Below are 70,955 nucleotides of genomic sequence, written 5' to 3' on the forward strand. Positions count from 1 at the left end.
ATATAGGAACTTAGCGCCATAGATTATTTAGCCTTTTAGGTACGATCAAAGGCAGTCTGAATTTGACAATTAGAACATATATTGATAGGGAATGGCAATCCAAAAATGCCATGCTGAAAGCCATGATGTTTATAGTGTGTATATTAGTCAAATGATGTACTTGGTGGTTTTACTTGTTTGTAGATATAATGATGTATATTGAAGAGATGGAACAAATGTGGCCTTGGACATTTAGTGGGATGTACGTTTCATCTTAGATAGCTTATTCCTGGAAATTAAGCTAAAATAAGTTCCAACAAGTTCTCTTAAGTTCGGATATACTCAAATGAGTCAATTTCAGCTTTTCAGGTGTAAAGTCTACACCCAGACTAGTTTTAACTTGCTGGAACTGTACTTTAAGGGATTGGGGCCTTGGGGGGAATATGCAAGAGTAATAACCAAGTAATATGATAAGCTTGAAGATGCATATGCATATGCAATATGCAATATAGAACTACAAAAGGGAGGAAAGAAAGCATGTGTTTGTGACAGAGAAACTTGAAATGGAATGGAAACAATAGTAAAGATTTAAGTGAGGGGATGGCTACCTCAGTGCATTAAGAGAAAGATGAAGGGGAGTCCCATAACTTGTACAGATTTGACACTTAATGTTCAAATCCATAATAGAGCCTCAGTAACATCGGGTGGGGAAGTACCTAGCAACTGTGTGAATATTTTAGGACAACCTTCACTGACTAATGCAGAGGAGGGCTCAGGCTTGCACACCTCCCCATTGACTTATGCAGTCAAACATTTTTTGGCTTTCCAGATTGCACACAATGCAACCCCCACGAGCCGTGATATAGTTTCACAAGATCTACTAGGTCATCAAGATCAATAATATTAGATATCTTTTCCATGAACTCAGCAATCATCATTTGTCATCGCCCCCTCATAACAAAATAGACAACTCCTTGGTGTACCTTTTGCTCGTTTATAGTCGCTTAAGGTTGTCCCTCAGGGATAATTCTCCTCGATGTACCCTTTTGCTCCTTGGAGTTATGGAAGATGAATTATTAATTGATTTTTGTTTTTTTTTTGTTTTTATAGAAAAATTGATGTTTGATAAAGTTGGTATTACAAAGGCTTGATAATGTTCATCCTCCATAACTCCCAAATTAGAAGATATGGAAGATGAACATTTGTTGTTTTTTAAATAAATGGAAGATAAATGAACATTAAAAGTAAGTGATGTGAATAAATAGTTCATTTATAAATAAGTGATGTGAGATAATTCTCTTTTCTACTCCCTTCCTCTCATAAATACACGTTAGACTTTGAAAGTAAGTGATGTGAATGAAAAACTCACAGGCTCCATCACACCATTATTACATCTAGCACCATTAGCATATTAGGATTACAACAATTAGGAAAACTATAGTAACCATAACTCCTTTTCTTGCTTGGACGACTGAAACATTATGGCGATGAAATGGATGAATCTTTTCTTCTGTCTCCGAACGATACTTGCACATAAATACAGGGCAAGTATGGGCATTGAAAGAGCTTCTTCCCATAGTTGATGGTTTCCACGACAGGCATTCTGATTGTAGTCATTTTCTTCTTTGCCTTTGCTACTCATGATCGCTGGACTCAGGATTAAGAGCCAATGAGAAGGAATCATTGCTTGATCTGCATATAAATACATTATTTATTAATTTGAAAACTGCATAGAAATACATTATGATGATACTCATTTGCTTGTTTAGAGCTTCTCCGCCATTGCTCCCTCGCTTTCAAGGAGGGCATCGCTCCTCTCTTGGTCCTCATTCTCTCATAATAAATTACATTTAGTTTTTGACAACTAATTTATACCGCTATATTTCAAAATTGGAACTCTTGCTATCTTCACTTCCACCTATCTCCCTCAAAGACACTGCTGACATTTTCATCATTCACATGAACCTGTATGTCCTGCAAGCTGCAGCTGGTCCATCCCATGACCAAATATCACAGATTCATAGTACAGTGTAGCTTGCCCAAACAAACATTGCCAAATTGTGGCAGGAAGCAAGAGCATGATGTAACAATATTTTAGTAGACTTCTTTTCCCTTGATATATCGCCATATCACTTGACAATTTGAAAGTATTAAGACGTACCTTAACGGTTCTTGGAATGATCAGAAATTCCCATGAAGCAAAAACATATACAGAAGAAAATAATAAAAAAAAATGTCTACCCAGCAAAGGACCAACTAGTACTTCATAATTCGATAAAGGTAACATTCATAGTTAGAATAATCAACAATTCTACAAACTTATCACAATAATGAGTGCACAATAGACATAGTCCTACGAATGTTAACCAATGTGTAAACCACCATGCGAAATAACTAACCTGATCCAACTAGACATAGTCCTAAAGGCCCTCCACCCTCTCTAATGAACTCCTGCATGGGAAGCTTAAGCAAAACAAATCTAAAACTCTACTGAACCCTAAGCTCATTCTCACTTCCTCTTCTTTGCAGGGGGCTGGTCATCTTCTTCCTCCTCGTCTTCCTCTTCCTCCTCACCATCTTCAGCATCGTCATCATCATCATCCCCGTCGTCATCGTCGTCGTCGTCATCATCGCTTCCTCCTTCCCCGTTAGCATTAGCCCCTGGCTCATCATCCTCAGGGTCACCCTCATCATCATCATCTCCCCCAGCTTCTCCTCCAGAGAAATCCTCATCGTCATCATCATCCTGATCCTCTACAGCATCTTCATCTTCTTCATCGTCATCCTCTGTGTCACTACCATCTTTGTTCTCAGGACCAGGTCGTTCTGTTTTACGGAGCTCCTCTATAGGAAACCTGTACAATCATTGTTGAACAATCAAACACTAAGGATTATAAATACCAATTACAACTTCACATAAACTGAAGCAAGAATATACCTCTCCTCGATAGCAGTCAAACCAGGCAGCTTGCTGACACTCCCTAAGACAGCTCCAGTCTGCAACCATATCAAGTAACATCAATTTACCATAGTATAATCGAATTCTTACATCATCAAAATTGTTGTTCAGCAAACTTTTTAAGGAGTGTGGAAATTAGAGAGAACACAAGTGTCACAGATCATTTATAATGAAACCATTTTACTATTAAGAAAAAAAGTTGCAAGGCTTTTCTCATACACAAACTAACCCCAAAGACCTCCATTACACTCATTTGTCATCATAATCTTGAGTATCTAAGAAAAAGACAGCAAATTTCAGAGATGAGCACTTGATTGTGTAGTTCATACAAGTTTTGATTTAGTATGAAAATCGACTTTACAGTACATCACTTCTCAAGAGAAAACAGTATCCATCCTATTAGCCTCATGATGGCCAACCGAAGAAAGAATGTGTAGCCACTTAACAGATAATCTTACTAAGTTTACCTCCAATCCCCAAACAAGACTTGCTCTAGAACAGTTAATCATCCTCTAGTCAGACCATCCATACTAAACCTACAAAGTGCAGTCACTTATCTGATTCCAAAGTTTAAAAGATTAGCAATCAGTTCCATTAAGAAATAGTGTGTGTCAAAACAGTTCCAGCCCTGGCAGAAGGCAATCCCGAAGGTTTGTCGGAAGTTTTTCACATGCTTAAAGATCAAAGAATAGCAAACAAGAAGCCCTTTTTTTTCTCTAGAAGAAACAACCGGAATAAATATAGAATCTATATCCTATCATCTCAGTACTTCGAAAGCCTAGTTGATCTACTTCTCTGTCCAAAAATCCGAAAACATTAATTTGAAAGCCTAGTTGTATCTACTTCTCTGTCCAAAAAAACCAAAAACATAATTCAAAGCCTAGTTGTAATCTACTTATAAAAGGAAATTCTCAAAAGCAACCAAATCTAATAAAGGAAGCATGTCATTTATACAGACAATTGTCCATTAAATTGCAGAAGTAAAACAATTCATAGTGAGACAAACAATAGAAAGCAAAAAGAACCCCAAAAATTTGCTTATTCGACGAGCAATTTATTCAAATACAGCTAAACAAACCACAATTCACAACTCATGCTTCCATTTCAGACCAGTACATCCCAAAATCTTGCTGAAATGTGACATAATCGAAATCATATTGACCAGAACAAACTGCAATTATTCTTCTTAAAGCAAAAACATGGAATGTACATTTAGTTAAATTACCAAATTAAAAACCCTAACAAAATTAGCTAACTAATATTCAAATAAAAACAACCAATTTCAAACATATAGAGAGATTTAGCAAAAATAAAATGCATAAAATTAGAGAAAAAATTGAGAGAATTAAGAAACAAAAATACCCAAATTTAACAAGAAAAAGGAGCAAAAATTAAGAGAAATTATACCAGAAGAAGAAGACAAGCAAGAGAATTTCCAGCGAGCAAAAGGGTTTCCAAAATCACAAATTCCAAGTTGGAGGAGGCATTAATTTGACCCAATTGAGAGCTGTAAAACCCTAATTCCATGGTTCCCAAAACCCTGCAAATTTGAGAAGAAAATTAAAGGGGATAAATTGAAAATTGGAGATAAAAAGAAAGAAAAGAAAAGGTAAAAAGTTGGAGATACCGAGAGGAGAGAGAAAGTGGACACTGGATGAGCAAAGGAGAGAGAGAGGGTGTATGTGTATTTGGGTGTTGGGGATTGGGGGTTTGGGCAAGGGCAACTATAGTCTAGGGTTCGTTTAGTCATAACCATAATTGGTATTTTATCCGTTCTTTTTTAATTGTAACACGGAGAATGTTGTACTAATTTTTTTTTTAAAAAAAATACGAAGTAACATTACTTCGTTTTTGAAAGAGGATTATGTTTTACGGAAAATTGTTTCCTATATTCTCACATTTACATTTTTCATTGTAAATATCTCCGTTTATCAAAATATTTTGCATATTTTTTTTTTTTGAAAGAAAAAAAAAATGCAAAATATTTTGCATATTACCATTGTAAATAATCCAATTCATAATAATATTTACTTACTTCAAATGAAACTTTTCCTATATTTAAAGTTAATTTAATGCAAATATTCCAATTCATAAAAATGTACTCGTATTTGATATATGTGACACTTAATAATTGATTTTCACTATCTTATTTTTGAAGGATTAGTAATAGATGATGTAATAATATTCTAGAGTTTTTTTTTTTTTTTTTTTTTTTTTCTCTTTTTTGAGGAATTTTCTAGAGTATTATTTATTACCCATAATAAATTATTATATATCCAAAATAGGAGGATTATGTACAGATATCATTCTATTGAACATGTACAAGGTATACTAAGGAATTAAGGATATCATATCTTGAAAATTTTACCCAGGGATACTCTTGATATTGACCATATTTTGCTTTTCTTTTTCTGTTTGAGGACATTGCCAATAGAAGGGAGGATTCGTTCCTGCCATATGATATGGAATACCCTCAACCTTTGCCACTAGGCCAAGATGTGATTGGTTTATAATGTAATACGAGTATATTAGCATATTGAGTTTTACTTTAATGAAATTAATGTATTGAAACAAAGGCAGTAGAGGAGATGAAAAATGAAAACTTCAAGTAGGAACGGAGAACCTACATCTGCGCCTAACCCGCTCCATCGACACCCCCGCGTGCACGTTCATCCAGTCTTTTCAGGGGAGGGATAAATATCATAAAAGCTTATATTTTTGGAGAAAGGGAGCAATCTACAAAATTACAATAATCTACATTTGGCATTATCAGTAATAATTTCATTTCCTTCTCTCAATTTCTCTCCCTACACGTTAATGAACAAAAAATAGATGAATACAATAAAATTATGCAGCAGAATCATCAGCACCAACGCCAAATGGATATTCGACATCCAAAACCAATTTGATTTCATTGTCATGCTTAGTATCTTCTTCTGCTTTCGTATCTTTGGCATCCTTGGAAAGCAAGTTGCAATGGATGACATGCCAAACTGGCCGCTCTTCTTGGAAAAGACTGCAAAGAGGACATTTGGTTATGTAACAAGCAAGATTTCTTTCCAATTCAAATGATATATCACAACGATTCATCCCCTCGTCATTAAGAATATAACATTATTGTACAAAAAAGATCTCTCCATCATATTATTTTAGTGTAGTATATTGGGAAATCTATTAGAAAGGTCAAAAATTTTTACAACTTGAAACAATGTGACATATGATTCCAGACATTAGGGATGAATAATTAGTAATGAAAACAGAACACGAGCAAGAGAGAGACTCACGGGTGTGAACAAAGCATCGGAGACTGAACTGTAAGTGCATATTTACAGGTGGATAACTCTGTAATAGAGGTAATCATAGATTTGCCCTCTGAACACACAAATCGTACCTGAGATGAATACGGGAAGGAATTAATAATGAGCACAGGCAAAGTGTGAGCAGGTCGACAGGTGAAGTGTAAAAGGTTTATACCTCTGTCTCTCGATGCTGATTTGTAAGGTCACATACTGTTCCATTGGTATATTGATGAGCATGATACCTGCATAGCTCGTACCATCAATAGCATCTATGTCAGGCAGTAGTAACCAGATTATATCTACATTAATCTAGTTATAAGATTGAAAGTTATCATACCTCTGAGAAGCATCTTTAGAATGTGGATCTTTCAATATAGATATGTCAGAGAGATTCTGGTTATAAGCAGCTGTAGCTTCAGCATCATATTCTCCCAGCACAAACTCCTGAGCTATCTGTATCATCATAGTTTTATGTTAGTTAGAAACTTAGAACCCATAATTTCATGCAAATTTTGGATGCAACAATGAATAGCTATCCAATGGCTGCTAAAAAATGCTCCAGTTGTCCTATACTCTCATATAAGGTGAGGTAAATTTGAAACAACTAAGGCAAACAGCAGATAGTTGCATTGGAAAGAATTACAAGATAAAACAGGAGTTCAACTTTATTGAAATTTGGCAAAAATCAATAGTTTAATTGTGTCCCCCACCCCCACCCCACAAATCCATTTGCGTCAAGGAATAGAATATCAAAAGCAATAGCTACCAATGATTAAATCAGAAAACAAGCCAAGTCCTGCTTTATCTCTTCAGTTATGAGAGGTCATCTTATAATGGAATTGAACTATGTTTTTTTCATTTTAAGATATGATTCACTATGCACCTAAAAGTAAAGCATTATACTACACAATGATCAAACTATCCCATTGAATAGCACCAGGATGCAATCAGTAACATGGTTAGAATTTTAGCAAAATAAGTATACAGACAGACCAAAAGACTCATGAATCTACCTTATCATCTTCCAAATGGACCTGCCGCAGTTTCTTCTTGAAACAGAATTCATACGTCCACCAACCCTCTTGCTGCAATAAAAGGGAACAGGAACAAGTTACTACCAATTGCACATAATACAGGGGGGGAAAAAATGCAACCTCCTCCTCCCCTCACCCATGAATCTGTTATTCAAGTCATTTTGCAGAAGCAGGAAAATAAGATTTCTTTCTGCAAGAACAAAGGGTTAACCCCCCCCTTCCCTCCTCCCAAATAGAAAAAAATAGGAAGCAAGGGTAGGGAGATTATAGTGAAACCACTTTTCTTTCAGCAGTTGAATAGATGCCAAACAATAGATGCCAGTACAGGCATTGTAAAGTGTAGACATTTGGGTCTATAACATGCCATGGCTCATTCAGGATACAGGAACAGATTTTGAAAATAAAGTGACATTTGTAGGGATATGGCAAACATGATATATTATCTTAATCCTTAACATCTTTTGCAAGCCTTGCACGGACTGCACACAAGTATAAGCACAAAATTTCAGCCGGGTTGATAAGTTATACAGATATTGTTAAAATCCATCTATATCTAACTTCTAATATTAATCTCTACCAATTAATGATTCAAACCTATATAGGGGTAAAGGTCAATTATCAAGCAATCAAGGATTTCATATTTAAGACAAAGCCTCAATGTACATAAAACAGAAGAGTCAATGTAACAAAAACTTCATATAAAGGAGAATTCATACTGACCCTGAGAAGACACTGCTCCTCCAGTACTTCAAGTAGTTCATCTGGTGTCTTGACTTTCATTCGTTTTTCGCTTTCCATAATCATGCCACTGGTGTTATATTGGCTGACTGGCTTTCCACTCTTAGGTTTCTCAATCTTGGGTAGGAAGCACAAATAATTCTTCCCATCTTCATTTGGCATGAAGACAGACTCCTGGTCATCACCCTGTATATCAATGTCAAGCAATGATATCATTAATATGTGGATTAAAAGTAAGAAAACCACAGAATATGATAGATAATCCAAACAGAAGAACTATGCCAAATTGTTTGGCCAACATATAAGGGGATGCTGCCATTAACATGATTCCATTTCCCTACCTCAGACAATGTGAGTAGATGGAAAACTAGGTTGGCCTCTTATTGTAATTATACTTCTTCTGTGTGGACTCACTTCAAGCCGTCAAGGAAAGCTTTTGAGAACTAACAAATTAAGGAATCTACCCAATATAGCTGAACTATATCTAGCACTCATCTAACAGTAAGACTGGAGTTATTTGACCTTTTCCCTTCCAATCCTTCTATTTTTAAGTATAGAATGGTTAGCTACTTAAATGATTTTGAGAGGCTTAGAAGTGTGAATAAACTATGTCTGAGAGTCTGAGATCAAGACATAGCTGAGTCGGATTCAGTAAGTTCATTTAAGAGCACTAGATTGCTCTAGAGAACAAGATAGCTTAGCTTTAGTATTGGAAACTTTTAAAACTTAATTAAGAGACAAAAGGAAACAAACTTTCTATGAATAAGAAGAAAAATTTACAGGTCCAACAACTGAGTAGTGGAAAATAACAGGTTAAGTCTAAACAGCTTCATAACTAGAGCTCTCATACCACCAACCACCTCATAGCTTCTCACAAGTAGAGAACAAAGCAAGGCGAAATTATGTCCTCAACACTGATATTGGAACACATGCTAGGTGGGACAAAATCAGTTACTAGCTTTAATATCAAAGTAAAAGTTCTTGCGAACAATCTCAACGTAGAATATGTTTGAAACTTAATTGATCCATTAGTCAAGAAAGATAAAGAGTGAACCAAACCGAAAAGGTATCTCAAAGTTCAGCAGTATCATAAGCAATCCGAAGATGAATAAAAAGTTCATGATAGATTAAGAAAAAATCTACACTTTTATCAGCTAGCTTACAGGAATATATGGCGCATCTTCGGAGTGGAATTCAATCTTGTATTTTGGTTCACGTGACCTATCAGAATTTGTGCCACCTGCGTTTTGAGCAATAAACAGAAGTAAGTTTCCATTTCCAAACAAATGGTCAGGAATATCGCTGTAGTAAGACTAATACAGAATTTGGTTCTCTTGGTTTCTCTTCTTCTTAATAAATTGACCTAGAATATCTATCAATCACTATAGTAAAAATGATAAATAGAGGGGTTTGTAAAAGAATTTTATTAAACAAACTGAATTATACTATATTCACATTGTCAATCAATATACACATTTAACAAATTGATGATCAAAGTTAGTCAAAATAATGTAAAAGAGGTGGTAATATGAACAAGAATCATAGTAGAAGCCCATCCTATCATTCAAATAAACAAGAAATATCAAAAAGTTTAAATTTGCAGCTAATAACATTAGATTACAGATGAAGCAGGTCATAGGTCTTTAAAGTTTGCAGATCATCAAGTAAACAAACCAGCAGTCCCTTAAAAATTCCAAGACAATATGGTAAGTTGGTATTTTGGTACGGATGTGAATCTGTACCCGCTTAGTCTTAGGTGTCTACATTAACATCAACATCACATGATTCATACCTTTTGTCCTAAAGCAGCGTCCACTAATTCGCTAACGTCCACATAGACCAAAATTCATAATTACAGAATAAGTAGTGGTATATGGTACATGGTGCAATGAATTTTTGGGCTAGAACGACAGTGGGAAGCATATTACTTATCCATTCCGCATAACAAAACATACTGCATTCGTGGTAGCACAGGTCTAATAGGAAGCTCTTAAGTCAAGGAAAGGACTAGATGTGAAAAATGTCATACATGTAACCTTAGCCTATTGATAACATGGAGACTGTTTCTTCTAATTCTTGATCCACCTATTCGATTAGCTTTGGCATCCAACAATTCCCATTCTCTAGATACCATCTTTAATCAGATTATGTTCGACACTACCGCGAATCATTTAAATTCTTCACAATCATTCAACCAGGAAATTAACAACTTAAAACCACTAAACAAATCACCATTACATAGAAATAACTTGCTCAAGCGAATCGATTTTTCCAAAACAATTTCAACCAACAAAAAGAAAACCACTCTTTGATTAGCATCAAGGTTATCAACCCATTAACTCAAAACCAAAATATAGTCCAGATATCCACTAATGGAAATTCATACTTAGCTCAAAATTCAAAGGCTTATAAACTAAAACCTAATAAAACCCAGAACCTCCAGCTACAGAACAAACAAATCTTTGTTTTCATCAACTAAATAACAACAGAAATTAAACCCAGAAAACACTCATAATTAGGGTTCTAAATTACTTAACTGTTAAGAAGAAAAATCGAATCATAATCAACTTTATATTCGTACTAAAAATGAGCATTATAATTTGAGCAAGAACAATGTAAACTAAGCAATTCGATTAAAAAAAAAAAAATGAAACTTTAGAAAGGAAAGAGTATGATATGATTTACCTAATCGAGTTGTGATTACTGGATCAGCTAAAATTTTCTGGGATAAGAAGAAAAGAAAAATCTGGGCAATAATTAACCAAGAAAATCTCATCTTTGATAAAAACAAATACTTGTATTAATCAAAAACCCAGGATTAATTCTTGAAATTGTTCCTTGTAGGAGAGAGAAAATGGAAGAATGAATGATGAAGAAGAAGGAAGAAGTTGGTTGGGTCGTTAATTGTTGCAAACGGGTACGGGTGTGAGATCCGTGATAGTTAAGGATATTGGAATTTGAAATTGCCACGTTATTTGGACCAATCAAAATACTCCTAAATCGTTTAATAAAGAAAGAAATAAAAAGAAGAAGGAAAATTAAAGGGTTAGTTTAGAATGGATCAAAGTGTGATGGATTCGGATCTGGGCTTGGATTTGGATATAGATTACCAAGAGGAGGATTTGGGAGGAAGATAGTGCATGGGCTTTAAAAGATACATTTTTTTTAATTTAAGATATGTGGAGGAGATTTTAGGTACGTCTTTTTACAAAATCTTGAGTCCGTGATATAAACTATCAAGGAGTAAAAATAAGCTAATTTAAGATATATCTAAAAACAGATACGTAGTATATACTTTGTTGAGTTGGAGTATAATAGCCAAGAGAGGCAACATAGTCTGCTGCCCGATTTTCTTCCCAATAGATATGTCTTGCCTAAAAGCTCGAAAAAGAATCCAAAATAGCCTTGAAATCCACCATAAGAAGTTTAGGTATCCATAAACAGTTGAAATGACCCTACAAAATATTAATAATAGTAAGATTATCGTCTTTAATAAAAATATCAGAATTATTGAAATCCCTAACAAGAAGGAGGCCATTGCGAAGGCTAATAGCTTTTGTGAGGAAGGCCGGACAAGAGCTTAAATTATAATGAAGTACATCTGGCCTCATGATTACCCAGGTCACCAGGTGGTTCCGATGGACCACACCTGCAGTAGCAGAATTCTAATTGATTGGCAAAACCATCAAAACTAAGTTTTACAAAAACCGTATGGGGGTGGAGGCCACGATACAGTAGGTGGGTGATAGGGTGAGGGGGGGGGGGGAGGTGACGGCAGTGGTGGTTGTCGTAATAGGAAAATGGATGGCATCAAGAAGCGACTGTGATTCCCATTCCTTAAACATAGAGAAAGCTTGAATAAAAATACAATGAATATTAGCAAAATAGTTCTTAAAAATAAATACTCCAAAATAAGATAGCTATTTTAGGAAGGAGTGTATGTAGGTGAAGTGAGTTTTAAAAAGCGAAATAAATCATGGGTTTTGATTAATTAATCTGAGGGATGTGACCGAGCCACTTAAAGACTGACGAAAAAAACCAAAGTCCCATAGAAAATGGGCAAGAAAGGAAAAGATATCCTAAGATTCAGAATGTTTAAAAGATACAATTAGATTTGGGCCAAATTTTTTTAATTTTTTTTTTCTATTTTTTAAAAAAGTAGTAATTCTATGAAGTAATTTTTTTTATTATTATTATTTCAAAAAAAAAAAACTAATTTTTTTATAAACAAAAGAAAACTAAAAATTGGTTGAGGATATATATTGATGATGATACCAATAAAGTTGTAGTTATTATTTTAAAAATTTAGGTCAATGTAAATAAAAGAGCATACTTAGATATTTAATGTAAAACTGATTTTAAAATATGTTATCGTCTTTTTGGAGTAGAAATTTTCTTATTTTCACACCCTCCCAAGAGTGTAACTTGCAATTTTGAAAGGTTGGTCTAAATTGGTTTGTGAGGATTTCACAAAAAAAAAAAAAAAAAAAGGAGGAAAGATTCCTTATCAATTAAAAACAACCAAGAGTAATTATATTGTTTATTCGATACAATAATCAATAAATTTTAGAGTGTATGAATATAATTTCTCTAAACAGTATTGTTGAATTGTTACCTTCAATAACTTATAATGTTATAGCTTTAGCTTTTCGGATATTCATTATTGTTAGAGTGGGGTTTTAATATTACACAAACTTTTAAATTTTATTGTACATCCGTTATAAAGTTACCCTTAAAATAAGCAAAAGTTACCCTAATATGGATAAATGTTACCCTAACATAAATAAATGTTACTAAGTATTTATACTTTATTGATAAAAGTTACCCAAAAAATTGTAAAAGTGACCCTAAATTTGATAAAAAGTGACCCCCGATGTACAGTAAATTATTGTACACCGGATGTATACAAAAGTTATTGATAATATTATCGGTCTAATTTCATCTAAAATCTTTAATCTTTTTCCCTACATAAAAATTCAATTCTCATAATTTGTCTATGTTGTATTCTCTTTGATAGAGTATAAAACATATTTCCGAGCCTCAACCATAGGAATATGTTTTATATTCTATCACTCTTTTAATCAACAAAACTACAATACTTTTTTGAATTATGTTAAATCAACCAAGTTGTATTATCGTTTAATTTATTAAACAAGCAAATATGGGTTTATTGTTAAAAGGACAATGACTCGATGCCATTCATATTTACTAATCAATTATTGTCTTGGTCTCTATTTTTTTTTTTCCATTGTTAATACTTGGGTTAAAATTTAAATCATAAATTCTTAGTAATCTATAAGAGATTTTATAGTTATGTGAAATTCTGTTACATTAATTTCATTGTATAATTTATGAATATCAAGTTTTTATAGTTTTTATCCGTATAAAAATAAAGATATATACTTATGCGTTTTTAAGACGCGTGTTAAACATTGTAAAAAGTCAAATTAAAATAAAAGGGATTGATAAGACATTAATATAATATTTTTCTCAAAAAATAATATGTAATAAATAATTATACATTAGAAAATTAGAAATATGATAGTGGAATAGTGGGGTATCAGGTATGGTGTGACATACTGACATTAAGGACATGTTTGGCTTGGTGTCCACTAAAAGGCAAATGGGTAGACGAAAGACGATAGTCCCACACTTTTTGGTGGAGACTTTACAAACAATCCAAACAACTTTTGTCAGCCTTTTTTTTGACAGTTGAAAATTCCCGCGAGAATTCGTTACCCTTTACAACAGATAGTATTGTTAGAGTGACGTGAACACCACCCTAACATTTTTAAATACGTACTTCGTATTTCTTCTCTAATTTATTATTGTTTTAAATCAAGATCAACTATCTTTCGTATATAAAGTATTGTAAAATTTGTCCCTTTTTTCAACATTCATTACGTCTTATTGAGATGAATTTGAAGTAAAGAGAAATGATGAAGATTGAGAGTATTAGCATAAATATAATTTTTAAAAGGGTAATCACAACAATGTTCCTTACATTTATGACATGTTAAGTTGATAGTTAACGTTCTTGGCAATATATTTTCTTTACATGAAATATATAACAACTCTACCAATAAAATCTAAGTGATTGTACAATTCAACAATATGTCATTAAGATTAATTGGTTTACCAGCTTTGGTTTTATAATTAATGTCGATATATGTTACAAGTTACGTACCTAATTTTCAGATATTATACTTCCTATGCATTAGAAATGTGTACTATACATGTTTTGATTGTGGAGTATTGTGTGCTTAAAAAATCTTAACAGTAGATAATTTTATCATGATTTTTAGTAGGGGTTGAATATTCTTACTAACATTTTGTATTTGTTAGTTGATATTAATATTACTCCACTTTAACAATCTTGATTCCTCAAATCTGCAATTGTACTCATGTTACCATTTGCAAAACCTTCCAAATTTATGATAAGAGTATCCAAAGCTTACATATACTATTCTATATAAAAAATATTAATTTCCACCAATTCATATGGATCTTGATAAAAATAAAAAAAAATCTATATTTTATATATAAATTCTTATATGTAACTGGTCACAACTATTATATAGATTACTTCACTAGTGTTATAGGGATTACTCGGACAATGTTATGAGATTACTAAGTTAGTGCTATAAATAAGGGTTACTCAATCAGTGATATAGAAGATAGATGATCAGTGTTATAAAAGTTACTTTGTTTTTTTACAAGTGGCCACAGGGTGTTGCCAACCTCACACGAGACATATTTTTGTATGGAATAAGGGTTTTATTTATTTATTTGTTTATTTTTTACTATATAAAAAAAAAAGTAGTAATTTGAAGAAGAAGGGAATCCGATAGCGTGTAGAGAGAGAAAGAGGGAAAGGAAAAGAAAGAGTGCGTGTTGTTGGCAAGCAACTAAGCATAGCTCAGATCTCTTTCCTACCATACTCTGTTATTTTATATTCCTCCTTTTTTTCCTCCCAAAAAAAACATTTTTCATATCAAAATACAGAAATTCTATATTTCCATTTATACATAAATCATACACAAAAATTTATAAAACCTACTTCAATCCCAAAGAAGATTTATACAAATTTCTGCCATTTGGGAGAATATGGCAAATACCCAATTTGTATTTATTTGAAAATTTCAAAATTCTGGGTTAATTTTATATTTATTTCTGGAAAAAGAAACAAAATTTGCAGCTCATTTCTTATCTTTTTCATGTGGCTTTGATGCTAAGCTGTAAAAAAAGTTATTCAAGATAAAAAGAAAGGAGGACCCATTTGTATTTGGGGGTCTTCTAACAATTCTTCCAAGTTTATCATTTTCTCTCTCCAATTTTTTGTGGTGGGTGTAATTTTGCAGGAATTTTGTTACCCAGATTACTCTTTTTTTGTCTGCTGAAGATAGGTGTTTTGCCTCCTTGTAAGTATTTAACTTTATATTATGTTAAATTAATTGATTTATTTGAGCTCATTTCAGCTTAATGTATTTATGCTATTGAATGGTTGATTATGATTTTGGTGATGTTTGATGGCATAGTAGCTAAATATTGATGATTGAAAAAAACAAAAATTGTGGGATTTTAAATGGGTTTCTAGCTTGTAAGAGATAATGCTGATAGAAATTCTTCCTGCATTTTTGAATTAATTGATACTCCTTACATTCCTAAATAGTGATTATTGTTATATGGAATTTTCGGATTTTCAAGATCGAACTTTGACCATTAATATCTCTCAAAATCTATAGTGTAAAATTGGTAAGATTATGTATTTTGTTAGATATGTATGAAGTATATCTAAGAAAGGAATGATCTAGTGTTGTGGAACTGAAAATTTTGTGAATTTGGGTTGGTAGGTCTGCAATGGGGAGGTCAAGTGGGAAGAAGAAAAAACAAATTGGGGAGAAATCAGGAGATTTGACCCAAAAGCAACCTAGATCAGTAGATAACAGTCCGAGGGCGTATGATAAGGATACAGAAGTTTTCATTGCCATGGCACAGGAGTTGAAGGATGAGGGTAACAGATTGTTTCAAGGGAGGGACTCTGAAGGAGCCTTGTTGAAGTACGAAAAGGCGGTCAAGTTGCTACCGAGAAATCACATAGATGTAGCTTATCTTCGCAGCAACATGGCTGCTTGTTATATGCAAATGGGTATAAGTGATTATCCTCGAGCTGTTCATGAATGTAATTTAGCTCTAGAAGTTACTCCAAAGTACAGCAAGGCTCTTATAAAGAGGGCTAGGTGTTATGAGGGGCTCAACAGGTTGGAGTTGGCTTTAAGGGATTTGAATGCAGTTCTATCCATGGAGCCGAACAATTTAACAGCCTTGGAGATAGCGGAGAGGGTAAAGCAGACTATAGAAAGTAGAGGTGATAGGGTATTTGACCATCCTCTTCCTGAGTATATTGAATCACCTAGTGCTCCAGCTTCACAGCCTCTATCCAAAGCAGTAAAAGAGAAATCGAAGAAGAAAAGTAACTCGAAATATGAGGAGGAGAAGGCAGAAGATGACGGAAATTGCTTGGAGGACATATTGGAAAAGAAAACAGTAAACAAGAAGACAGTGGCTGTTAAGGAAGATAAAAAAGCCAGATCCCAAGAAAAGAAGAAGGCGTTGAAGACCAATGTACAAACAAAAGCAGAAGATAGTCAGCAGAGAGAAGTTGAGGATCTGTTAGAGAAGAAAACTGAAGATAAGGTGGTGGTTGAGGAGAAGATGTCTTATGCCAATGGAGATGAGCCAAAGAATAATGTGAAATTGGTTTTTGGAGAGGATATTAGGTGGGCACAACTGCCTGTAAATTGTAGTCTCTTAAAGTTGAGGGAGGTCATACAGGATAGGTTTCCAACGTCAAAGGCAGTTCTTGTCAAATACAAAGATCATGAGGGTGACATGATCACTATTACTACCAGTGATGAGCTAAGATTGGCTGAAGCATCTGCCGGCCCCCAAGGTTCCGTGAAGATTTACATAGTAGAAGTTAGCCCAGAGCATGATCCTTTGTATGAGAAAATAAGAGGTAAAGATATATCAGAGAACGGAAGTTGTAGAGGAAAAAAAGTAAAGGAGCAGGGGACATTGTGCATTGAAGAATGGATTGTCCCATTTGCTCAATTGTTCAAAAATTACGTTGGATTCAGCTCTGATGCATACTTGGATCTTCATGAGCTAGGGGTGAAGCTCTATTCTGAGGCCATGGAAGAGACAATTAGTTGTGAAGAAGCTCAGGTCCTGTTTGACATAGCAGCTGAAAAGTTTCAGGAAATGGCAGCATTGGCACTGTTTAATTGGGGAAACGTCCACATGGCACGGGCAAGGAAGCGAGTGCATTTTGTAGAAGATTCGACCCAACAAATTATGCTCGATCAGGTAAAAATTGCCTATGATTGGGCCCAACAGGAGTATGAGAAAGCAGGGCAGAAATATGAAGCAGCACTTAAGATAAAGCCAAATTTCTATGAAGGTCATCTAGCGTTAGCACTACAACAATTTGAGCAGGCAAAACTTACTTGGTACTATGCAGTTGCAAACACTGATGATTTAGACACATGGTCACCAAATGGTGTCCTTGATCTGTATAATAAAGCTGAGGAAAACATAGAAAAAGGCGTGCAAATGTGGGAGGATTCAGAGCTGCAGCGTCAAAGTGCAATCTCCAGCCTTAAAAACAGCCATGCTCAGATGCAGAAAATGGGTTTTGATCGTCTATTTAAAGATATATCAACTATTGATAGTGAAGAGATGGCCATGACTATCAGTTCCCAGGTTAATGTTCTATGGGGTACCATGCTTTATGAAAGATCTATCATGGAGTTTAAGCTAGACCTGCCGGTTTGGCATGAATGTCTGGAGGTCGCTCTTGGAAAATTTGAACTTGCAGGAGCTTCTCCAACTGATATAGCTGTTATGGTGAAGAATCACTGTTCTAATGATTCCGGGGTAGAAGGTAGTATGTCTAAATCTTTTACAGAATTATGCATTAATTTCAACCCTTTTGCCATATGGAATGCTTAACTATGTGTCATGATATTAGGTGTAGGTTTCAGGATTGACGAGATTGTACAAGCATGGAACGAGATGGATGATGCAAAAAGGTGGTACACTGGAGTACCGTCATTCCGCCTTGAACCATTACTGCGGCGACGGGTGTCAAAAATATATTATGCACTCGATCAGGCTTGATTAAGATATTTCCACTTCAGATGCCATGAAGTATGTCTCAGATCTTAGGTTACTCCTGAAGTACCCAGCACCAATATTTCCAGATGTGTAATTTCTTAATTGAGGTGAGTTAGTGAATATGCTTAGCTTGTCTCTTAATTTCTGCAGTCTTCACATGCATTGTTTTGTCCTATCTGATTAATTGTTTGTTTCTCTCAATAGTTCGAAATTTATGAGGGTGAGGTTGCCTAGATTTGTATTGGATGGTTTTCTGGTTGATTGTTATTACTATGTTAAAAAACAGTAGCTTTATTAACTGAATGTCCCAACTCGTAACATGACTAGAGTTATCAAATTGAGTTCAAGGGCTATATGCAGTGATAATTCACAAATCACAACCCTATCGAACAGTTTTTAAATCACAACCCTTTCGAAACTTGTTACTGAATGAATGTGATTAAATTTTGATTCAATCCTATCTAACAAGTCCAATGTTCAGAGACTTTCTGTCATCTTATTGAGAAATTGGCTTCAATGATGTTGTCCATGTTGATCCTGGTGTATATATGTGTCCTGCCCATTAATAGGGACAGTGATTTGGGAAGATATCTGCAAAATAATTCCCACAACCTAGGTGAGATGAGCTTCCCTGAAAGTCTCCAAGTATCTTTGATGCTATAGAGGACACTACATCATTAGACACCATGTTTAGGTCAACAAGAACATGCGGGGCTGCTTTAATAGGCCAGTTGTAATTCTTGTAAAGTTGTTGAGTCCAGATATAAGTTTAATATCAGTTGAGATATTGTTTTGCATATGACAAATGTATAGTTGTATTTAAACGTGTTGCTGAACAGATGGATTACTTGGGCTTATGTTGATTTTCATTGATAAAATAGTAGATGGTTTTCGAGTATAGGGTATGCCTTATGGTGTAACATGATAGAATAGGACAGAAGGAAAGGATTATACCTTTAAAGCATAATATATAGCTGTATTGAATCCTTCTCTGCTTCTAATCCTATATATCAGAGTAACTTCATTTATATAACTGATTTTTCTGCTCTTCTCATGCAGGTCAGGCAATTTTTTTTTTTCTGTGTGCATCAACTCAAAGGGCCTTCATTTGGAAAAAGGAACTAAGTTGCAATTTTGTGTTTGTACATTTTATACACCATATCGGGCAGAAATGAAACAGTTAGAGTCCACTTATGGCGGTGTTTTGCTTTTAATTCATCACATTCCCAATGCAAGAATTGAAAGGCAATATATAATACCATACAGAAGGTACTTATTATATTCTTTCTCAGCTAGTGTAGCTTTTGTATTTGTATTTTGAGCTATGTGGTGTGGCAAATTGGTACTGCACGCACCTACCGATTCTGCAATCCAAATATCGAGCACTCATAGTGACACATGAAGGAGGGCCAGCAGTTTCTCTGGGCAGTAACTGAGCTACACCAAGGTTTTGCGAGAAGCTACTAATTTTGTGGCCAACAACATACACCTCTGCCCCTCCAAAAAAAAAAAAAAAAAACAAAAAAAGGATTGGCTTGTAAGTTGTAATTACCGTATACGGAATAGTGTGTCTGATGTCTTTGTTTAGTTTTATTTTGTGATAGTTTTGCCCCCTTGCTGTAGGAATGGAACTTGGAGCAAGATTAATGGTATGGTTATAGTTTGAAAGGTTTGCATTAGACGATTTTTTTATTTTGGTGGTTGTAAATTTGTAATCTTATATCAATGTTTAATTTCCTTCTTAGTGGAGCATGACAATGTTGCTATTTAATGATTATTAACATGTTTATCAATACAATTTAGAAAAAAGAATGAATAATTAATACATACTTCTTTCTTCATGGTTCTTCCATCAAAGTAGGTATCACATAATGAAAATGTTTGAAAATCGAACAATCTTAGAACTTATCACAACTGTACTTATTATCAACTGAAGATAATAAAAAACATAGTTTTGTGCCATATTCTTAGAGATACAGCTTTTATTAACTGAAGATTGAATCTTTATCTTGTGGTGTACAAATACACACATCCATAATTCCATATTGAACAATTTGACATCATCATTATATTATTTTGGATTTCATTATATTATGGATTGAATCTGATTAAATTACAATTGGATCCTGCCTTCTGTTTCAAGTTGATTTAAGGGAAGAATGGAACATCTGTGATTTGAATTTGTTATTGATAATGTATGCCAAATGTGCCAAGTGATGCGAGGATAATTGATTTGGTAATCAAGAGGCGATTGAGCTTACAATTTAACGTATTAGTAGATAAAATGCAGGGGCGATTGAACTTATTATCATAAAACTTATCAACTGAAGATCGAAACCTTAAGCTTCAATAAACACAGTTTTGTACCATAATTTAAAAGATACAACTTCCATTTGTGTAGTGAAAGCATTATATACAGAGTTCAGATGCATGGTTATAATATTCACTAGTTCAGAAAAATCAAAGCTATTTACAATGATCCATCAAAGTTACTTTCAAGATCGCACTCCATTTCTTAATTTTAATCTTAATTTAAGTGTGTATTTATTTGCCCCCATTATATGTACAATGCCAGAAAAGACGACAGAAATGGAATATTTACAGTTGCAGCTGATCTTATTCGGGACGAAAGCTGACCAGGTTAGGGAGGGCGGAGGACTGCAGCTTCCTTATCTCAGATGCAGTTACCTTGCATGACTCTAGTGTCAATGAACGCAAGTTCTTCAAAGGCTTCAAGTGTTGCAGGCCATCATTAGTTATGCGGGAATTTGAGACGTTCAAAGATACCAATGCTGTTAATCCTACACCAATGAATAGGACAATATGAGTAGAACCAACAAGGGCAACAACATCCAGCTTCCATATTAGTGTAACATATGCACAACGCACCGGATTTTGGTTAATTTAATTAGAAATGAAAGTGTTTGCGTGGGAGGGGAAGAGATTCAGGGATACAATTACAACAGAGTTTGATACAAAACTTAATATCCTACAAAATACACATGGTAAATTTTCGTTTTCAGATAGTCCCTCCAAAGAAAATTAGTAGTCACGCGCATAGCCATACACTGTATGGTGTCTAAAAAAAGTATTGCACTGATTTATGATTGAATTTCGCACTATGCCACCCCTACATAAATTAATTAACGGGAAGAATGATATGATGGAACAATGGAGGCTTGGTAAAAGTTGGCTGAGATAATTGGATGGCTCAGCCCTTTAACTAGCATAAGAAAGTCAAAACAAGGGACAAACCAACCATCTTGCATGCTTTATAATTAAATTAAGATCGCATTTGGGTTTAATCTTAATTTAAAGTCGAACCCAAAAGTGCAATTACTAACAAACCTATCTTATAGAAAAGTTGTATTGCTTCAAATTAATTGAAACAAAAAATTATATCAACTGAGTAACAATAAAGACGTACCAGAAACCATTTCCAGGGCCTTGTCAGTGAGGTTGCAGTTTTGAGACAAATTGAGCAGCGTAAGAGAAGTAAGATCTTTAATGTTCTTCATACCAGCATCTGTCAAGCCTCCACCACATATTTCAAGTGATAGGAGGTTCTTGAAGCCTGCAATAGCAACAAAAATTTAAGGTATTTCAACAGGATTTTATTTATACCAAAAGAAAAAATAATTTTAACAGTAACTTCCCTTTCCCCCCCAACAGAGAGAGAGAGAGAGAGAGAGAGTATCCTCTCTCAATAGACCATCATGCTAGCACACGCCTTTTTTTTTCTTCTAGCCCACACTATTAGATTGAGGCCATGAATTAAAGGAGGAGAAGAAAAACAGGCCAACTCCCCATTAGCTCTACTTGGGCCAGTCCCAATAAGTTGGGTCAGCTTTCACTTCCCTGAGTATGGGGAGTGGGCAAGGGTGGGAGTGAAGTCAACAGATTTTTATACCAATGTATGTACAGAACACGACACGAGACCTAAGAAATTTGGCAATTGATACTGCCAATTCTACAGCATGAATTCACAAGCACTGGAGGAACTCGTAAAATCAGTTCAGCATGAGAGAGAGCCTAGATAAGATGTTAAAACAGAAGAAACCCACATGCAGAGCAATATGTGAGTTGCTATTCATGACAAGGGGATGGATTTTTTCTAGTATACAAGAATAGTTTAATTAATGACAAGTGGATTAGTGGACGGAAAGGATTAAATTAATAAGGCGTGGTAATACATTAGTGTTAATTCCCAAAAAGAAAGAACAATCCTGTAATGGATAGAACCTTTTTTTAAAGATCAGGATTCAGGATAATATTAACGCTGCTGTCATAGATCAGTACAAAACATTGTATAACAAAAGCAAGTTGGCATGACTTACATCGCAAATATTGAGTCCCTGAGTCTGTAATTCGTGCCCCAAAAAGATCTAAATGAGTCAAGCCTTCCAAACCTGCAACATTATATACAAACTCAACATTTAACTTTTTAATATAGAATAAAACAATTTAACATAGAATTCCACTTAAAAATGCATGATGTAGTGGAAGATATGGTGGAAAATTAAGGGATGAAATAACTTCTAATATGCCAAGTGGCTCACAGTTGAAGCAAGCTGAGTAATAAAACACTACTCCATATCATATTTCAATATATTTGTTAATGCCCACAAATTGCTTACTTGTCAGAGCAGCTAACCCAACATCAGTGATTTGGCGAGCATCAAGGTTTAGTGATTTCAGAGAACTTAAACCCGACAGCTTCTTCAGACCAGCATCAGTAACCAAGGTAAATGACAAATTTATGCTCTCAAGATTCACCAAACCTACAAATTTGAAAAAGATTTGATCATATCAAGTCAGTTCTCATCAATAGAAGTCTAGAAAAAACATTCCCACAAAAGCTGCCAATAATGACACAAGAATGATGTCTTACCACTCAGATACCGCAGCCCATTGCTTCCAACTTCAGTATCTGATAACTCCAAATGTTTCAGCAGCAAAAGTCCTATTCAGAAGGAATGACAATATTTAGCATACAAATGCTCCCAAATGCAAACATACAAGATCTAAAGATCATTAATTTAAGCCCTAACAAAGCCATAGCCACTGGCACTGAATCTTCAAGCATTCCAAGAAAGAAAGAAAGAAAGAGAAGAAGATATTGAGCTTCATTGTAAGCAGCAAATTATCAGAAACCAAAGAAACAAAACATTTGCACATGGAAAATGGGCCTCATTGACATAGAAATAACATTGTAAAGGACTCAAAGAGCAAAATCCTAACAAAATGTAATTGAATCTTAACCCATTCATTTGCCATCAGCTATAAAACGAGTCATAAAGCCAATTTTACAAGCACAAAAAGGGGAAAGAGGGGGGGGGGGGGGGGTTAAATAGGAAATTCAGAATAAATTTCATCTGCAAGCCAAGATATTAACATGCAAGAATACAATACTCACTTAAACAGACAAGCTTGTTCAAGAGCGGAATTCTGCTATGAATTGATGATATTAGGGGAGGGGAAATATAGGTAGTTGTATTATGTCATTTGGGTAATATCCTATCTAGTTAGAGGAAGAGCTCTATAAAGAAATAGAGAGGACTAATGTAAAATATTGATGAATCTTTCGGATTAGCTTAGAAAGCAAAATTGGGAGGTAATCCACCTCTTGAAAGTGGAATTATCCTACACAAATGCTGCATGTCAGTTTATTAATAAAGGGAATCATCTTCTTCCTATTTTCTGCCATTAACGATGCCTAAGATAAGTTAGTTATAGAAAATTCTTCCAAAAGCATGCAGAGAAGCATTAATAAAGCAGCTTTAAATAAATTGATATTTAAATAACCATTTTAACATCAAGACAAATTATATAGTGATAGAACAAGGGGACGTTAGGTTTAAAAACAAACCTGTCAAGTTAGCAAGTCCTTCATCACCAATCCTACAGGAGTCTAAGTTCAAGGTTTCCAAATTTGATAAACCTGAAATCATGCAATAAAGGAAGAAAGAAACAACCTGAGCACTCATGCAAGTCGCTAACCCTTCAAGTTAACAAGAATAATGCTTTATAATTGGCCATATACTAAAAACTTACTACATAAGTGCTAAGATTTATTCAAGAAAGTATGCAACATCTGATATAGAAGTGAGGCTGCAGAAGTCTGAGATGTTAATTTTAGCAACAAGTTTAACAAATTTGGAATTCTGCTTTTTTGAGAACCAAACTATAGGTTTTTCAAGTTCACTGAAAAAAAATTATTATGTTTCTTGACAATCTTTTCCTTGAAGGAGAACGAAAAACTTCAGGCTAAAATGTACAGCATTTTTTTCCCTATTGGTTACAGGGCAATTAATGACCATTAATCGTTTAAACATGTCCTCTCAGAAGTTTACATAGGGTAGAACCAAGTAATATCAATTTTTTTTTGAAACAAACTAACTTAAATAAGGGCCAAGCAAATGACACAGCCTCTACTCATCCACTGGCAGAAATTAAAAGGAACCTATTACATTCATCAATGCAAGTACACACATAGAGAATTAACACAGAAGGGGGAAAGAGTGAAGAAGCAATAAAACCTTTAAGATGAACCAAACATGCATCTGTTATATTGTTGAAGGCCAAATTGAACACCTTCAAGTTCTCAAGTCCTGTAAAACAGGTAATCAAGGATCCATATTTAGAGGTAGCATGAAAAAAGCAAATTTTAGAGGAAGTTATATAGCATTGGTATCATCAATCAATAAAAGCTCAATAGAACTAACCCGAGAGCTTGTCAAAACCATGATCAGACAGGCCGCATCTGCTAAGGTTCAAGTATGACAAAGCTACAAGAGCTGCATCAGTGAAAATAAATTGACGGATGAGGACCTTCAATGAACAATTCAATCTAAAATATTTTCGCTCATAAGGATTGCCATATAATCAAGTTAAAATCATTAGTTAACAATAAAAGTGACAGCACAAGCCTTTCCTTTTTAAAAATTCAAATATTTAGTGATACACAATTCTATAAGAGGAAGGTAAAAACTTATTTCTCTTCCTCTACTCATTTTATCATCAACTCACTGCTGAAAATTAACAAGTATTAAGCCCACAATACAATTTAATAGTTTCGGATATGGGCTTTCTTGTTAGATACTCCTTCCGATCCTTGTTCTTGGTTGAAATCTATATATAATATAGTGTGAATGGGATCTAATCTAATACTTTCACAATAAATATATAAGAAAAAATTACACTCTTGGGATCTTGTTTGATTTGCCTTCGTATGAAGTTATATAGATAAATTAAGTTCTATTAATTCTGCAAAATAATCATTATAAAGCCGCTTGCAACACCAGTGTAAGTTATCACCAATTACTGCCACCACTCCATAACTACTGTTAGTTGGTACAAAAAGACCAGATTAAGCACCAAATCCATGAAAACTACCTAGTACTTCAAGTAAAAGATCCATTTTTATAATACATGTATAAAGATGTTTATGCTTAAAGTTATACAGTGGAAACTGTGTAAATAGTAAAACAAGAACAACATAATGATGCGGAGGGAGCATTGAGTTTCAGAATACGAAAAATAAAAAATGGTGGGTATATATAAATAACCTGAAATGGAGTCCAAACATGCAGCACTAAGCTGGCAACCTTCCAGGTTCAACAATATAAGATTTTGCAATCCTGACACCCAAAGAAATTGGCTACATCAGCACATCAAAGGTGTAAAAAAAACTTGAAATTATAACTGACATGAAAGAATCTGGAGAAGTAGCAGATAGACTCAGAAATTTAAATTGGTTAGGAAGGTGCCTACCTTTCAAATAAGAAACGCCAGCATCAGTGATACTGCTGCAAGAAACTTGCAGCTCCCTCAAGTTTGTAAATTCTGGAGTACCATAAGAAAGAATGCAAGAGAAAAAAAGTACATCAATTTAGCTTAAACCAAAGTGCAAACATGTGCAATCATTTTGACAAAAAAATAGTCACAACTTAACATTAGCTATACAGAATATACACATTTTTGTTACATCATTGACTAAGATATGTTATGTTGGTCCATGAGAGGTACTGGACAATAATATGGGTTTAGAAGCAGCTATTATTGAGAAAGTTTCCACAAATGTTGATTGCAAGAGTCAAGACTCATGTACATACATGACAAGTTGATGCTTATAAAGCCGATGAAATGAAAACAAGCAGATACCTCACCTGAAATTGCCTCCATATCTGAGTCTGTAACGCATTTACAATACCTAATGTTAAGAGACTTGAGCTTCTTGAGACCTGCAAGTATATGAAACATAAAAGTTCAGAGGTATTGTAAAAGAGTACAAAGTAAAATATAGTTTGCATCAAGAATAAAAAAAATAATAATAATAGAAATTAAAAAAAAAAAAAATCTCAACCAAGATAATTATCCCAGCCCCAATAAGAGCCCAAGCTTACTGCTTTATTTTACCATCAAGGTAAACAATAACAGGCATTTACCATTTACAGGTTCAATTGTACATAATCTTAACCCTTGGCAGAATGGTTCTTTATATAGACTGTTGATTGGGAAAGAAAACACACACACACAAATGCTTCACAATACACAAGGAGTAGAGCATATTTAGTGATTAATTATTTTCAGTCTGCTATAATCTAAAGCTTTGATCAAGACCAAAACTTTCTTTTTATAAAGGACAGAATAATACTGCTCATCATGTGTGTAAGAACTCCCTTAAATAATCAATTTTAATGAAAATTATCTTGACCTGATAGGTGTCACGTCAGTAACAAAATATAAAATAACTCAGAGACTCTGAGTATAGATCTCAGCATAACATGACATAGCAGGCCGCCAAAGTATGAACTATATTACATTTATAGTAGTGTAATAAATCAAGTTTTAAAAGGCAAGAAGCATGCCAAGGAGATGGCCATCTTGGAGCCTAGGTCATGAAGTATAAGCAAAGGCGTGCCACAGCAGACAAAGCGCCAAGCGGAGAAAGAAATGCATTTTCATAATTTAAAATTATACTCCGTCAGGGAAAAAAGATATATCCAAAATATGTATCTTGTAAATAAGCAATCATTACTGTTTTTATATGATGCAGCATCTATAGAACATCATACTTCCTCAGTTCATCAATAATCGCAATTTTTTTACTTTTGTTGTTAAAAAAATTTAATTTTAACCAATGCTATTATGCAAAATGTTGTTGGGTTTAGTCTTAGCATAAAAATTCAAAATTTCATCTTGTTTGTAATTTTTAGTACATAATATATTCTACAAATATTAATGGTCAAAGTAGCATATTGGCAAGCGTAAAAGTCAAAACATTGCAACTAATTAAGAACAAAAGAAGCAAAAAACGAACTTAAATTCATGATCACATTTGCCATAAAGTCTACTGTATGATGTATCTAGGCATGCCTCTTAATCCTCAAACGTCTTAGTGGTTGGTTCAGCAATAATGAATGGACAAAAGCCATAGAGTCGATTACCTAAAGACCTAGAGTGCTATGCACTTCGGCATTTCAAGTCAACAAAAGCTATACCCAAATGACACATTCTCCTCCATGAGAAAGACACTCTAAAATTTGATGGATCTTCTATAATATGATGAATAAAAACATCATGAAAATTTGACTTTATACAGGTAAGGATATACCAGGAAACTAACCTTTAAGATAAACAAAACCGCCATGAATCCCAGAACATCTCTCAAGATCCAATTCAAGCAAGTTGACTAAGCTGGAGAAGGCACGCATTCCTTCAACGGTCACAGCATAACTTCTCCTTAAACTCAAAGAAGAAAGGTTTGAAAGCCCTGAAAATGAATAAGTTCATCAGTTTTCAGTCAAAAAGCCAAAGATATTATATAATCCATGCTGACTCAACTCAGTAAAAAAAGACATCTGTAAACCATACTCTTTACCATTCACCCTCAACTCCCCCTTCCCCCCAACCTCTTAATTTTTATAAGCACCAAAGGGATTTCTAAAGTGTCATGTAGGGAAATAATTTAGCCAACAAAAAGATGACGTGTAAATAAGTACACACAATCAAGTCAAGGAAGACTGTTTTTAAGCAGACAAAATAGGACTAAAGTCAACCATAAATGAACCTATCCCTTGTTTGAAAAACTTAACAAGCAGAAACTCAAAACTTGGCTATAGAGAACACACATGAAAATCATTTCCGCTCTCTTAATAAAGTTGATAATACCATCCTGAGTTCTTGATCTACCCGGATACATGTCTTTATTTTTCATTATCCAGAAAATATCTAGAAAATGCAAATAACAAAGTTGAAAAAATACTGTTATTTCAAAACAAAACTCATACTTCCATATTATAACTTCCATTTTTAAGCCACATTACCTAGTGATGTTGATGTAAACAAAACGATACAGCCTGAATGAAGATGGGAAAACGGTATGTTTTGTCTTATCACACAAAAAATTTGAACTTCACCAAATTACTCTCACAAAGTTCTACTCCCTCATTCCCTTTTTGTTAGCAACATGTGCTCACTTTTTGTGAGAGCTTTTTGGGTCAAATACTCAAATGGTGCAAACAATAAGGGACGGGGGGAATATCAGGCAGCAGCATCCATTTATTTTCCATCCCTCACCCAGATAAGAGAGTGAAAAGTAAGAAAATAACTGAGGCCATCAAGAATGTGACCATAAAAATAAGATAGCAGCAATGTTATGGATACTGGAAGATAAATTGATGATATATAGAGATCATAAATACGCACAGTGTAGTAGTAAACTATCAGAAAGTTCATAATTATCACAAGCAACTTTAAAAATTTACCACTGAAATGCCTCAGGCCATTTGCTGAAATATGATCACAGTAATTGAAAGCCAGAGCTTGAAGATTGGAGCAACTTTTCAGGAGAGCCAACCCAGAATCTGTCACATCGGAACCAGAAAGATCAACAGAGAGTAAAGAGGAGCCTTGAGAAGAGACAACGTCAATCCAACTGTCATCAACTCCAGGATAGTCTCCCAAGCAAATATCCTATCAATATTAAAACACAGTCAGTCAAATTAACTATAGGGATCCACACAAACATATCACGATAATGTCAGTTGAGCCAGACCTCGAGAGCACAGTCACGGAAAGCTTCAAGTGAAACATCAGTTAAGCGATGTGAGCGGACTAATTCATCAAATATTTGCTGACTTATATCTCTTGGAAGCACTGAGAATGACTTGTATTTATCAATATCCTGTACATAGAAATAATACATATTATAATCTATATAACTTTGACAGATAACATACAAAAAGTAGGAAGACAGACGGGCATAACATTAACAAATCCCACAGCTACCTGACAGGCTTTATGAACGCATAGCTCTATCAAAGATGGGCAACTGACACCCTCTGGCTGACATCCTGATGTTGTCCTTAAAAATGGGGTACCCAGTAACCATTTTGAACTCCCATTTTTACTGTATCTTCTATTGACCCCTATGCGCACACCGTCTTCATTGACCTGGTTACCCCTCTTCCTTGAACAAACCCCACCCATTGCAGCAACAATATTTCTAAAATCCTTCAAATGGAGCTAAGAATTTTAGGAGAGAATATGAAAACCCCATGTACACCTAATATCTTGTTGACCTTGTCACCAAAGTAACCAACAGAAAATCAGAAACTTCCATCAGCCATAGTAGAACAATCAAATAGCATGCAGAATGAAACAAAAAAAAAAATTCGTCGAGATTTGATTGCCAATGAATTTTCTCAAGCAATATATCTCTTCACTTAAATTAATAACCTATAAGCTTAATTTAGCCATATAGATCACATTAGTAGACACTGTGGACCTATCACTTCTAAAAGTTTCAATACAAATACAAGTTTCATAAATTATTGGACTCGAACAAAAAAGGGGAAACTATTTAGGCCAAGTATAAGAAGCTTAAGAGTAGAAATATCAAACATTAATAGCATAAAGATACACACAATTTGTAAGGGAAAATGCTTAGGGGCATGTATAAGGAGCTTAGAGTAGAGACATTAAACATTTATAATACTCCATCAATCTGCACATAGTGTAAAAGGGAAAATGCTTAGGGCCATGTATAAGAAGATAAGAGTAGAAATATTAAACTTCAACAAAAATCGATCTACACCCATAAAAAGTTACTCGATACAAAAAATATCAAAAGTAGGAAGCTAAATAAGAAGAAGAACAAAGAAACCATGGACTGATCCCTTTAGTCTTCTTTTCTACAAAGTCAAATCAACTATGTGCACCTAATGTAACAGTCCACCAATCATTGAAAACGATCACAAAAAAATACCTTAGCTACCCAATTTGGCAATTTAAAAAGAATCAACATTTCATCTCAAAAAGTTTTCGTTTTTATACTATGTCTTTAAATTAACACAATGTGCCAAGAATTAGAAACTTTCACAGATAATATCATACTCAAAGACATATAATACAAGATTGAGCTCCTAATACTCAATCAAAAAACCACATTCACAAAATAAACCAACTTACAAGTAACTTACTTGCACATAGTTAATTTTTTTTATATGTCAGTGTATAAAAAGCCGAAAGACAACAACGTAGACTAAATTTGATCCGAGGTCTTAGGTACCAAATTTCAAGTCCGTATCAACTAAGCTAGTTGACATCGACTATAGATTACACACATATTCAAACAAATACAACAAAACAAAGCAGATATAAATTAATAAAGATCATCACTTTACCGAAATTTCTTATAATCGCAGAATTAATATTCCCTAACTGTCAAATTAGGATGAATTCACACCAAATTATATATTCTTTTCCATTTTTTACGAAAAAAAAAAAAACAATTGACAAAAAAAAATGTAATAATCTTCATGATCATCCCAAAATAAACACTACACAAAAAAAAATCTCAGATAAACCCTAAATGATCAGCTAATTAAAACATAATTCAATGCCAAAAATAAGAAATTCAATAAATTAAAGAAATAAAAAAGAATACCTTGCAAAAATGAAAATTGATGATGAAAAATTGTTGAAGATGATCAAGTAAAAGAGTGAAGCAAAAAAAGAGGAGAGAGAAAATTGATGATGATGATGATGACACGAAGATGGAAGAACAAGAACAAGTAACAAGTTATGACTGTGAAATGTTGTGGAAGAAAGCTGGTGAGTCCGAGCCTAGTTTCCGAACCTACGGATGTTTGACACGTGGACGGTAGTAGTCGTTCGGTGGGAAGTCGTAATGGATAAGGAAGATAAATAGCAAAGGGGCTGATGTGGGTCCTACTTGCTTCCACTTTATCTGCTAAATAAATATATGTGTATTTAATATTTGTATTTATCTGTAATCTTGTCAGTGATTTTTTATTTTTTTTATTGAAATTATTAATGAAATTATTCTTAATTAATTTATTTTAGGAGTGATAATGTTAGAGACTGTAAAAAAAAAAAAAAAAAAAAAATGTTAGAATTTGTTCTCATCGACTGAACTGAACTAAACTTATTAGAAATGAACTGAATATTTTATGAGAGAAGAAAATTAAGATAAGAACTATACTGAACCAAACTGAACTGAATTTAGTCTCCTAATAATATGATATTATAAATTTGTTTTTTGAGATTAACGTTTTTGGAAAACGGTTTGAGGAATCATAGGTTGCATACTTGCACGCAAGTGCAAAAGTAGTAGCCATCAATGTGTGAATTCAATAGAGGAAATTTTTAATTTGTAGAATTGATTATGATTACATGATAGATGGTGTAGTTGAGAATCTTGAGATCATATTAATAGAAGTACATACATGGATAACAAAGATATTTAAATAGTAATGATTGTATTTTACTTATGGTATTATTTCTTCTGTTTTTATTTAAATGTAACATTTTAACTTTTACATTATTCATGTATTCTACTTTGATTAGATAACATATCATGCTTTGACTCTTGTTATCATGCTTTCAAATGCCTTATTATGCCCCTAACTTGGCCTTGTGTTGTCTTGCCTTTCGAGGCTTTGCATTACCTTGTTTTGCCCCTAATGCAAGATAAGAACACACTAACCTCTATTACAAAAGATAATCTTGTTTGTTCTTCTTGTTTGAACTTTTTTTCACAAAAAAATTCTAAATGGGAAGAACAAGATGAATTAGAGGGAGTAAAATTGATATTGTTTTTTTATAAAAAGAATATATAAGAGGTTGATATTATGCATTGAATATGTTGAAATTAAGATAATGGAGAAAATATAAGATAATACTGTAATTGTTATATCGAGAGATGATATATCTAACTATTACCCGTTCATTAATCATTATTATTACTCGAAATTACCTTTCAAAGAGGTACACAAAAAGTTTTATTTAGGTTCAAAGCAACATACCAATGGTCAAATATCCTATATATCCAAATTGCAATTGGCTTTGGAATACTCTTAATTCAAGTGGACCATCATGTTATTCATGTAGAACATTGTCAACATCACATCTTCAAGGAAATTTCCAACATTTACTCAAGATATATTCAAATTATCGTACGTAATAAACATATTGGTACTGTATTAAGGTTTTGCACTATTTGTCTATTTGACTAATTCTGTGTGAACTATATCCACTACAGAAGAACTTTTATCTCACTTAGCATTTCAGCAGAACTTGTGAAATCTTTTTTACTATACCACAACTTATTTTGTCCAATCTAAGACTATAATTACCAACATGGGGATTAAGACTTCATCTCATTCTCATTGATGATGACTGACTAATATTTATTCCCGTTTGTACAAAGACCGTGTTTGATTATATTGTTTATCAATTAAGTTAGTTGACATCCAGATAAGGAATACTTCCGTATTAAACAACTTGCAAAGTTGAATGTGACAAGTCTCTTTCTGTGGGTTGAGAAGGACAATGACTACAACCAGAGTTTACAACTTACAAGATACACCAATGACTTTCATGTCAGTTATTCACTATACGAAAGCACTAACATTAGAAAAAGTATTAACCACCAAACCAACTAACGCAATTGCACTTGAGTGCAAAATTGTTCCTGGTGTGAAATGTGTGAAAATTCATCGTTTATTCCGTGGAAATATAATTGATCCTTGGAGGATTTTACAAGCCAAAGTCTCACTTTTCTTCAACAAACCTCTCTTTTCCATGTCCATGAAGTTCACACCGAAAAATGTCATGCTTTCCCTGATTGATCTTTCAGCGACGAAGCAATAGTCTCTATAGAAAATAATATCCTGGTCTGCGAAAATCCCCTCAGCAACCACACGGCGTTAAATGGCCGCAACAATTTTATATATTCTTATAGGGTTTAATATGGAAAATTGAGAATGAGAACTACCAGCGCCTGAATCAAAAGGATAAATGAGGATGTGATAATACTCAATTGTGAATAATAAATCTCGCTGTAATGTTTACAGACATATACACACAAGTAAACAATAGGCTTTGAACTAGCCAAGTGTTACAATGCAGTTACGGATCGAGAACTGCTTTTACCGAGACCCAAACCCAAGCCTAGGGGAGCACCATTTGTTCTTCCATGACTATGATGATGATTACATTGAGAATGAGAATGACCATGCCCAGTATCTGAATTCTTTGGATCGACATTAATAGCAATATGGCCATTGCCATTGGTTTGGTGAGGATGCACTACCCCATTTGGCATGTTTGGGTTGCATCCCATTTGCACCATCCCTATTTCTTCTTCATGACCTGATTCTTCAACACGCTCCACATCTTCATTGTAACCATTAATCAAAAAATCTGAACAATTTTTCCTAGCCCCATGATCAAAGGGATTTCTAAATCGACCACCCGGACCTTTCAGATAGCTGTAACGCATTACATTTGCCATTTCATTTGTTGTTATATTACGAGATATCTGCAGGAGAAAAGAAGAGGTAGTCATGCATAGAATGGAGGATAATACCATCTTGAGGCCAACTAAATGTAGACACTTGTGGATATAGTTAGTATTCTAGAAGCTCAACACAGCGAAGGCGTGGAGTAGCACAATTGCCAAATAAGCCATATGAAATGGAATGAATTTAGCTGCAGATGCTGAAGAGATCCAACTATGGCGATGATGGATTAAATTAAGGATGAAAGGAGAACCAAGAAACAAAAGAACACAGCCACATATAATGGCTTTATAGTCATTTGACTTTAAAAATTCGATAATCTGAAAAATCTCATATAAGAACTAAGAAACACGAAAAGTGAAAACCACACAGGCAAGTACCATATTCTAAGAACTAAGAAACGAGCGACAACTGAATTGTTGTCTGATGTGCACTAGTGTGTTTCTGTTTATTTAGTGCTCAATATCTTGTACTAGTTTGCTTGAGAATATTATGAACACAAGCTATAAAGATTCCACCCTGTTATAGCCTTTCTAGGGATGTCATGCAACAATCCTGGAGAAAAAATCCACTACATGATCCTTAAAATCTTCAATATCTTTCTATGAAGAATTCTCAACCAACGATTTTGCTGACCTAACAATAAAAAGTCTCTCCACAAGATGAATGTTATCCATGATGAGGGATGGTAAAAATATAATAGAATTATGTTATGAATATGAATCTCCACAACCACTCAAAAGCATTAATGTGCCACACCAGGTAACTATGTCTATTTGGAATCAAATGTCGTGAAGCAAAATCGAACTTACAATATGCATTCAAAGATCACCATATAAAAATGAGTAATCAACCTCACAGCCAGCAGCAATTTTGTTAAATAACCCTACGAAACAGTTAATTAGTTATTATGCACCCCCCCCCCCCCCCCCCCCCCGCGCAGTCTTTTTGTTCGAACACCCCCAACACAAGATATAAATAACATCCACTTATTAGACATGTACTTGCAGAACACAAGCAGCAAAAATTAAAATTGAAAGAACATTTGGCAAAATCAATATATACAGACCAATAGATATTCATCATGAACAGAATTCGAAAACACACCTGAGAAGCTTGGACAACAGTTAAGACTGCCACCCCAAAAAAGAGGAAAAAATCAGCAAGTAGAAATGATATGGCACCAATATGATGAGTACCAGCATGATTTAGCCATGCTCCAAAAGAAGACGGAGCCAATGGGTCGCTAACAACCCCTGTATTGTGAATTACCAAATAAGATTATAAGCCAACAAAGACAAGTGTCAATACAACTTGGTAAAAGTAACAGAACAAAGCAAGTCACATACTTATAAGAGCGACTAGGCCAGTAACTATCATAGCAGAAACTTCCAGTGCAAGAAACATAAAGAACTCCCATTTGTTTTTCTGCATCAACAAAACAGAGGTTGAGTTCTCACATATATATCAGCTGATTTAAGACATGCAGCACCAGATAAATTTGTCAAGAAATGCATAAAACAAAGCAGATTTATTTAAACACAAGTAAGCCCAATATCCGTGTTACTAAGCCAAATTGACAGAGCAAATGAACCACAACCATCTAAATCAATAATCCATCCTGAATGGTCAGCATTAACATAATAGCAAGTGATGCTAATAACTTCCTCAGACAGCTATCATTCTTACACAGTTTTACACATTAAAGTTAAACACAGATTCATAATTAGCTTCACAAAAATCCACAACAGAACACAAGAAGTATATTATGATAGAAGAAACAGATACGGAGCTCATGTACCTTGCCAATACAATTTGACACCCAAGGGCAGTGGTGATCAAATTGTTCAACACAACGATCACATGTTGAACAGTGTTTTGCACGAAGAGGTCTGACTATCTATCATCACAACAAAGAGACAATATTAGAAATTACTACACACAGTAATTACATGTACCAGCAGCAACCAAAATACAAAATTTCACCCATACCTTGCATGTTGTGCACAGTTGGGACCAGTTTCCAGCCACCAGGGCAGGATTGTCTATCTCAATTTTCAACAAGGGTTCCTGCAGAGGTGAGAAGAAAAGCACTATCAAGATACAACACAAGTAACACATAAAAACGAACACTAAATTTTTTTAAATAACATCAGCAGAAACTCCAGTACGAAATTTCAGCTTACATCATCCTTCATATTTTGAGCATCATGCACATTCATTCTGATATAACCTGGATCCTTTCTGAAACAAGCACAAGATGAGCTAAGTGAGAAATTGATTTATCGACAAAACAAATCTCAGGGGAAAAACACCTCAGCCATAAATTGTAAACCTTGGTATACAAGTGACGGGATCAACTTCATGAAGCACTCAAGTAATATGGAGCCATGGAGATAACTAAGCTTACCTGCTACATCTATAGAACATGACTAATCCAGCGGTAGCTAGGAAAAAACCTAGCCATGCAAGAAGGCCAAAGCCCATTGTTAACCTTGGAAGCTTCGCATCTATAGGTTTCATTAAAAATTTGTCAAATTCATATAATCAACCACAAAGTTACATTTTAGTTGAATGATCAGAAGTAGTTACCCAAGATCACTGAATGTGCATACAATACAAGTAGCAGCAAAATAATAAACCACAACATGGGAGCAAGTCCTAATTTTGAGAGTTTGCCAAGCCGGCTGTTTGGATCCCAACGTTTGTCGAGTAACCTTCGAGCATTTCCCTGCAGGACCAAATGTATCAAGCAACATAAAATCGATGATAGGCATACAGCAATAAGTACAGCAATGAAACCGGGGCAAAATTATTGCACACAGTAAGAGAGGCAATAAAAGTATCTTAAGTACAAGCATTGCCCTTTTTTATCCTATATATACTTCAGTGCACATGAATTGAGGGTCAGTAAACCATGGAGAGATATGAAAGGGGCAGGATCTTAAGATTTAAATGACCTTAAGTTCTCCTAGTGCAATTTCTTACAACTATATCATTTTATACCTAGATTGTCAGCCACTTCTAACAAAATCAGGTAGTGGATGATGTCAAAAATATTACCTAAGAATTCACATTCTAACATTTCATTCCTGCACAAAATTAATATATTCAGAAGCAAAACATGCCAGATAAAATTCTTTTGAAAGAGTTACAGTACAAAAGGTGACACAAACAGATTGCAAAAGTTACAGTATCCTACTGGAAGTGTTTCGAGTGAGTTGAAAGATATCATAAACACCTTAACTATGTTCAAGCTTCAATTGCCAAGGTTACAATATCTAAGAGCTACATTAAACTTAATTTAAGCAGACTCAGGATTCTTTTATAGTGCAAGAAACAAACAGAGAACTGAGTTGAGTTCACCAAATTGACACATCGTTGAGTAGCCTGAGCTAAAGATGATGTACAGAAGATAATATGATTCATTAAAAAAGTGTCAATGATCTATAGGTACTTAATTCAGACAAGAAAGATAAAGAAAGCTCGTCTGCAATCAACATCTACTATAAGTCTATAAACATAATATCAAATGTACAAAGAAGATCCGCACCCATACATAAACACACTTTATAAATAAGCAAACCAGTTTAGAATGCAAGACCTACAAGGAAAAAGGCAACTTGTCTGTGATTCTTTTCAGCAGCCAATTGTGCCGGAGTGAGTCCAGTGTTATCGGCCACAATCAGGTCTTCTTTCTTTCCAGCTTGTACCAAAACCGTGCAGGCCTCCAAGTTTCCTCGAATGGCAGCCCAATGGAGAGGGGTACAACCTAAATGCAAGAAAGAGAGAACAAAAATAACATGTAAACTAAAATGTTAAACATAGATTCAGCTTCCATAATGGACTCATATCAGACTGCACAAAAATAATCAGAAATTAGCATTATACCTTCCTTATCTTGCCGTCCTCGATAAGCATCTAAAAAGAGAAGAAGACGTATAGAATCAGCAAATCCTTTGTATGCTGCCCTATGGTTGTCACATTTCAAGTAAACAAACACCAAAAATATTATTGTACATTTGCAGAAGAGAAAAGAACAACTACGCTGCTAAGATACCAAGTCAGCCACATGAACAACACACATATACATTCAAATCTTACACCATAGAATCTCCTTCTATTCAATACAAATATGCAACTACAAAAGCTTACTTGTTTCACTCATTTATTGTTAATGAAAAAAACAGCAACATTCACAAAATTTAAATGTAGACATCATGTATTGTGCGCTATCATGTGAGTAATTTTCCCCCCTTAAACTGAATACATTTATCATTTTTTATAGCTTAGTTTCTTAGAGAAAGATTAAACAAATGTTAAATCAGGGAAGAAGGGGTACCAGAAGTGGTCTAGAACCATGCATGAAATATTAAGAGCAATAACTTAAATTTATCCACTATGTTGAAAGGGAAAAGGAAACAGAAACAGAAAATGTGGAAATGCAATAACTAGAGTATAATTCAATAATCTTCCTTCGAAATCTAGTGTAGCTTTGCTTATTGTTAACAAAAAAGTTAATTAGAGAGCGCCAAAGTTAGTTGGTTTTATTTACTCTATTCTCAGTGATTTCAAAAAGAAAGGGTCAATTTGTCACTCTAAACTCTAAAGGTCCTTGAGAAAATGAAGTTTGCTGGCCTTTCAAGTAGACGTAATAAGCAATGAAAAATTGACAACATAAGAATTAATGCAACCAAGTCTTGGACAAGTAGCAGTTCTAATTCAAGCACAAGTTTCTGTTCATACCAGTGCAACGGACTTCTTCCATCATTATCTGGAACATCTGGATCAGCATTCCATTTCATAACAATATGATAAAGGAAGGCTGTCTGGCCATACTGGGCTGCAACATGAGTTGTCTGCAAATAGCTCAACAGTTATTACTGTTGCAACATTGAAGCATGAAGCAGAAAAACTCTATCCTATTTACTTACTGTGAAACACATTACTTGAATAAACTTAATTAAAAATAAAAATCATAATACAATATTATAACCAGCTAGAACAAAAAATACAAACTTGTAATACCACCAGCTTTCCATAGCTAATCACCAGAGAACTGAGTTATCAATTATCTAGCCAAAACCATAAAATTATTGCTACAAAATTAAAGAAAACAGCAAGAGAAACAAACGTGCCCCTGTAGCTACACAATAACCTACATGGTGCAGTCAGACTCATAGTAGAACAATAAAGTAAAAACTACTCACGTGAAACAGATCAGGTATACTAGGAGGGTAATGACATCACAGGATGAATCACCATTGAATTTGAATAAAAGAATTTGAACACCAGGGTACACAAAGGATTCCAATTTAATCTCCAGTACACAAATTTAAGTTTAAAGTCTCCAACCCAATTACAGACCAGTGAACATCCTAGCTATACTACGTCAATGTATTCAGCTTAGTCCTTTAATGTACATGAAAAAAATAATCATGCACTAAGTTAAATAACCTTTGCACTAAACACATCATATGTCAGAAACCCACAAAAGTTTGGTGCAAAAATCATTCAAAAAATTCCCAAACAAATACCTTTGCACTAAACATAACATATCAGTCTCTTCACACATATAAGTTCTGTCCAAAAATCATTCAAAAATTCCCAGCATGTACCTTGTGCTTCATTGTTTTAACAAAAATGCTACAAAAGCTTTCTATTAATAAATCAGATAAACTAGGATGGTTATCAATGTAATGCTACTCAACCTGAACATGAGAAATTTTACTTGTTTGGTATACTTACAGATCTATTTCCAGGGAAGTAGATATATATCCATGTGTTTGGTCGACAATTACACGGCTTTTTCCTAGAAAATTCATGGAGGAAGTTACTTGCCAAATCCCCCCAAAAAAGCAAAACTTCTCATGGGCAAAACAATTTCTTGTATTCAACCAAGCATATTTTGGCACTCCTAACATCTAATCAAACAGAAACTATCAACTTATCCAGCAATACAATGATGATAATGTTTAGATAATGTTTAGATATAAAGTTGCCTGTCTTCCAGATACATTAGCTACAAAAGTACATTTACAGGTCAAAGTAATCTCACGTAAGCATAAAGTGCAGAATGTGTGTCATACTTTGAAAGGAAAATAAAGAACATTAAACTAAGAATATGGAACAAATGACGAAGACCCTCCATATGAAAGAAATATGATTTGGATAACTACACCAATTGCTCGACAGCTTCACTAGCAAATTAATAAATGACCTCCCATAATTCTATAAATATACAGATAAAGGGGGCAACCTGATAACCGTACATATCAGCAGCATTGACTCGAGCACCCTCTTGCAAGAGAAGCTCAGCAACCTGGACTGCTCCTCGTACAGCACTCCAATGCAATGCTGTCTGCCCAGTGTGATCAGCTGCATTTACATCTCCACCATGCTATAGATGAAAAATGAAACAACAAAAACCATGCAATTAGTTAAGAGTTTAATTCTAACTAAAGTTCAAAAAGAAAACTTCTTATACACATATACAACAGCTATAAAACTCATCTCAGCAAACAAACAAATGTTTACACCATGCCTAAAAGCAGATTAACAGTGTTTCCAATGGCCTTATCTTATAAGTAATACATCAGCTAGTCGACACAGCTCCACAAAGGCTCTCACGAATGAGAAGAACACAATAAAATCACAAAAGTCATCTCACCAAACAGAAACAACTCCCTGATGTTTCACATAGGATACCCAACCGCTTACCAGCTTGAACAATTGAGCGTATAAATTAAATCCAGAAAACGCAATGCAATCGAGCCTCCTAAGCTACATAAGCTGATAATATCTAAAACATGCCCAAATTCCTAAACGAACACCAATTCAAAAAATCATAGTAAAAAATAAGGATGCTCACTGAGATATCATGACTTTTGAATGATACAGTACTAATCTCTTTTTACTTAATTACCCAAAATGGCCCATGATGAATATATCTCCTACTCCCCAATGTAATTGACAATTGAAAATTATATCCTAAAAAGAACTTTTATGTTATCTTCCAACAATGGGGAACAATCCCTTATCTTAATAACAGCCAAAATTCAAGATACCACCAAACACCACTCAACCTTGAAGCACCTTAGTTATAATATGAGAAGGTGAAAATGAGCAAGAACAAAAAAGGGAAAAAAGATGTTATCCTTGATACCCAAACCCTTTATTGCATCACAAGTACTTATACACTTGAATATGTGTATGGGAGCTTGTTTACTTCATTTTGGACCAAAAACATGCAAAGTTATTATAAATAACACAGACCTTGATAGTGTCACTAACAGCAGCATGAATTTTAACAATCAGGTAACACTCCATCAAGGCCCTAAGTCCCCAATTATATGTGATAATTTAACAAATAGATACTCAGCTCAACCAACACCGTGAAGATCCCATCCTATATATTGATTCTATAGCATTTCCCCTTGAGATGACATAGGATATCTCACTAGCACAAACCCAATGTAAAGTCCAAAAACAGCAAGAAGAAGCCCCTTGTCAGTCAACTGTATGGTCACGTATCACAAGCAAAACTTGCAACAGGCAGGTAGATTTTTCCTCCCTCCCGGAAGACATTTAATGCCAGAAATGCCCCACTATTAGCCAAAAATATTCTCAAACAACCTTATAGTCAGAGTACTCACAGAATACCCACAAGGGTTTCAATGAACCTATGATTATCCCACCCACAAACACATACATCCAAATATCCAATCACTATTTCATAAATAAAATATCCAATCACTATTTCATAAATAAAAGTATCTGCTAGGAATTAGCATGGTTTCCAGCACTAATAATGGCAGAGAAACAGAAGAAAAAGGGTGATTAGATGAGAATTACACTAATTTGGATGATAATCCCACTTTCAAGTGTTGGATTGACCGGATTCTCTCCCAAGTATGAGCTTTCGAGAAGCTCACTCTCTCCCTATCACTAACCTCACAATATTCAACATATCCTTATTCCTCCTAATGATGCCTATTTATAGAAAAACTCTCTCAACAAATCTCTAGCTTATTCCCCAAGTTACTACTAATAGACTATGACTAACATGCCCTCTTCTTAATATTGATTCCTTGCATTACCCGCCGCCCAACCTGGCTCTGATAACATTTGCTAGAAATTAGCATGGTTTCCAGCATTAATAATGGCAGAAAAACAGAAGAAAAAGGGTGATTATATTGATTAGATGAGAATTACATTAATTTGGATGATAATTCCACTTTCGAGAGGTGGATTATCTCCCAAGTATGAGCTTTTCCAGAAGCTCACTCTCTCCCAATAACTAACCTCACAATATTCAACATATCCTTATTCCTCCTAATGATGCCAATTTATAGAAAAACTCTCCTAACAAACCTCTAGCTTATTCCCCAAATTACTACTAATAGACTTTGACTAACATGCCCTCTTCTTAATATTGATTCCTTGTAGTATCCAAACAAAAATTGCAGAATATTATTATGCAAATATAAATTATATTATTCAGATACAGTTGTGCTAACTTTGTCCCCAATTAACAAGCCAAAATTCTATTTAGTAGTATCTTTAAATATATACGAAGTATAAGTGAACATTATAAAAAGTTGATGATTTGAGAGTACATTTATAGACGAATTTGACTAGATTTCACAAACTATATTTTTCTTTGTGCATAAATCATAGAAGACAGTCAAATGAAGTGTTCGAATAGTAACACAATGAAACATGAGCAAACCAAATGAAATGGAAGGAGTAGTTTGTTAGCTAAATTCCAAATAGAGTAATACTAGTATAATATTTTCAGTAGTAGCCCATGATATTCTTGCAAGGATCTAGAAAAGAGGCAACATTGTAAGATAGAGATTTACAAACATGATAAAAGTAGAAGATAGTTGTAATATTTCAGCTAAATCCCTTGAATTTTACCCCAATATCAAAGGTTCCTAGGACTACCTATTATTTCGGGACAGACAGAGGGTGTCTTTATCCAACAGGTGCAATCAGCCAATCACTTAAACTAGCTCATTTCATAGCCCTTCCAAACAATCAAAGTTCAATCGCATTGACCACTAGACCCTTCCAGGAAATTGAGCAATCGAAGCATTATCCTGCATTCGTCTCCCAAAGATGAACCCCTATTTGGTAAGCAAGCCCCTAAATGCCATAGCACCCGAAATTGGACCTAATCTCAGAGGTGGGTTCATCATGCCTAGCATCATATGGAGTGTGCTATTCAATGCAAAAACATACTATAAAAGCTTCACCATAATACCACATACAACTCGAAATAAACGAACAAAGGACCAATTCAAAAATTCCTTAATATTTTCCCACTCATCCAAAAAAAGAAACAGTCTTGAAGTTTAACTGATTCACAAAAATGCAGCAACTAATCTTGCACAAAAACTCAAACTTAACAAACATTCGAAACCAAGCTCAAGCTAACAGTATCTTCAAATCAACATTTCTAAACACAAACAACCTTCAACCACATTGCTTCCAACATTATCACAATCACAAAACTAATTCAAATCAATACATAAAAGAAAAAATCAACATACAAGTACAAAATCAACAAAAAAAACTGAAAAAATGGCAGAAAATTTTGAATTGAAGAACCTCAAGAATGTAGCGAGCAGCAGCAGTACGATTGTTAAGAGCAGCCCACTGCAACGCAAAGTAACCAAGAGCATCAGGTTCACAAACAGAGCAATTTTCTCTCTCCACTAATCTCTGAAGCTTCTCCATATCACCATACGCCGCAGCAGTATAAACATCGTCTTTCAAACTCTCCTCATTTTCTCTCTCCTCCGCCATTGAAGTCGACGACGAAGCTTCCGCCGCCATTGATCGATCTCTCGATTGCACGACTTCTTCTTCAACTATTTCGATTTCCGACGACATTTGAGCTGATTAATCTTGTTACAAATTCAGCTGAAAAACAAATGAATCTGGAACAATAAATTTGAATTGAATTGAATTGAAATGAGAAGAAATTGAATTGAAGGAATGTATAATTGCAGATTGAGGAGGTTTCTAGGGTTTTTCGAGGAGTTGTCCGTGTTGACTGGGGAAACGGTAAATGAAGAGAGAGAGGACAGGGAGTATGTATGGAGATGGCGATTCCAAGGTGGCCTGTTGAAAATGATTTTTCTTTTTTCTTTTTAATTAAAGATTAAAGAGTATTAAATCAAGCTACTACTTGTCTACTATTGTATGATTAATTATAATCTTCCCTTATATTAATAAAATTTGATTTCATGATTTGGTTATAATTTTCGATCAAAAAACACCTTCAATTCAACATACGTAGTACTTCGTATATAACATTAACGAAAAATTTGTCAATACAAACATTTTGACCTTAAATTACATATCGTAATAAGAATTATTAAAAATTTATATCATGAAAATTATATTAATATATTTAATAAAAGTTTACATGAAAACATTTTTTTTTTGAAGTTTTTTTATGAGATAGTTAAAAAAATAGTCCAAAGTCAATATTTGAATAATGAAGGTAAGATATGTCGATGATTTAAAAATCTTGTTACGGGATGTTATATAATTTTGTGGGAGACTGAGACTTGATCATACATATAAGCAGTGTGTGATCTCTTGGAACCGATAGGGAAACCAAATTTAGTTTATTTTTGGGTCAAACCAGTGACGGATCACGGCAAACTAGACCAAGGTGTCGCACTGTTGTGCAATTTAGACCCTTAACTAAGACTTATTGAAAAAGAACGAGGTTTGTCAACATGCTTGAGAATTTAGCCTATCAAAGTTGAATGTTCCAAAGTTAACAAATATAATTCGGGCTTGTTCGAATATCTGCTCCAAAAACAAGCAGATGAGGTAAATAGACTTCTGTTATAGTCGTAAATAAAGCCCAGCCCAGCCCTCGACTGCAAGTCAAGAAGAGAACCTCAAAAACACCCTTTGTAAATGATTTAAATGCTGAAATTCTATATAATTTTATCATTGGTATTTGATCTACTAATGCTAGCCACTTCAAACTAAAAATAAAAAACTGCCTTCCCAAAGAAACTTTAAGAATAAAATAACTTTACAAAACCGAAATCCGATCAAAACCAATGAACCTGACCACTGAGCAATGCAATCCCTACAATTTCTGTACACCATCAGCATATTCTAAAGTACCTCTTGATTTCTTCCTGTCTATGCAATAACTTATTGATTCTAACTATGACTATCAAGAAGCCAATAAATAGTTGACCTGCTGGTTTTTGTTAGATGCATCAGCATCGCCATGATAAGAGCTCACTCTATGCAGTATTTACAGCATCAACAGGTCAGACCTCTCCTCTCAGTTACTTAGCCATGGAAGAATCCAGCAAGGCCAGATATTCATTAAGAGCTTCGGCTTCTTTGGTCACATCAATGTCATAATCTGAAAATGCGTCACCTCTATGTAATTCCTCTACGAGTTCATCTTCCATCTCAAGGTCCCGTTCTTCCCCTTCACGAGAACTTGATGGACTCTCTCTCTCTTCACCACTGGAACTTGGCAAGTTTTCTCTTTCTCCGGCAGTTGAACTGGTAGCAGGATCGAAATTTGGTACAGAGCCATCAACAGAAGCAGAGGACATCTGACCCTGTGCAAGCAGCTCATTTAATGCCGCGGTTTTTGTTCCCTGGGAATTAATCGCAGCAATCACTGCACACCAAAATTCAATCAGATAAGTCGTTTGCGGAAGCCGGAAGGACATGGCAGAAGAGGCATACAACTTACATCCTATGTCAATTTTTTTCTAGTAGGAGCAAAGAGGGCAAACATATAAATATATAAGACAGACATAAGTATTCATGTCAGCCTATAGGATACGAGATTATCATATAATTCATATACTTGATATACCAGAGAAAGACTGCAAAAGGTTGCACAACCTTAAAAGGATATTTCAAACACTCAATAAATAAATGGCCAGTTTAAGATCCCCAATACTTTTAATTTCCCAGAACCCAGGGTCCAAAGGACATAAAGCTTGCAGTTTAGTGGTTAAGAACCAGGAATCATTTATATGGTGAATCCTAGGGCTAAAGACATGAAAAAAACATAAACAAATTTCCTTTGTCAGTGGTGCATTGGTGAATTAAGCCTATTAAGGTATTTAAGTATCCCTTCGAAATAAATAAAAGGAAATTCAAAGTGGTTAGGACTTACTAAATACTTCCAGGAACAAAATAATTCAAACCAGAGGTCATCAAAATATGAGAAGAATTGAAAATTAAAAAAAAAATGCAATTAATACCAGGTAAACCTACCTTGTGATCTTTCAAAACCCATGGATACAAGTTCGTCACTTATTGAATCCACATGTTTCTGTTGTCTTTTCCTCTTTTTAGATTCAATATCAAGCTGCAAATGAAATGAAGGCAAATGAAGAATTTGGAAAAAAATAAATAAAGGTCGTAGCTACTCAGAAATTCAGAATATCAATAAAAGGATTAAAAGGGTTGTATTGTGCGAAGGGCATAACAGTTACCTGTATCTTAGAGTTAAGCTCTGGATTAGTCAGATCATCCAAAGCGTTTTGTGTGTCATTCTCATGCCTTCGGAGGACTTCTGCGGCAAGCTCCCTCTCAAACCTGAAAAAAGAGCAACTTATAGCTTTACAGAATATTTTTAGATGCAGTCATTTACAGGTCAACAAATTCACTGAAGTGACAAATTTGCTTGAAATAGATTGCATCCCTCTTGCATTTCTACACCTTTCGTATAATGTTAGTTTCATAAGGATGTATGAATGACGAACACAAAAGATCAATTTAAGTAGAAAACTTCCTAGTTCCTACAAATAATCACCTTTGGCCATAACAATTGTATGTAGGAAATAGCGTTGGGAACTAAGTGAGATTTTTTTATTATTATTATTATTTTTTTTTTTTTTTTTTTTTTTTTTTTTGACTGAAGAACAAGTGAGCTTACCCAATGGACTCTAACACTTGCACCATTTGAAGATCAACAGCTTTGCCAAGCGGAGTCTTTCCAAACTTCTTCTGCTCCCTGCAAGAAGCTAAACATGATAAGAATATAGAAGCAACTAAATGGAACAACTAGAATTAATGAACAAATACCTAATTTCTTGTTGACGCTTGATATCATCTTCCCGCTTCTTTGCCTTCTTTTCTTTCTCCTCCTCGAGAAAATTGATAGCACTTTCAGCATCCTGCTCATTCATCTTCAGAGCTCTCTTGGCTTCATATTCATGATAGCCCATGCTCATTAGCAGCGATAAGGCTTCATCTGATACTTGAAGCTGAATAAAAATATATATATACATCATCATTTACAGCAGTAATGTGAAGCTTGTCTGATAATTGGCAAAAGGGATAGGATGAATATGAATAGTAAATAGAGATACAGCAAAACAAGGATCATGAAAAATTTAATAGTCTCAAAACCAGCAAACACCCCATCCACTTCAAAATCAAGTACTACTTAGACTGCATCTAGTTTTAATAGAGAACAGCTCATTATTCTTAGCCTGAATCCTCAAATTGTTTACGCGTGAAACAGTCCCCGATCTCATAATCTCTTGGCCAAAATGATTCTATCACAAAGGCAAATAGCCAGATACACGCTACAGCACCTAGAAACACTATAAGACAAACTTATACTGTGCAAAATCAATGTGGAAATTTCCAAAACAGCAACATAATGGCACAGAGGAAAAGCAGAAAAGAATCTACATAGAAAGGATGCCCCTGATTTTAAGAGCAGGGTGGAAAAAAGTTTTAACAGATTTTTTCATTTTTTCATCTAAAAGTAACATCTACTTCTTGAATAACAAACAGTTTAAAGACAATCAGTTAGGGAGGTGATCAAAAGAGGTAAGCCACTGATAATAATCTTAAAGAACACAACATAGATTTAACTGTTGCATACCTTAGAGTATCTTGCTTTGGCAGATGTCAAAGCTTCTCTAGATTTATCCAATTTGCCACAGTGAAAAGCTGCAACACCTTCCAAGAGCTCTAACCTCAAATATCTAGGAGGAACAAATCAAAAATAGAATTATGCAGCAGTCTTCCTTCTAAAAAAAAACTACAGAATAGGAAAGAAGGAGGTAACCTACAATGCAATCTCTGGGCTACGACTACTCTGAAGCTCTCTTGCACGAGAGGCATTCTTTCCATGGGAGCGTTCAATACCTACTCTAGCTTTTGCAAGACGCTCACCAGCCAACGCGAGCAAGTTGATGTCACGAAGCATAAAATAGCACCACACCATGTCAATTTGAAGGATTGGAACATTGTCAATACACTGCAAACATGAACCATTGAATAAGCACACACATTTTTATGCAAGAGAAAACATGAAGAAAGCTAATAACCAGATACACTCAGATATGCAGAATAAATACAGTAACTTGCAACTCCTTAAAAAACTCGGGGTGAAAACAAATGACTAATACAGTAATACCTCTATGAGTTTTGAGTCACATAGAGAAAACGCTTCCTGAAAAACATAATGAAAATCATGATAAGAACTTCAAATTCAGAGAAGAGTTACACAAAAAGATCAAATATGTCTGACAATAATTTCTTATTCACAATAAACTCTCCGCATAGACGTGCTGCCACTAACCTCTCCCATTTCAAGCACCTCTAATGCGTCTTTGTATTGCTGTGTTCTCATTAGCTGCTTTCCTTTTGTATGCAGCATAAGACCCATCATTATTGCCCTGTCATATACAAAATATAAGGCAAATCCGCACATGTGGTTGCTTCTCATATTCTCAACATCTGAAACTAAAGAGAGATTCAAAGATTCCAAATGGTGCATACAGTAGCTTGCAATAAGCAAACACATACCTTTGATCAGTCTCAGAGCCCATATTAACCTTCTGCCCTCTTTGATCCTCAAGCTCAATGTTGTAGTCATCAATAGGTAGCGATCCATCAGCATGTCTCTTAGCAAGCATAGCAACAGCCGCCCTGGTAAATTTAAAGAAAGATAACTTTCAGGCATTAAGCATTAGGGGCCAGCAATCATGCTAAGATTTCTATTAAACCAAGCAATAACCAACCTCGTTCTCTTTTAAATTTAAATCAATCAAATTAATGTCCGTTCAAACAAACGATTGTAAGCAATAATTCAAAAGCCCAGAGTCCCAAGTGACAATATAAAAGTTCAAATTATTCAAGAATAAGTCGAAGATACCACAGGTGCACAACAATATGATCCACTGACAGCAGACCTTTCTAAAGCAATTCAGTGCAGAATACGAAACTCCCTTATAATCTTATGAACAACATAAAATTATTAGGCCCAAAGCTTTCAATTCTCACTAACACTACTACAGAAGGCACTTCTTCCCAGCTTCCCTAGTTCCAATATTACATAAATGGATATTATAATGTATATAACTCGATGATCAAAGATGTGAAAACTTGCATAAAGATATAAAATCAGCATATTTACCCAATTCCTTTTATGTCACTTTTACTTGGTGAAGAAGAAAATACTACTTATAGTGAAAACATGAAATTCAATCCCCTAATTCATCAAAACAAAAACCCTTTACAACAATTCATGCTACCAAAACACAAATCAACATAATTTCCCCAACTTACTTACATGATCAACAACCCAAAACCCTTATCCCAAACCCCAAAAAAATCAAAACTTTCACAATCAAATCCAACCAAAACAATTAAAACATACGACAAATTAATAGCAAAAACAAAAAAAAAAAAAAATAAGATTAAGAATTTACTTAAGACGAGTGAGTCTAGAAGAGCGCTGTTCTTCAGCCACCAATTCTTGCTGAAAAGACTTGCCCTCATCAACATTAACTCGAGTAACCAAAATCTTGGCATTGTTTTTGAGACCCAAATCACTTAATTTAAGGTTGTTTTGATCATCAGTTTGGTCTTTAAGTAATCGACCGCCAAAAATAAGATTGATTGAAGAAGGGGTACAATTTGATCGGTTAGCAACCTCTTGACGCAACATGGGTACAGTCCAATTCTCTAATTCAACCTCTAAAATACCTGACCATGTTCCTGCTAGCTTCAATTTCGCCGCCATTGTTAGAGTGATTGCAGAGAAAAGAGAGAGGATTTGAGAGTTCGGAGACAAGAGTCCTTGGTGTGGATTCTTTCGGTGATGAATGACTATTTATATTGACTTAAAAAGGAGAAAACACAAGGGAATTAAATACCCTTAGAGGGTGTTTGGAATGTGCAAATTTGGGGTGGGAATTAGAGTTTGCTTTGGACGATTTTTTTTTTTTTTTTAAAAAAAAAAATTTATTTTTATTTATTTAATGAGTATTATAATTGACTATTGTGCTATACGGAGTATTTCTCTACAAATTTCAATACTCATATGTATTTCAGTTATCGATAAGTTAAAAAATCGAGTTATCTACAAATCTTCAATGATTCAATTGTTGATATAAAAGAGTTCATTATTAATAATTAATTTAAATTAAATTATCTTTTAAGGATTCGTTTGACATTGATGTGGTTTTCTGTTTTTTGGTTTTTTATTGTATAAAAGTACATGATATATGTCACATAATGAATAAAAAATTAATTCAACTTATTAAAATCATAATAATTTTGAAATCTGACAACAAAAAAGTGAAAACACCTTTTTCTTGTTTCCTGTTTTTGGTTTTTAGTTTTAAAAGAAAAACTAGAAACTAAAAACCAAAAATAATGTCAAACAAGCCCTTAATGTATTGATTTATATACTGTGAAGGGAATGTATACTAGTGCTGAAATAAAGCACAACAAACTTTTGTACATCCCTTTTAACAAACTATGTTTGACGGTTTGCCCCTGTGTGGAATGACGGATTTGCCCTTATATTGAATTTTGGACTCTTAACTTTCCTAAAATAATAATAACAAACCAAATAACAAAAAATTTGGCATGTTCATTGCGAGAGCACGATTTACAAAGAGGTGTGCCAAATCAAAATCAACTTATCGGCCTTGAGCTTTAGTGTTATTGTATATTAAGACGAGTTGGCTAAAATGAGACGTAGCATAAGTAAAAGTGGATCATTGGTAAGCAGATGAGAGTAAAGTGGATCATAGTGATTTAATTATATGGTTCATTCAATTTTATTATATATGAAATTGAATTCAAGTTGGATTTGAAAATTAAGATCAATATTGGTGCTTTTTTTTTTATACAAAAAGACTAACATAGATTATATTGTAAAAGTCACATTCTCTACTTTGATGAATTATGTTAAGCTATCAAGTGTTACTAGTAACAAGAACGAAGTTGAGGCTTTTTTTTTATGTTCAAGTGTGAACTTATTTAGTGGTTTTGATTATAAATGTCCCATACATAATATGATGTAAATATAACTTTTTTTAAAAGGATAATTATACTCGAGTAACATCCACATCATCATTTAACGATTTTCAAAGATATGGATTTACACACAAGTTAAACAAGTTCCATTTTGAATGGTCTAAAGACATGATAACATTTGAATGTTAAGATCGATCTATTACTTCTACTTATTTGTTGTCTAGTAATAAATCTAGTCATTTTGAAGAATAATATTGTTATAATTGGAATAATCAACTCAAACCTTCTGTTTAATGTTTTTTGGTAGTTACAAAAAGGACTATTCAAATTCGTAAAAATTGGGTGAGACGAACTCACGGTGAATCCATAAATCAGACAATAATAATCTAAAATCTGTCAATTATATTTTAATACATGATATTAATATTCTAATATCTGACATTTATTAATCTAATAGTAGTATTTGATGATACTAATATAATATCTGACATTAGATTATTAATGTCAGATACAATTATTAATGTCATACATTAGAATATTATTGTCAGAATATTTTGATTAGGTATATTGGACTCATGATGAGTCCCGTCTCACGCAAAAGTTTCTCATTCAAATTACTTCCGGATAAGCATTAACCAAGTATATACTTTTGATTTTTTTTATTTTTTTGAATAATATACTTTTGATGTTGATTGTTCATCCCCAGCCCCTATTCCATTTGAATCAATTATTTATCAACTAGAACAAGTGTAAATATTGTCTATCTTTATTACATAAAGTATTTATCAACCACGTAATACATCAACTTAGCTTGTAATTTCATAATCTTAATGATAAAAAATTGAATCAATTATTTATCAACTAGAACAAGTGTATATATTATCTATATTATTCTTACATAGAGCATTTATCAACCATATAATACATCAACTTAGCTTGTAATTTCATAATCTTTATGATGAAAATTTGAATCAATTATTTATCAACTAGAACAAGTGTAAATATTATCTATATTCTTACATAGAGTATTTATCAACCACATAATACATCAACTTATTAGCTTGTAATTTCATAATCTTAATGATAAAACCATGGGGTAAAAAGATGACAATCAAGTGTAATGAATAGTTTTTAAAGTCTACATTAATTAAAACTTTGTACGTGCTCTTAATTATTACATCATAATATCATATATATAAAGTGTGCAGTGTGCCATATAACATGCCAATTGCCAAACACCTTACAAGTAGTTTTAACTAGTCTAAATTAGTTCAAAAATTCATGTATTCATGCACAAATATCACTTTCACATTCCATGTTTGTTGAATACTTGAATTCAACATACGTAGTATTTAACTATTACTATATTATTGCGAATATTCATTACTTTTTATCTTTTCAAAAATGAAATTCACAAATTCATCAAGAGTTCTTTGAACAATTTTAATCAAAGATCTATTTCATACAATTAAAGCGTTTATAATACTCGTAAAACTTTAAAACGAGACAAAAGGAGTATCACATTCAACAATTTTAATTAATAATTTACTCTATATCGATGGCCAATTATATCAATTTATAGCAGTGATAATAACTTTATAAGTAAAAACTCAAGTTGTTTACTACTGAATATGAGTATTGTTTGTGATGGCTACAAAATTACTTGTGTCTAGAAACATGATCTCAATTAAGGTGTCTGTGGCTCGATCTGTGCACCGTACTTGGCTCAGCCTAATAAAGAAGTTATGTCGTGAGTTTGTTTACTCCTCATTCTATAAGTTTGGCCCTTTTTTTTATTATTTTTTTTATTTTTTTTTAGTATTTTGTAACCACAATTTTTAATTATGAGTTACATTTGTCTCTACTAATTTTCCTTTTCACCGAGCCTACTAAAATTAAAATTGTCAAAAGTAAGACCGCAAATACTACAATTAAAGGGAAATTACTTCTTCCTACATTAGTGTTGTTATGTATATTCAAATATCAATATACCCAAAAGAAATCTCCAGTATGTCAAAACCAAATGTATGTTGAATTTTAAGGGAGGCACAAATATACTCAAGCTTGAAAGATCATGTCAGAAAGATCATGTATGGGTCATCTTGGAATGAGCTTGTATCCCTACATGCAATAACATCAACTATTAACAATATTACAAATAACAAGCACTTGCGAATTTGAATGAATTATTGTACATCAGGTTAATTCTAACAAATTCAAAAAGCACATGTTGTCAAGTTATTTATTGCTGAACGTGGTGGTGTATTAATTAATTAAACCATTAATTAGATTGCAAATAAATTTATGATACGGAGTATTATAAATTACCAAAGTTACTGAATAGATTTTTAGAGATTTATGATGTATTCGTATACGAGTTTAATATCTAAATTATCCATTAGATATAAACATAAATGGAAACAAATTTATTATGATATGATGATAGACATCGTGCTCTAAACAAGCTTATATTACGATGGCATGTTAGGCATCTGTTAAATACTGGAGTACATATTACATATCCTTATAGGCTTGGCTCGTTTTATGTCAACAATACCATAGTCCAATTGATTCATTTCCGTCCAACAACACAGTACTCCAATTATTTCATAACTTGTATATTTGCAAACGTTAATTGGTTACTTGTTCAATTTAATCCTTGTTAATAATTACAAATAGCTGTCAAAACAAATACATATTAACAGAACCAAATTATACGGAGTAGAAAAGAAAAATAGAAGTTTTACCTGAGCAACTCAAAAAGTCATCTTTTCTTCAACTTGGTCGTCACACTCACCATCAACCTGCTAAATTATTTGATTATTATTATTATTATATGATTACAACACAATTAAGTTTAAATATAAAGATATAAATATAACCTTAATTCGGAGCTGGTTATCGGGAACGAAACGAACGTGAGGAACATAAACCCCCTTGAGAGCAGACGCAAGAAGAACTCGGTTGCGGTGAGTATTACCCTGCAACGGCATTCCGCCACTATCCAAGTACTCATACGCGGCACAAACCCCCTTAAGCTTGAGCTTCACGTCCAACTCCCCAACCAAGCACACAGCGTGCATAAGTTCTTTGCCATCTTCTTTCATGATTTTCGGACCATCCCCAGTGTAAATACGGTTTTCTTTCTTCACATCTTTATAATCTTGGATAACCGCAAAAACCCCTATTACTGGTCCGAAATCCTCAATAGCAGCATTGACTCTTTCAATAGCCTTATCTTTCAATCGTTGTTGAGGTAGAGACATTGGGATAATCTCACAGCTCGGCACCAAAAAAGGCTGCATGAATTAATAATGTGATACCCAAATTAATAATAAAAATTACAATTAGTACAGAATATTTAAATGTGAGTAGTAACATACATAAACTTGTTTGTCTTCTGCACATTTGACACGGGAACGAGAATTAGTCTTGAGCCTCTCGACGATTAAATCAGGGTTTTTGGCTTTGGTCTCCGCATCCTCTGGAGCATTAGAGATCAACCACTGAACGTCGACTGAAAAATTCTGACGTTCGTCGAAACAATCATGGTCCTTCCACAATGCTTTGGATCTGGTTTCGACGGAAGGACAGAAGGAGTAATATGCACATTTGTTTCCAATCTGAGGCTGTATTTTGGGTTTGATATAAACTCCATTATAATCATGGCTCAACCAAGACATGTAACTTCCATTGACAATTTCACAATCAACTGGAAAATTCTCGGGCTTGGAGAATGGAATTTCCGCCATTAGTGTTTTCGCACAAATAAAACCCACTTCCTCTTTTCTCCCTTCTCTAATGGCTAATGGCTAATACCCTAATTTGTGGGGTCATAATACCCTATTTTTTGTGGGGTCATGTTACATGTACCGTGAGAAGCAAAGAGCAATGTGTACATAGTGTGAGGTGTGAGGTGTGAGGTGTGAGTGTGTAAGTGTAAGTGTGTAACCAAGTAATGTAGTGAGAGAGAGAGATGCATTTTTTATTTTTGAAATACAGGACTATTCTGCCCTCATTTGATGAATAGGGGTACAAGTCTGATACCTAATCCCATAAAATCAGGATGTAAAAATCACAGCTACACTAATACTCCGTACGTTTCAATAAGCATTCAAAGTTCAAACATAGGTACGGTAGAGACTAGAGAGATGAAAGGGGCAATGGCAGTTATGGCACTATGGCAGACATATATTTATACGCAATTTAAAAAGAATCACAAGATTAGTTTTTCAATAAAAGGGGTATTAATGCCTCAAGTGTACCTTGTACGTATGTACATTCACAATACTACCAAGTACGGAGTGTATTTTTTTTTAGGCACTCCATACAAATTACTATTTTGATCAAAGTAGATCAAATAAATATTGTAGCAAATAATCCTCCATATATTTTTTTTTATAACTGTGACACTGATATACTAAAATTATTAGTAAATACTAGTACGTGTAGGTGCATTTATCAAAAGTATTAGGAATGACTCAAATGAGAGAATAGAAAGAGTTGAAAAATTTAATAATGATACTCCCTCCGTCCCTAAATTACATTCCTACCTCTCTCTATTATGTGAGGAATGAATGCAAGAAATAGGAATGTAATCTAAGGATGAAGGGAGTACTCTTTAATATGATAATTTAATGATAGAATTGAAAAATATGAGGAAACAATATCCTAAAAATTACTCCGTACAAAAGTCTAGCTCCTAATACTTTCAAGATATTTTTGTTAGAAATGTCATGCAGTTTTTTTTCGAATATGGTTTGGTGCAGTTTGAGAAATCCCAAAACCAAATTAATATGATTTGGTTTCGGTTTTTTTATTTTAAGATTTGAAATACCAAAAACCGAAAATCAAACCGAATTATGGCCCTTATCCAAATGCCTAGCCCAATACTAAATTCTACCCTACATATATAAAGCCACAAAATAAAAAAATTAGGGGTGAGCTAAAATTTCGTGTACTCGAAATTAGAATCGGAACCAGTAGGACTTGACGGGTCCGAAACTGGAATTAGACCCGGTGGTTTCAATTTTGGGTGATAAATTAAGGTTCCGTTTATAATCGTTTTAAATTCCAATTCTAAAATTTTTGGAAACGAAACTAGTTGGGTACTTAGATAATTACCAATAATGCTAAACTAAATAAAAATATATTGAATGTACTCATATCTTTTTAGTAAAATAAAAATGTATTATTAATACTTAACATAAATATAAATAGATTTTTTTTTTAATAGACATAAATATAAATAGATTAATGCATATATAAACATAAGTATTAAACGTAACACAATGAAAATAACCAAAATAAGTATTATAATTCCCCTCAAAAAAAAAAAAAAAAAAAGTATAATAATTTGTTTATAATTATACTCCGTATTTAACAATTACGTATATAAATGGTTATTTGGAATCAGAACCAATACCCAATACTCGGTGGTTCCAATTCGAAGACCTAAATTTTAGGACTCAATTGAACCAAATCCAATACCAATTCCTAATTTTAGACCAATGTCTACTAATTACGGGTCGGATTCATAAAATTTAGATCGAGTATTCGGTTTGCTCACCCCCTCAAAACTGACATTAGGATATTACTTTACCTTCACCTTAGTAGTATTTTTTACGGATATAAAAAAAAATATCTACCCTTTTTGTTCTTTCATAATTTTATAATTTGGTGTCGGAAAACCAGGAAGATGGAAACAGAGCGGATGGAGAAGAAGATGAAAAATGCTTTCGTGAAAGAGGGGTCTGATCGAATGGAGAAGAAGCTCAAGACTGAGGCTGATTCTCAGAAGATGAACATACAAAGGTTAATTTTTTTTAGGGTTTATTTATTAATTCTGCAATTACATTTTGATTTTTTTAATATTTTGTTTTAAACCCTAATAATTTCAATTTAATTTAACTGGCTGATCAGTGAAGAGGACAATGATATATACTATGGCGAGGATTCTTATTCTTATCATTCTAGCAATGCTCATGATGATGATGATCTTGATGATACCGCCTCGTGTTTGTATGTTTATTTGCAAATTACTTTTTCAATTTTATATTTACAACCCCTTCAATTTCGAATCTTATTTGGCACCTGAATTATTTGCAGGGGAGATATTGTGATAGATGAAGAAGATTTAAAGTTTGACCCAGAAATTATATTACAAGGGTGCGTTTGTTTTCTTATCATTTTTATAAATAATTTCAATTTTATGATTATTGAATTTTAAGGGATTTGATTAGGACTACTGGACTAGTTTTGGAAATTATTGTACAGATAATAGTACAGTATAATAATAAGTATATATTGTAGTATCATTGTTTGCAAAATTTATTTGTTGTATACAATTACCATCAAATTAGGGTGATAGTAGTGGCAATTGCAGTAGAATTAGCAACAAGAACTGTGACAAGATTTCTTGATGCGTATCGACTTGATATAGAAAGTATGGCCTTCAAATTTTGAGAATGCATATCTTATGTGAGCTTTATGATTATAATTCATGATGTAGTGATGCACCGTTATTTTATTTTTTAATTTGAGTATTACTCCGTATTGTATTTAATTGTCGTATTTCATTTTGTAGCAAGAAGGTTTATCATACCGTTGAATGTGGCGGACTCAGTACACCGGAGATACGTGTTTTCCTGGAAGGGTAATTTTTTTTTTTTTTTTTTTTTCTTTTCATCACTTTGATATCGTTTAATTATATTGGTTTGGGGTCTTTCGAATTTTGCAGCTCGGAAATTTCGTTTCCCATTGATCAGGATAAACCCCTTCCAAAGGAGCTATATGATGCTCGTAGGCGTCATAGGTGCAATTTCATTATCATTTTGATCTGTTCGGTAACTATATAACTGCTTCCTAGCAGAGCTTGAATGTTATTAAACACTTTAATTTATACTTGTTTTATTTGTGGTGCATTATTGTTCTTGTGACTGCAGAGTCATCGCTGATCCATCTAAAAAAGAGTTTGATTATTTGGTCAAAGGGCGTGCCTTGGGTCAGATAGATTTAGCTTATAGAGATTTGCCAGAGCATGTTCAGTGTGAAATTGCTTCGCTTGCTTTGTCATATTTCAAAAATATGCAGGTTATTGTTTTTTATGTCTGTCCTGTATCCTAGTGATTATTTTCATACATTTTACTGATTATTTCTATTACTTTTATTATTGGAAGCTTGGTGATTATGAGTATGTGAGATGTGTTAAAACATCTGCGGCATTCTCACAATGCTTTGGGATTCATATGATCTTTGTTGCCCATCTACGAGGTGATAATTCTGATGGAAAACTTTTTTCCGTTCATCTGGCTACCGGTGATCCACCCAAGGTTCTTGATTGTCGTATTTTGAGCCCTATAGATGCACAATCTATGCGTACTGGTGATTCATTATCTCCATACTTTGTTGCTAAATTGTATCGTATTTCTTCACTAGCATAATTTGTTATTCTATTGTGTTTTGCTTGTTTAGGTAGACCTGTTTTCATGGGTGAAAGAGTTCCATTGAAAAAAAAGGATATAGCTTGTCGCTATTGTGCTCAAGAATTCAACCAGAACAAGAATGTGAATTTCGGTGCTACAATCTGATAATAGATTCAGTAGATTGGCCATCTTGGTTTAGAACTTTATGTAATGTTATATGACTATTTGGAGGTATCTTGGTATTAGAATTCTGCTGCTACTATCTGATCATAGATTCAGTAGATTGGTCTCTTGCTTTAGAACTTTATGTACTCCGTAGTGCTATATGACTAGTTGGAGGTATCCTGTGGAAATTTGCGACATGTTTTTTTGAGAGTATACTATTATCTACTTCAGGCTTCTATTTCAAATGTTTGGCACATTTCCAGCCTCGATGAACTCTGGTGTTTTTACTTGTGCTAGGCAATACATAATCTTTATGTTGTTTTAATTTTCTGGGGAAACAATCAAGTGGCTAGCCTGGTTGGCCCTCGAATTAGTGACGTCGATGGCAATTCCCTTACTATAGAGTATATTGGGTTGTGTTTGATTTCGCTGTTGATGTGGTCATATCATCATGATAAGCTTTACCTGAGGGTTGGTTGGAAAGAGAAGGGAAATGAACAAGAAATGAAGAATAGCCTAACCTGCGATTCTGGAAATTCCAGGCTTGGGCAGAAACTTTTGGGCTGATTATTATTTTTATATAAATTTTGCCTTTGGACAGCCCTTACTCCCTCTTAGCCCACAACTACTGAACTATGTTTAAAATTCAGACTAAAGACTCACTTTCGGACCAAAAAATACGGAGTAGTTGGCTATCACGTCTTGAAGACTCGAATACAAGCTTTGGCCCTTTGAACCTGGCTCAGGTCTAGTCAGGCCGATCGGGTCAAACATAGCTTCTTTTTTATTATTATTATTAATATTATTTTTTTCAAAATATTAAAGGGAAATACAACTTCATTTTTTGGAAAAAGAAAATACGTTTTTTGAAAAATAATACTTCGTATATGGAAAAAAAAGAAAATACTGTAATAATCTCAACTTTGTTCGATTTACATTAAATAATCTCAACTTTTACTTGCGTCTTTTTTTTATCTAATATAACATATCATATAATCATATAACTAATACTCCGTATATAAAGCTAAACTAATACTCCGTATATAAAGCTAAACTTTTAATCAAGTATCTATTTAAAAATTTAAGTCTCATTTTATCTCTCTAGCGTTCTCTCTCTCCCCGAAAAAACCCTACCGTCTCTCTCAAAATCTCTCCGGCCATGAGGCTCGCCGGCGGGTGTACGGCTCACCGCCCATGCCACAACGTCGGCGAGCCTCCGATCTACCTCCTTAGGGTTTTTTTTCTTTTTTCGTTTTGGTTTTTTGTCCGGTCGACCTAGCAATTTGCGCCGCTCCCCCTTTTCGGCCGCCGCTATTCCTCACCGGCCTTGTAGCCGGCTTGCCGCCGCTCTTCTTCTCCGCTTCCCCACCATATCTCTACTCCACCGCCTTGGCCGTCGTCGCGACGTTTTGCAGGAGAACGGGGAGGGAGAGTTATCTCCCACTGAGTCCCTCGCGTAGGGCCGTTCTCAGTCTGGTGTTTCCAGCCGTCGTTGTCGCGGTTCAGGGGTGTGTGGGGTTTGGGCTTCTCGGGCGGGTCCCTGCGGATCGGGCTTACCTGTACGGTGGTATGTGGGTTGGGTTGGTGAACCTCGGTGCTTGGATGGTGGTACTCGGATTGGCTGCGGGGTCGTTTGCTAGGGTTTCGTTTGTAGTTCTCGTTTTTAATTTTCATTTTGTTTCTTATTTTAGTCGTTGTGTGTGTTGTTTTTTCGGGTTTGTTATTTTTTCTTCTTGTGTGGTGCGTTTGTGTGCTATGGGGTGTGCAGATCGGTGTGCCGATCTTCTGGTGTAGGATTTGAGCCGGGTTTTTTTTGGCTATGGGGCTTTGGTTTGATATTCTTTTGGTTTAGGCTTAAGGGTTATACTTCCAAGCTGGAGTCCGTGTTTGAATCGGAGATTGTATTGTCAATGGTGAAGTGTACGACACCAAGTTTGATTTCAGGTCGAGGAGTACAGGATTCTGGGTCAATGAAGGTTCACGTCAGAAACTACAGCTTATTGCCAGACCCCCTTGCAAGAGGCTGCATTGGACAACGTTATATGAGTCAAGGGTATTTCAGAAAGTCATTTTGCGCGTGCAATTGTAGTTTATTTTATTCCGATTGAAATTATTTCATTTGCCTTTGTATTGTTCGATTACGATTTCTTATGTAAGTGCCGTATGGCTTATTATTAATGAATTTTAATCTTCCCCCTCAAAAAAAAAAAAAAAAAAAGCTAAACTTTTAATCAGCGCACGAGATAGCGACACTTGGCATTCCAGCGTTTTGCCAAGTGTAGTGCCACGTTGATTACATTTAGATAGACTTCATAAGATAAATTAATTAGTTTAGATTTCTATTTTCAATCAAAGTTGGATAGAATTTTAGAAAAATTGTTAGTTGAAAGTTTTATTTATGATAAAATACCAATATTTCATAGGTATAAATTGAATTATATTTTATTAAAAAAATATTAGATCATAACTCTAAAAAATTTCATATGTATAAATTGAATTATAATTTTAGTCAAAAAAATATTAAATTATATCTCTAAAAAAAATATCAATATTATTATTAGTCATTTACCTGCCTACTGCATAATTTAAATCGTTATAAAAGCACATCAATTCCTAACTAATTTTGTACTTAGAGATATATTTTGAAATTTGACGTATAGATTAAAAAATGTATCTCAAAATTTAATAAACAACACAGGCATCGTTCTGGGCACAAAACTAGTATATATAAAGGGGAGTTTTTTCCCGAGTTTTTAGAGATATAATGTAGGATTTAATTTTCTTAACGCGCACGTAGGATTACAAATTTTGTTGTAGCCAATAAAATAAGAGATTATTAATTTCTTTTAAAATAAGGTAAGTAAAATTGGCGAATGTTTAAGTTTAAATTAATTAAATATAAAATATTATCTTTTGATATTATAAATTTTATATAAATATATAACAAATTTTAGCACATACATAAAAAGAATTATAAAAAAAAAGAAAAGAAAAAAAATGATATATATATATATATGTGTATATATATGTACATATATATATATATATGTATATATATGTATATATATATATATATATATATATATATATATATATATATATATATGTATACATACATATATATATGTATACCTTTACCGTACTAGCCCCATCCCCTCTTCCCCACTCCCCACCTACCAGAAAACCGCCACCTCTTATGTTTGGTCAACCTAAGGATTTTGGCACCCACCCCTTCCTTGTTAACTTTCTTTATCCCTTCCCCACCCAATGGTTCGTCACGGCTCCAACATTAGGGTAATTTAAGGCGATTTCCCGTTGGGTGAGGGTGGGTTTAAGGCGGTTTTAGGGTGGTGGATATATTTTGGGGGTGGGTTTAAGGGGTTTTAGGTGGTCTTGGAGTGGGGTTTCAAGTTTGGGGTGGTTCGGGGGTAGGGTTGGGGAGGGGGGATGTTCTGATAAAGTGGATGTGGAAGGAGGGTGATTTCGGGGGCGTGGTGGTGGGCAGGGGTTGGTCGTCGGGGATAAGGGTGAGTTAAGGGGGGTGGTTATAGGCTAGGTTGTTTAATTTTTTTTATCAATTTATTTTTAAAACCACTCACATGTCGACACGTGTTAAGTAACCTATAATAATACAAATTTTCCAAAATTGATAACCCAAAATCCAATCAAGGTGGCCGAAATTTTTGAGCTTCCGTAAATCCAAAATTTCGGACATCCTTGTAGTATTTAGGGAAATATTTTGCTAGATTTTAAGGCTTAAAAATAATTGTGTAAAGAATATTTATTGCATAAAATAATTAATTAAAAAGATACCTATTATTCACTAAATTAATTAACCTAGAAAATTAGATTTTCCACACTAGGAAAATATGAAAATCTTAGTTAATCATTAGGAAATTTCGGACCTATTAATTAAATAATCAGATATAATTTGTGCTTTAATTAAAATATCCAAAATTAATCCCTTTTTTTTTAAAAAAAAAAAAAGGATAAATAGATAATAAATCTTATCCAAAATCCAAAAATAATAATGGAGTTTTAAAGTACTTTTGGAGCCAAAATTCAAATATCATTTTGGCACTAAAATTATATTCCAATAGTAAATTAAATTACTAAATATACCATTTTCAGAGAATACTAATTAATTAATTAGAAAATACATTTAAAAATACGGGGTATTATGCTTTTCAATAAACATTTACCAAATTATACTTTTGATGTTGAATTATTTGTTCATCCCCAGCCCTCATTTCATTTGAATCGAATAGTTATAACAAATGTAAATATCATCTATATTCTTACATTGAGTATTGATCAACCACATAATACATCAACTTAGCTTGTAATTTCATAATCATCTTAATGATAAAATCATGGGGTACAAAGATGACAATCAAGTGTAATGAATAGTTTTTAAAGTCTACATTAATTAAAACTTTGTACATGCTCTTTATTCTTACATCACATATATATATAACTTGGTAACTAAAAACAGGAAATTGGAAACATAAAGGAAACTAAAACAGGAAACTGGAAACAAATCATAATAACTTCGTTGCTTTGGCTAACTACATAACAAAAACTAAGAGACCACCTATTTGATACAAGAAGTCTTTTTTTTATTAATTCAAAATGGGGGTACTACAACTGTACCTTTCTGTACCCCCTTAGATCCACCACTAGTTAGAGTTTAGGAGGGTGGTCGCCGGCGAGGGTAAAGGGGAAGATGAAGGGGTCGGTTCGGCGGTGGAGGCTGGTCGACGGGGGTGAGGGGTTTTAGGTGACGGTTGGGGATAGGGAAAGGGGTTGCTGCCATGGGAGGGGGAGAAAGAAATGGTGGCTGATTGGTGGTGGTGAGGGTGGTTTTTTTTTTTTTAAAAAAAAAAATTATAAATTAACTTAATTACTATATAGGTTTGTGAGAGTTATAAATAATTAGAAGAATTAAGGGGAAATTAATGATTAATTGAGTGATTAGAGATTTGAGGTTGTCCTCAACAAAAAAAAAAAATTTACAATCTGGTTTTTAGTTGCCAAAAATTTTCTATAAGGTTGTTTTCCAACAAAAAAGTTGTTACAAATGGTTTTTTCTGACAAAATTCTCAAAATGAAAACACAGTAGAGAAGTGAAGAATGTCAAAAGCACATAAAAACTGCAATGGAGAAATCGAACATAGCAAGATTCTTTGATGGAAAAAGAAGATACATTATGCGAATCAAACACGAGCTAAGGGGTCAATCAAAATCGACATTGGAAATTACTTTAGTACCTCCAGACATGGATCAGTCAAAATTGACATTATTATTGCTTCAGTACCCCAGATAGGGATTACTCAAAATTAGGGATGAGCTAAAATTTCGTGTACCCGAAATTGGAATCGGAACCGGTTAGGACCTGGCGGGTCCAGAACCGGAATTGGACCGGGTGATTTCAATTTCGGGAAATACAATAAGGACTCAGTTAAAATCGGTTTCAATTTCAACTCTAAACTTTTTGGAAACTGTAGGCGTCGTTCGAAGCGCGCCTACGTAAGCATGTTGTGAATATGCTTGGCACTCATAGGAAGTGGGAATTGACATATACGATTAGGGACACGATTAGGGACAAGGAAAGTAGGGAGCCGCCAACAAGTTTTTAAGGAACTTGTAAACCGTTCACGGATCATAAAAGGCAACCACGATTAAGGGACAACGAAAGGCAACAACGATTGACCCGTGAAGGTTACACCCCATTCATAATCCATGAGATTACTAACTCCATATGGTTCGGAACCATAAAAGGAGGATCGGGGATGATGGTACGAAGTGAGTCATGGAGTCACATTCGCCCGTATTGGCCTCTACTCGATTCTTATTGTGAAAAGTATTCCTGTGATCTCAAAGGCATGCAAACAAAGATTCAATTTGCTCCAAACTATTATTAAGCTAAATTGGTTGAATATTAATGCAACATATAATTCTAATATATTGTGATCACTTGATTAAACAACAAGATTAAAAAGAAACCTAAACAGGTTGTCCAAATTATCTTATTAGGCGTGATTTTCAATTACATATTCCCTTTAAACATGCAATATGGTGATCATAAAATAATAGAACAAACATTAATATTGGAAGCAATCTAACAATAATAGCGTTAATCAAATCAAATAATAATCCTCATCATGATATTAGCAATAAGAAATAATAATGAGAGTAATTAAGTGATTAATTACTCACTTTTGCGATTTTTTGAAATTGCTACATCATGAATAAACTGTTAGTAACTTCAATAAAAATAAATCAAATTGAAATTAAATTAAATAAAAAGTAAAGTTGATTTGGTCCAAACCCTCAGTTAATTCTACCTTTCCCGTCTTGGTTTAAATATAGAACTTCGGGTATTGTATGGACTTTTAGAGTGCTTAAGGGATGTATTATAAGAGAATAGGGTGGCTAGAATTTAGGCTAGATCAAGAGAATGATTTTTGGTGTAGGGAGAGAGAATAATTTTTGGTGTAGAAGAAAGAAAGAGAGAAGGATTAGGATGATTTGGTGATCAAGCTTGTTGATGATTAAAAAGGGGAGATATGACCTCTATTTATAGGGAAAAAAGAGAGGTCGAATCAAGAAAAGATAAGAATTCGAATCGGATAAAACTCTTGCGATAGACAGCAGTTTTTGCGGTTTTTGTTTTTATCATATCTTTTGATCCAGAAATCGGAATAAGATGAATAAGATATCGTTGGAAAGCCCTTGAAGTCTACTTTATAACCCAATTAGAATCAGATTAAAATATTATGTAGAATAGAAGATATAGCCGAAATAGTGGGACGGTTTCAGTTTTGGATAGAGTTTCGTATTTCTTTTATATCTTTTTCGTTATAGCTCGGAATTAATATTATAATATATATCATTGGAAAGATAATTTCAAGAGCTATCCAACCATCTAAGAATCAGATAAAAACAGTGAGGAACGGAAATAATATCTGTCAATCTTTGAACGTCTTTCAATTCGAATAGAATTACTAGAGGAGTTTTATTTTATTTCAAACTCTTTAATCTTATCTTTTCAAAAAGAATAATTAAGATCTTTTAGAAGCTTATAGAAGCTTCCAATTAATCCTAATTGGATTAGGAGTGGGATTAAATCCTTTGGACCCTCCACATGATCATTGGGTCGTAGGTAAGGTGGGCTTAGGTTCGGTTTGGACTCAGTTTAGTATTTTAGCCATAACTTATTCGTTATAACTCGGATTTGGGCTTATAATATATCGTTGGAAATCTCTTTTAAATCCCCATCCAAATATTTAACAATTGGAGCCAGATTATGGACCAAAATAAACTGGTCTAAACGTTTTTTTAAAAAGGACACGAAATGAATGATTTTAATGGACACGAAATGAATTATTTTAGGTTTAAAGGCACGAAATGAGGAAAATAAGTTATGGTTTGGGAAAATGGGCTAGGAATTGGGTTGTTTTAAGAAATGTATTGAATATGAACCTGGATTTAAGCACTCTAAAGATTACATACTCAACCCGACCAATAATGGCGGTGAAAAGTTGTTCATCATCGGGTTTGGTTTTGGGGAGACATTTTTAGGTGTCTACAGAAACAGAACTAGTTGGGTATGGTACTCGGTTACCAATATATGTTAAACTAAATAAAAATATGTTGAATGTATGTTTTTAGTAAAATAGAATTGTATTATTAATAGGTTATCAAAATAAAAAAAGTATTATTAATACCTAATATCAATCATCAATAATCATCAATAACCTATACTAAAAGTGAACCTAAAATGACACTTGTCACGATGTCATTAAAAATTTTTCCGCTAATTTTATTCTTCTTTATATATATATATATAGAGGAAGGCTCATGTAAGAACCCTCCTCTATATAAGAATCCAATCTTATATAAGAACCAATCTCAGCCCTTTATTAGTTTTGATCTAACCATCTAAAATGATCCTTTAGTAATGGCATTTCTGTAATTTTGAGAATTTCGTATTTAGAACATAGAAAAAAAAATTTAGAACATAAGTAGAAAAAATTTAGAACGTAAGTAGAAAAAATTTAGAACATAAGCAGAAAATTTTAGAACAAAAGAAAAATAATTTAAAAGATAGCAAAAATTTAGAACATAAACAACCAAAAAATTAAGTTAGAACATAAGATTAATAATTTAGAACATAAGTTGAAAAAAATAATCGTAGCATAGGCAAAAATTAATAACATAATCTGAAAAAAATAATTTAGAACATAGAAAACATTTAGAACATAAGCTGAAAAAATAATTTAGAACATAGGAACATATTTAGAACATAATCTAAAAACAATTTAGAACATTAAAAATAATTTGGAACATACGTAGAAAAAATTTATACTATATGAAAAACTTTAGAATATAAGCTGAAAAAATAATTTAGAACATAGAAAAAAAATTTAGAATATAAGCTGAAAAAAATAATTTAGAACATAGGAACAAATTTAGAACATTGGAAAAATTTTGGAACATAAGTAAGAAAATTTTTCGAATATAGGAAAAACTTTAGAACATAAGTTGAAAAAAGTTTAGAACATAGGAAAAAGTTTAGAACATAATTAGAGTTCTTACATAAGAAAGGGTTCTTATATAAGGTGGGGTTCTTACCGGATCCCTCCCCTATATATATATAATACTAGGAATCTTTTAATTACACATATAGTAACATAGATTAAAATTAAGTATGGAAATATATCAATATCCAAGATTATTATAATACTATCAAATTTTTTTCCCCCTTCAACTTAAAATTTATTTTAATTTAAAATAGAAAAATTTATTTTGGTAGCCTAAATTATACATAACGTTTATACTACAACTTAACAAAATCATTTTTAAAGTTTATTATATTATACATAACGTTTATACTACAACTTAACAAAATCATTTTATTATATTATACTCCTTCGTTTTTTTATAAGTTTTAGTTGGATTTGCACATTTTTCGAGACTATTATTACCGTGCATGACACGGGACTTAACCTAGTTCTAACATAAATACAAATAGATTAATGCATATATAAACATAAGTATTAAACGTGACAAAATGAAAATAACTGGAATAAGTACTCCCTCCGTCCCGTTTTGATAGTCCCTTATGGGCATTTTTACGGGAATTAATAAACACAAATAAGAGTAGTAAAAGTACATTGAAAAAGTAAATTGACATTGCGTATGCAAAAAAGTAGAGAAAGAAAGTAATAAAAGTACATGGGAAAACAAAACTTACATGGAAAATTTAAATTTGCACAAATATTGTTGCAAGTTGGAGAGAAATTTGGTAAAAAAATTAATACTACTGATAGTTGTTGGAAAAAGCAAATAGAGTGAACATTTTGGGACTAAAATTTGCCCATAAGGGACTATCAAAAGGAGACGGAGGGTTTATTATTTATTTCGGTTCATAACATTTTGATGGAGTACCCGGTTTGCTCACCCCTCAAAATTGACATAAGGATATTACTTTAGTAACCCCATCACATTGTTTTTCACCCCTTATTGTTCTTTCACTTCATAATTTTATAATTTGGTGTCGGAAAACCAGGAAGATGGAAACAGAGCGGATGGAGAAGAAGATGAAAAATGCCTTCGTGAAAGAGGGGTCTGATCGAATGGAGAAGAAGCTCAAAACTGAGGCTGATTCTCAGATGATGAACATACTAAGGTTAATTTTTTTTTTTTTTTTTAGGGTTTATTTATTAATTCTGCAATTACATTTTGATTTTTTAATATTTTGTTTTGAACCCTAATAATTTCAATTTAATTTAACTGGCTGATCAGTGAAGAGGACAATGATATATACTATGGCGAGGATTCTTATTCTTATCATTCTAGCAATGCTCATGATGATGATGATCTTGATGATACCGCCTCGTGTTTGTATGTTTATTTGCAAATTACTTTTTCAATTTTATATTTACAACCCCTTCAATTTCGAATCTTATTTGGCACCTGAATTATTTGCAGGGGAGATATTGTGATAGATGAAGAAGATTTAAAGTTTGACCCAGAAATTATATTACAAGGGTGCGTTTGTTTTCTTATCATTTTTATAAATAATTTCAATTTTATGATTATTGAATTTTAAGGGATTTGATTAGGACTACTGGACTAGTTTTGGAAATTATTGTACAGATAATAGTACAGTATAATAATAAGTATATATTGTAGTATCATTGTTTGCAAAATTTATTTGTTGTATACAATTACCATCAAATTAGGGTGATAGTAGTGGCAATTGCAGTAGAATTAGCAACAAGAACTGTGACAAGATTTCTTGATGCGTATCGACTTGATATAGAAAGTATGGCCTTCAAATTTTGAGAATGCATATCTTATGTGAGCTTTATGATTATAATTCATGATGTAGTGATGCACCGTTATTTTATTTTTTAATTTGAGTATTACTCCGTATTGTATTTAATTGTCGTATTTCATTTTGTAGCAAGAAGGTTTATCATACCGTTGAATGTGGCGGACTCAGTACACCGGAGATACGTGTTTTCCTGGAAGGGTAATTTTTTTTTTTTTTTTTTTTTCTTTTCATCACTTTGATATCGTTTAATTATATTGGTTTGGGGTCTTTCGAATTTTGCAGCTCGGAAATTTCGTTTCCCATTGATCAGGATAAACCCCTTCCAAAGGAGCTATATGATGCTCGTAGGCGTCATAGGTGCAATTTCATTATCATTTTGATCTGTTCGGTAACTATATAACTGCTTCCTAGCAGAGCTTGAATGTTATTAAACACTTTAATTTATACTTGTTTTATTTGTGGTGCATTATTGTTCTTGTGACTGCAGAGTCATCGCTGATCCATCTAAAAAAGAGTTTGATTATTTGGTCAAAGGGCGTGCCTTGGGTCAGATAGATTTAGCTTATAGAGATTTGCCAGAGCATGTTCAGTGTGAAATTGCTTCGCTTGCTTTGTCATATTTCAAAAATATGCAGGTTATTGTTTTTTATGTCTGTCCTGTATCCTAGTGATTATTTTCATACATTTTACTGATTATTTCTATTACTTTTATTATTGGAAGCTTGGTGATTATGAGTATGTGAGATGTGTTAAAACATCTGCGGCATTCTCACAATGCTTTGGGATTCATATGATCTTTGTTGCCCATCTACGAGGTGATAATTCTGATGGAAAACTTTTTTCCGTTCATCTGGCTACCGGTGATCCACCCAAGGTTCTTGATTGTCGTATTTTGAGCCCTATAGATGCACAATCTATGCGTACTGGTGATTCATTATCTCCATACTTTGTTACTAAATTGTATCGTATTTCTTCACTACCATAATTTGTTATTCTATTGTGTTTTGCTTGTTTAGGTAGACCTGCTTTCATGGGTGAAAGAGTTCCATTGAAAAAAAAGGATATTGCTTGTCGCTATTGTGCTCAAGAATTCAACCAGAACAAGAATGTGAATTTCGGTGCTACAATCTGATAATAGATTCAGTAGATTGGCCATCTTGGTTTAGAACTTTATGTAATGTTATATGACTATTTGGAGGTATCTTGGTATTAGAATTCTGCTGCTACTATCTGATCATAGATTCAGTAGATTGGTCTCTTGCTTTAGAACTTTATGTACTCCGTACTGTTATATGACTAGTTAGAGGTATCCTGTGGAAATTTGCAACATGATTATTTTAGAGTTTTACTACTCCGTGTTATCTACTTCAGGCTTCTATTTCAAATGTTTGGCACATTTCCAGCCTCGATGAACTCTGGTGTTTTTACTTGTGCTAGGCAATACATAATCTTTATGTTGTTTTAATTTTCTGGGGAAACAATCAAGTGGCTAGCCTGGTTGGCCCTCGAATTAGTGACGTCGATGGCAATTCCCTTACTATAGAGTATATTGGGTTGTGTATGATTTCGCTGTTGATGTGATCATGTCATCATGAAAAGCCTGACCTGAGGGAGTGAGGGTTGGTTGCGAAGAGAAGGAAAATGAACAAGAAATGAAGAATAGCCTAACCTGGGATTCTGAAAATACCAGGATTGGGCAGAA

At 33.8% G+C, this 70,955-nt stretch overlaps 8 protein-coding genes across 8 annotated transcripts; 3 read left to right on the forward strand and 5 right to left on the reverse strand.

Annotated features, from left to right (window-relative positions):
- Positions 1-2,239: 2,239 nt before the first annotated feature.
- LOC145611707 (uncharacterized) lies at positions 2,240-4,683 on the reverse strand. The gene is made up of 4 exons (XM_081667057.1): positions 4,566-4,683; positions 4,346-4,478; positions 2,918-2,976; positions 2,240-2,834 (listed from the first exon to the last, which is right to left on the reverse strand). Exons 2-4 carry the CDS (start codon positions 4,463-4,465, stop codon positions 2,489-2,491), a joined length of 525 nt encoding a protein of 174 aa, XP_081523183.1. The 5' UTR covers positions 4,466-4,478; positions 4,566-4,683; the 3' UTR covers positions 2,240-2,488.
- Positions 4,684-5,648: 965 nt separating this feature from the next.
- On the reverse strand, positions 5,649-10,916 carry LOC145611928 (protein OS-9 homolog). The gene is made up of 8 exons (XM_081667310.1): positions 10,695-10,916; positions 9,173-9,249; positions 7,992-8,195; positions 7,251-7,322; positions 6,575-6,690; positions 6,413-6,479; positions 6,223-6,329; positions 5,649-5,954 (listed from the first exon to the last, which is right to left on the reverse strand). The coding sequence occupies exons 1-8, from the start codon at positions 10,783-10,785 to the stop codon at positions 5,786-5,788; spliced, it is 903 nt and encodes a 300-aa protein (XP_081523436.1). The 5' UTR covers positions 10,786-10,916; the 3' UTR covers positions 5,649-5,785.
- Positions 10,917-14,867: 3,951 nt separating this feature from the next.
- Positions 14,868-19,923, forward strand: LOC145612228 (protein PHOX1-like). The gene is made up of 4 exons (XM_081667606.1): positions 14,868-15,430; positions 15,863-17,955; positions 18,043-18,295; positions 19,248-19,923. The coding sequence occupies exons 2-3, from the start codon at positions 15,870-15,872 to the stop codon at positions 18,189-18,191; spliced, it is 2,235 nt and encodes a 744-aa protein (XP_081523732.1). The 5' UTR covers positions 14,868-15,430; positions 15,863-15,869; the 3' UTR covers positions 18,192-18,295; positions 19,248-19,923.
- Positions 19,924-20,513: 590 nt separating this feature from the next.
- Positions 20,514-31,343, reverse strand: LOC145611669 (uncharacterized). Its single transcript, XM_081667020.1, has 16 exons — positions 31,141-31,343; positions 29,481-29,773; positions 29,248-29,376; positions 28,958-29,165; positions 27,817-27,963; positions 26,357-26,431; positions 25,962-26,033; positions 25,757-25,828; positions 24,914-24,985; positions 24,728-24,799; positions 24,058-24,129; positions 23,080-23,151; positions 22,826-22,969; positions 22,526-22,597; positions 21,616-21,762; positions 20,514-20,989 (listed from the first exon to the last, which is right to left on the reverse strand). Exons 2-16 carry the CDS (start codon positions 29,679-29,681, stop codon positions 20,805-20,807), a joined length of 1,740 nt encoding a protein of 579 aa, XP_081523146.1. The 5' UTR covers positions 29,682-29,773; positions 31,141-31,343; the 3' UTR covers positions 20,514-20,804.
- Positions 31,344-33,499: 2,156 nt separating this feature from the next.
- LOC145611781 (protein S-acyltransferase 24-like) lies at positions 33,500-44,140 on the reverse strand. The gene is made up of 13 exons (XM_081667151.1): positions 43,634-44,140; positions 40,278-40,418; positions 38,765-38,877; positions 37,910-37,989; positions 37,627-37,790; positions 36,611-36,749; positions 36,429-36,528; positions 36,205-36,262; positions 36,011-36,088; positions 35,820-35,918; positions 35,368-35,446; positions 35,126-35,274; positions 33,500-34,038 (listed from the first exon to the last, which is right to left on the reverse strand). The coding sequence occupies exons 1-13, from the start codon at positions 43,916-43,918 to the stop codon at positions 33,616-33,618; spliced, it is 1,908 nt and encodes a 635-aa protein (XP_081523277.1). The 5' UTR covers positions 43,919-44,140; the 3' UTR covers positions 33,500-33,615.
- A 789-nt stretch (positions 44,141-44,929) lies between these two features.
- LOC145611511 (uncharacterized) lies at positions 44,930-50,102 on the reverse strand. Its single transcript, XM_081666847.1, has 11 exons — positions 49,762-50,102; positions 48,857-48,979; positions 48,630-48,726; positions 48,465-48,500; positions 48,118-48,305; positions 47,928-48,030; positions 47,117-47,298; positions 46,968-47,045; positions 46,525-46,627; positions 46,304-46,397; positions 44,930-45,695 (listed from the first exon to the last, which is right to left on the reverse strand). The coding sequence occupies exons 1-11, from the start codon at positions 50,073-50,075 to the stop codon at positions 45,349-45,351; spliced, it is 1,665 nt and encodes a 554-aa protein (XP_081522973.1). The 5' UTR covers positions 50,076-50,102; the 3' UTR covers positions 44,930-45,348.
- A 6,915-nt stretch (positions 50,103-57,017) lies between these two features.
- Positions 57,018-59,085, forward strand: LOC145610438 (uncharacterized). The gene is made up of 8 exons (XM_081665780.1): positions 57,018-57,133; positions 57,242-57,340; positions 57,428-57,487; positions 57,906-57,974; positions 58,059-58,133; positions 58,264-58,411; positions 58,498-58,702; positions 58,793-59,085. Exons 1-8 carry the CDS (start codon positions 57,018-57,020, stop codon positions 58,906-58,908), a joined length of 888 nt encoding a protein of 295 aa, XP_081521906.1. The 3' UTR covers positions 58,909-59,085.
- Positions 59,086-68,465: 9,380 nt separating this feature from the next.
- LOC145612483 (uncharacterized) lies at positions 68,466-70,599 on the forward strand. Its single transcript, XM_081667846.1, has 8 exons — positions 68,466-68,602; positions 68,719-68,817; positions 68,905-68,964; positions 69,383-69,451; positions 69,536-69,610; positions 69,741-69,888; positions 69,975-70,179; positions 70,270-70,599. Exons 1-8 carry the CDS (start codon positions 68,487-68,489, stop codon positions 70,383-70,385), a joined length of 888 nt encoding a protein of 295 aa, XP_081523972.1. The 5' UTR covers positions 68,466-68,486; the 3' UTR covers positions 70,386-70,599.
- Positions 70,600-70,955: the final 356 nt, after the last annotated feature.

This window comes from Chenopodium album, chromosome 24, assembly GCF_948465745.1.
Source record: "Chenopodium album chromosome 24, dcCheAlbu1.1, whole genome shotgun sequence".
Classification (NCBI taxonomy): domain Eukaryota; kingdom Viridiplantae; phylum Streptophyta; class Magnoliopsida; order Caryophyllales; family Amaranthaceae; genus Chenopodium; species Chenopodium album.

Bases quoted from the DNA above. Each gene is read 5' to 3' on its own strand.
- LOC145611707 (XM_081667057.1), bottom strand. From the start codon at position 4,465: ATGGAATTAGGGTTTTACAGCTCTCAATTGGGTCAAATTAATGCCTCC. The intron at 2,977-4,345 runs GTATAATTTCTC...ATATGGTTGCAG, and splicing joins TTGCTTGTCTTCTTCTTCTG to ACTGGAGCTGTCTTAGGGAG. The intron at 2,835-2,917 runs GTATATTCTTGC...ATGATTGTACAG, and splicing joins TTGACTGCTATCGAGGAGAG to GTTTCCTATAGAGGAGCTCC.
- LOC145611928 (XM_081667310.1), bottom strand. From the start codon at position 10,785: ATGAGATTTTCTTGGTTAATTATTGCCCAGATTTTTCTTTTCTTCTTA. The intron at 7,323-7,991 runs GTCAGTATGAAT...CTTTTATTGCAG, and splicing joins AGGAGCAGTGTCTTCTCAGG to CAAGAGGGTTGGTGGACGTA. The intron at 6,480-6,574 runs GTATGATAACTT...CGAGCTATGCAG, and splicing joins TCTAAAGATGCTTCTCAGAG to GTATCATGCTCATCAATATA.
- LOC145612228 (XM_081667606.1), top strand. From the start codon at position 15,870: ATGGGGAGGTCAAGTGGGAAGAAGAAAAAACAAATTGGGGAGAAATCA. The intron at 17,956-18,042 runs GTAGTATGTCTA...TCATGATATTAG, and splicing joins TAATGATTCCGGGGTAGAAG to GTGTAGGTTTCAGGATTGAC.
- LOC145611669 (XM_081667020.1), bottom strand. From the start codon at position 29,681: ATGGGTGGGGTTTGTTCAAGGAAGAGGGGTAACCAGGTCAATGAAGAC. The intron at 25,829-25,961 runs GTAGGCACCTTC...TTTGGGTGTCAG, and splicing joins TGGCGTTTCTTATTTGAAAG to GATTGCAAAATCTTATATTG. The intron at 22,970-23,079 runs GTAAGACATCAT...TCAAATTTGTAG, and splicing joins TGGGCTGCGGTATCTGAGTG to GTTTGGTGAATCTTGAGAGC.
- LOC145611781 (XM_081667151.1), bottom strand. From the start codon at position 43,918: ATGTCGTCGGAAATCGAAATAGTTGAAGAAGAAGTCGTGCAATCGAGA. The intron at 36,529-36,610 runs GTAACTACTTCT...TGAAACCTATAG, and splicing joins TGCACATTCAGTGATCTTGG to ATGCGAAGCTTCCAAGGTTA. The intron at 36,263-36,428 runs GTAAGCTTAGTT...TGCTTGTTTCAG, and splicing joins ATGTTCTATAGATGTAGCAG to AAAGGATCCAGGTTATATCA.
- LOC145611511 (XM_081666847.1), bottom strand. From the start codon at position 50,075: ATGGCGGCGAAATTGAAGCTAGCAGGAACATGGTCAGGTATTTTAGAG. The intron at 48,980-49,761 runs GTAAATTCTTAA...TAAATTTACCAG, and splicing joins TCTAGACTCACTCGTCTTAA to GGCGGCTGTTGCTATGCTTG. The intron at 48,031-48,117 runs GTAGGTTACCTC...TGTTCCTCCTAG, and splicing joins CGTAGCCCAGAGATTGCATT to ATATTTGAGGTTAGAGCTCT.
- LOC145610438 (XM_081665780.1), top strand. From the start codon at position 57,018: ATGGAAACAGAGCGGATGGAGAAGAAGATGAAAAATGCTTTCGTGAAA. The intron at 57,975-58,058 runs GTAATTTTTTTT...CGAATTTTGCAG, and splicing joins ATACGTGTTTTCCTGGAAGG to CTCGGAAATTTCGTTTCCCA. The intron at 58,703-58,792 runs GTGATTCATTAT...TTGCTTGTTTAG, and splicing joins TGCACAATCTATGCGTACTG to GTAGACCTGTTTTCATGGGT.
- LOC145612483 (XM_081667846.1), top strand. From the start codon at position 68,487: ATGGAAACAGAGCGGATGGAGAAGAAGATGAAAAATGCCTTCGTGAAA. The intron at 68,603-68,718 runs GTTAATTTTTTT...CTGGCTGATCAG, and splicing joins CAGATGATGAACATACTAAG to TGAAGAGGACAATGATATAT. The intron at 69,452-69,535 runs GTAATTTTTTTT...CGAATTTTGCAG, and splicing joins ATACGTGTTTTCCTGGAAGG to CTCGGAAATTTCGTTTCCCA.